The sequence below is a fragment of the Ochlerotatus camptorhynchus genome, unplaced genomic scaffold, assembly GCF_037179485.1.
Source record: "Ochlerotatus camptorhynchus isolate MF236.1 unplaced genomic scaffold, CSIRO-AGI_Acam_v1.1 ptg000060l, whole genome shotgun sequence".
Taxonomy (NCBI): domain Eukaryota; kingdom Metazoa; phylum Arthropoda; class Insecta; order Diptera; family Culicidae; genus Ochlerotatus; species Ochlerotatus camptorhynchus.
The window spans coordinates 76,567-140,108 of NW_027040550.1; the positions used below are offsets into that span (position 1 = coordinate 76,567).

The 63,542-nt window shown below is 41.6% G+C and overlaps 4 protein-coding genes across 5 annotated transcripts; 3 read left to right on the plus strand and 1 right to left on the minus strand.

Annotated features, from left to right (window-relative positions):
* Positions 1 to 17,988: 17,988 nt before the first annotated feature.
* LOC135717507 (zinc finger protein 345-like) lies at positions 17,989 to 20,437 on the plus strand. Its single transcript, XM_065239621.1, has 4 exons — positions 17,989 to 18,493; positions 18,549 to 19,007; positions 19,078 to 20,187; positions 20,253 to 20,437. The coding sequence occupies exons 1-4, from the start codon at positions 18,276 to 18,278 to the stop codon at positions 20,377 to 20,379; spliced, it is 1,914 nt and encodes a 637-aa protein (XP_065095693.1). The 5' UTR covers positions 17,989 to 18,275; the 3' UTR covers positions 20,380 to 20,437.
* Positions 20,438 to 32,131: 11,694 nt separating this feature from the next.
* LOC135717511 (uncharacterized) lies at positions 32,132 to 38,553 on the plus strand. The gene is made up of 3 exons (XM_065239626.1): positions 32,132 to 32,445; positions 37,642 to 38,196; positions 38,264 to 38,553. The coding sequence occupies exons 1-3, from the start codon at positions 32,329 to 32,331 to the stop codon at positions 38,492 to 38,494; spliced, it is 903 nt and encodes a 300-aa protein (XP_065095698.1). The 5' UTR covers positions 32,132 to 32,328; the 3' UTR covers positions 38,495 to 38,553.
* A 9,437-nt stretch (positions 38,554 to 47,990) lies between these two features.
* On the plus strand, positions 47,991 to 48,947 carry LOC135717509 (uncharacterized). The gene is made up of 2 exons (XM_065239625.1): positions 47,991 to 48,017; positions 48,093 to 48,947. Exon 2 carries the CDS (start codon positions 48,123 to 48,125, stop codon positions 48,876 to 48,878), a length of 756 nt encoding a protein of 251 aa, XP_065095697.1. The 5' UTR covers positions 47,991 to 48,017; positions 48,093 to 48,122; the 3' UTR covers positions 48,879 to 48,947.
* Positions 48,948 to 48,955: 8 nt separating this feature from the next.
* LOC135717508 (uncharacterized) lies at positions 48,956 to 50,807 on the minus strand. 2 transcript variants are annotated; one of them, XM_065239624.1, is made up of 3 exons: positions 50,690 to 50,807; positions 50,490 to 50,538; positions 48,956 to 50,419 (listed from the first exon to the last, which is right to left on the minus strand). In XM_065239624.1, the coding sequence occupies exons 2-3, from the start codon at positions 50,497 to 50,499 to the stop codon at positions 49,017 to 49,019; spliced, it is 1,413 nt and encodes a 470-aa protein (XP_065095696.1). In that variant the 5' UTR covers positions 50,500 to 50,538; positions 50,690 to 50,807; the 3' UTR covers positions 48,956 to 49,016. The 2 variants fall into 2 exon arrangements, with proteins under 2 accessions (XP_065095696.1, XP_065095694.1); XM_065239622.1 differs by having other exon boundaries at positions 48,958 to 50,419; positions 50,649 to 50,793.
* Positions 50,808 to 63,542: the final 12,735 nt, after the last annotated feature.

Genomic DNA, 63,542 nt, shown 5'->3' on the forward strand with positions numbered 1-63,542 from the left:
CGTCACCTTCCTTGGATTGACCCTATGAACCTTCCGCCGTACGAAGATCGTTGTCAACTCCTGGGTCTTGAAACACTAGAACATAGGCGGACGATTAGTCAGGCCGTGTTCGCAGCAAAAGCACTTATTGGTGATATCGACTCTCCAGGAATCTTGGCTGAATTTCAAATCTACGCACCCAAACGAGCTCTTCGATCGAGGAGTTTCCTTCATCTTGGACTTCGTGCTGCGAACTACAGCTTGCATGACCCAATACGGTTCATATCTGGGCGTTTCAACGAGTTTTACGAGTTTTTCGACTTTAGCTGTGCAGCGGAAACCTTTCGTCACCGTATTCAACGCATACTCCTGAGAAGGTGAGTAGCTGTCCATTTTATGTACACGCGAAGGATTGTGTTACCTGTTTATTTTTTTGTTTCCGGTTCAACTGCATGACGAGCACTTCTACCTGATTCACGGATAACTCTATGCCATAGGAGGATAATGTTTTTTATGCTATAGACTTGATAAATGTTCGTTGTAATTGTATTGTATTATTGTAATTCATGTATTTCGAAAAGATATGGGATTTTTACGCATTTTCTAGGCTTTTCCCCACAGACAAACAGACATAACACATTGAATATTTCTCACTGTAAAACATCGTCGCTAAAACATTACCGCCATCTGTTGAATACACTGTGGTGGGCACTACGCTGAACAGATGGCGGTAGTGTGTAAACTTCAAACGCAAGAGAATTGATTATGCGCGCCACAGGTGGCGGTACTACCAACCACGATACTTTTAAATTGTCCGTTAAATGCTTGTTCGATGAACAACTTGCGAGTGTTATGTCTGTTTGTCTGTGTTTTCCCCATCAGGCTTCATTTAGACACGTTAAGTCCGACGAAGAAAAACAAATTAAATAAATAAATTAAAAAAATAAACTGCGCTAGATTAAGAAATACTAAGTGCGGGTTGTGCTTAATAGGCCGAAAATGGGGTAGTTAACCCTACACCCTTTGCATATCACGGAGAGTGTCACCAAAAAGCGAACGAGAAAAAAGTTTTCGGTTTCATGTGGCAAAAAAATATCTACCCGTTCCGTTCCCGTTTGATTCGAATGTTTTAGCAACAATCAATACGAAACCTGGGTACTGCGGAGTCGACCAATTTTATTTTGCAAGCCAATGGAAAACTGCTTGCAAATTTTCTCAAGTTTAAAATTGATTTGCTCTTTCTCAGTTGGTTCCCGCCAAAAGCTCTGAGCCAGGAGTGCTCGAGCCCCCATGACTCTATCAAAGTTTGTTTACATACATGTTTCGCCAAAGTATGTTTTTACTGTAATTGAAAACTCAGCTGCCTCATAAAAACTATGCTGGTTTTTATACTTTCATCACTAAGCCTGTTGGTTTTTATCTTTGAGCTTAAAAATAAGAATGTGTTATGAAAAAGTATGAATCATTTTTATGAGATTACAATGCTTGACGGTAGATAAGAACAGTAACTGCATTTGCTGCTTCTGAATGTTTGGCTCCCGCTTGACAGTTCACACTGGCTCCCAAGTGACAAGCATCTTGAGTGAGTCCGCAGTACTCAGTACGAAACTAACGATTTTAAATTGGCTCACCACTTTAGTACCCTAATAAAAAATAACCATAAACGAACGATAACCCAAATCATTGAACTATTCCACAAATGGTTTGGATGATACCCAGAACACGTCGTTAAGCAAATTAACCATACAATTTTTATTAGGGTAGCCTATCCAGCTTTCCATGCTCGGTAATGGCGGCCTGTTTGTATGAATAAATGTATCCTTCACTGTGCTTTTTGACACTAACTGGAGGGCGTATGTTGTTCCATTTTCTTCTGTTCCTGGGAGAGGGAAAAGGAGGGGTCAAAACCCGAACATCCAGATAGTGTCAAAAAGCACAGTGAAGGATACATTTATTCATACAAACAGGCCGCCATTACCGAGCATGGAAAGCTGGATTGGTCCCAAGCAAACGATTAACGTACCCTATTCTAGTTGAAATTCTATTACTACACTATGTTTGTTTTGATTCGCTATGAAAGTTTGACAGATAACATCAGGGGTGTGTGGATTCATGCAGAACATGCAGGGGTGAGTGAAATAGCTTGGGACTGCTTGGGACCGTTGTTCTGGTACTGAGTGAGCCAAAAATAATAATGATTTTCTTCGGGACCCAGTGGTCTTAGAGTTACCTCTATGGTTTTAGCACAGACAAACAGACATAACACTTGCAAGTTGTTCATCAAACAAGCATTTATCGGTCAATTTAAAAGTATCGTAGTTGGTAGTACCGCCACCTGTGGCGCGCATAGTCAATTCCCTTGAGTTTGACGTTTACACACTACCGCCATCTGTTCAGTGTACTACCCACCACAGTGTACTCAACAGATGGTGGTAATGTTTTAGCGACGATGTTTTATATTGAGAAACATTCAATGTGTTATGTCTGTTTGTCTGTGGTTTTAGTGCCCGTAGATTGTTCACGATAAAGCAAATATAAAGAAATTCAACATAACCCTTTGCTTCAGTACCGTCAACCTCCATGTCCATGGGGAGGGTTAGCGACTTTGAGGAAAGCATGTACCAGAACGCTGAACTGCCCCTTTCGTACTACGGCAAGTTACCGAACGAGTGCAGTGGTACAAACTGGCCAAGTGGGCCATCGACAGAAACGTGTAATCTAAAAACATCCGCTGGTTGATTCAAAGTCCTAGACTTCAGTAAGCTACTGAGTGGAGAGGTACTTTGTTTCAAGCAATACGATTCTAACAAACCAAATTTATCTTCCAGTGATATCTTCAAGACCAACCATCGGATGAGCTCGTTCCAGCAGATTTTGGACAACATTTTCAAACCGCTTTTCGACGCCACAAACAACCCGAGCCAACATCCGAAGTTGCACAAGTTCACTGAGAAAATTGCTCATATTTCGATTATGTGCCTCACACATAAATTTTTGCAATGTGATGTCATAAATAATATTTATGTGTGAGACACATAATTAATTTCATTCGCCATTCAATAAGTTTTATGTGTGGTCATACATGAAAATTATAGCTAGTGACAAATGATTTTAATTAGCCATTTTTTTTGTTATTGATTATGATAAATTAATTTAAAAAGTAGAAGGATCTGTGCCTAGGGGCACGAACAGAAGGTTGACGTAGGACCGCTAGTGGACGGAACAAATGTGAACATTTAGTTCTTTTAATTGATCAATCATCAATAATCTTAACTCTTTCCGTTTTTTATTTGTAAGCGTATCAAATTTGTAGTATTTATTTCAAAGTGGGACTGTCAACTTGAGTATTTTCGATTCCTCTACCCGACTTTAAAAGGTGTATTTTGATTTTTTCGTTATTTATGAATTTTTAAGTTTTGTGCATTTTGGTATTAAAGTGTATTCAATTCATCTCTCACAGGATTTCCTTCAGAATTATATGAATGGGGCGGGGCGGGGCGGTGCGGAAAGTATCGTTTGTGCAGAATATGTAAAAAAGGAGGGACTTCGAGAGATTGAACTCGTGAGAGCTAATTTTCTCACAAATTTGATTTTATTGGCTTTCTGGGGACTGAATATATTATATACACACCCATATATACCCATATATACACCCAAAGCGAATTATTCCCACTTCTCTCAAATTCTATATGGATTTTTAACACTTCCTACCAGCGTGTTCTGGAAAATGGTCGGACGATGATTAATCTCACCAATACATTCGGGCCTACAATTCCACACCTTCTATAGAGACCAGGTTGAGCCTTGATAGCTAGCTGCTTGCGGGAACTGATGACCTTGACAAATGTCCAAATAATACTCTTAACAAATTTATGGTGGTCCTGAAAAGGACCGTTTTGTAGTGATGGTTGAGTAATGCTGAGCTGAGCACGACGAGCTACTGATTCCGATCCTAGCCTAGCGGTGGGACTTCTTCCTCCTTCTCTATGGTTTAGCTCGCTGCTTGCAGGAAGCCTTTCGTTGTTGTTGTTGTTGAAAGCACTCCTGCTGCTGCTGCTGCTGCTGCTACTACTACTGCTGCTGGACTGGAGACCACCACTTACGGTGATTGAATGAGCACCGTTCAGTGGGACCGCATCGAATTCGATTTTTAAGTCTGTGTTAGGGAATGCGCTGTTTTCAGACATTCGGTGATAATTTTGATCCTCATTGCAACAGTTGGACATTTGGTATTTTTCAATAGTGACCTATTGAAAATTAACTAAGTGTTCATTTTAGCAGATTGGTAGATAAATTTCCAATCGTTTGGCTTGTATAGAATTAAAATCTATCTGCTATTGGTCGAAACCTGGATTCTATAGATCCTGTGGAGATCTATCTAGCCCTGATGTATGTGTTGGTAGAGGGAAAAATGTAAACTTTGCGGGAGACGATATCTTAATACTCGAAAGCAATTTTGTGAAATATGAAGTAAAACAAATCCTAGCTAGTTCTGCATGATGATTTTGTTTGATTTTATTTATTTGTAAAGTCGGCGGGAAATGCCAGCTGGCGATTTGTTTTTTTTTTATGATAACTCCTTACTTAAAAAAAGGCAAAAACTCACAAACAGGCTGCTTTTTCATGGTATACAGTGTGATAATAATTCAATAATCAATAAATTATCTCAACATTTAGTTGCAAACCATTCATAAATTTTGGTAACATACGCTAAAAATTCTATAATCCACATTAAATTTCATATGTAAGCACCGATTGAAACAATCTTTTCGACGTCACTACAAGCACAAACGAAGTGACAGACGACTAACTGGCGAAGAAATCCATTTAAATGATGTGGTTCACTAATAGAATTTTCTTGGAAGCTTGTGCCATCATCCACCAGATGGGATAGTATTTTTGTTACACTGGTACACTGAAAAATTGCAAGGTGGTGGTTAACACCCGCAGGTGATGCGCTATAATTTGCGTGACGGTTTCAATCGGTGGCGGTGATAGAAGAAGAAAGAAAAAGCGTGATTGAGACTGCTTTTGGCAGGATTGCTGCTGAAGGGGCTAAGGGTCTATGCGGGGAGGCCCAGTGTGCATATGTGTGCGAGGGGAGCGCAAGGGGAGTTGCGTTTAAGAGTGGAAATTGTGGATTCCACGCCGAACGGTAGCGATAATTTCGAGTGCGAGAAGGCAGGAAAGGGGAAGAAAAGAAGAAGCTGATAGTGCGGGGAAAATAAAAAGCCAAAAATATAGCGGCAAACAGTAGTGTGTGAGTGAGCTCCCTAAAGGAATACAGAGTAAAACGGTGGTGAAATTCTGTGAGACGAAGAGAGTAGAAAGAGGACCAAAAAGAAAACGGTGAAAGAGAGCGGCAGCGGTTTTAATGCAGCGACAACCGATAGTAGGAGAGTGAGTGCCACATAGGTGTTTCATTTTCTCGTAGTAGGGGTTAAAAGAGAAAAAGAAGGAGAAGAACAGTGAAGTCCGACCGCAACGCGGTCCGCAAGAAAATAGTTTCCCTAGAAGCCCTTCAATTTAGTGAAGAGGAAGAAAGTGCTGAGTGGTTGCGATGATGCGCGTTGGTGTCGGCCAAATGTTGTAAAGGATCGTGATCGGATTTACCGGGAAATACCGATTGGAGCTTATGGCCATTAAGGACAGGTAAGTAGTTGGTCCATCAAGGTAAGATAAATTAATAAACATATAAAGTATCCGTTCGATTTTGGCAACACGTTCTCAGTATATTTAAACTGCTTGTGCTCTGCAGTTATATTATTAATTTCTGTTTAATAATTTTCTTAGATTTTCAGTAAAATTGTGGAGCTTTAAACGTCACCTGCAGGCCTGTTCTGCGAGTAGTATGGCTCTCTGTCGCTAGTAGGGTGACGGTGGTCGCCTCGTGTGAGGTGACTCTTCATTTGATTGCACGGAGAGTCACCCCACTAGTGCGTGACTTATGTTGACTCATTGGTGGCGGAGATTCGCACGACTCGCGGAATAGGTCAGATGATAAGATTTTCATTTATTAAAGATTTTGAAAAGCTAAGAAGGCAAAATTGTGTTGACAAAATCTAACGGGTAATACCGATATAAATATATATATACACACATTAAATGCAAAGGGGAGGGATGGGACCACCAGGGCACCGGATTGAAGCGATTTGGATGGGGAGAGTGGAATTTCCAACTCCCTGTCATTAACATTTCGTGAATTGACGGCGGGCTCTTCTCCCCACTCATTGGGACGTTCCCTCGTATGATGGCTTGTTCTACATCGGGTTGTAGGATTTTATCATTGGAAGGCGATTCTCCTGATCCCGCGGATTGCGCGTAAGTGTATCTGCTTACGGGTCCGCCCCTCCGTTTTTGGCCCTTCATACAATGGTAAATTGAATACAACCAGGTATCGTACTTGATCAAGTCATACTTGCAGGATGATCCACTGTCTAATGGCTGTGCCTTGCAACAATGAGTGGTATCCTTTACATACATACAATACATACTGGTACACTGAAAAATTGCAATAGCAGGTTAGTCACCAAAGTTTTCGAGCCGCTCCGTCTGTCACTTCGTTTGTGCCGCCATGCTACACTGGTCAAAACTGAACCTACCCAAAAATGGGTTAACTATGTTGGGAGTGACAAGTTGACAAATGAACAACATTGACATGAATCCGATCGACGTTGTTCATTTGTCAACTTGTCACTCCCAACACAGTTTACCCATTTTTATGTAGGTTCAGTTTTGACCAATCTGGGTGGATTGTACCCAAATTTGGGTAGTTTTGAAATAGCGTGTACACTGAAAAAAGTTTTCACATACACTCAAAAATATAACTAATCGGAAATAGAATAAAATGTATGCTTTTGTTTATTAAGCTTCGTATACCCATCTCTATGATTAAAAAGTAATCAATTTATATTTCTATTTATACATGACATCGAATAACTTGTTTTAATGCTACTTATGGCATTGAAAAGGTTTCGGTGATTACAGTTTGTGATAAATGTCTAGTACAATTATTTTACCTGTGGAAAGAAAACTTGCAGTAAGTTTGATTAGTTATTATAAAATAGCACTGTTCGATTCAGGAATATTTATTTGTAGCGTTGATGTGCTTTCCCCCCGTTGAAAATTATTCAACCGGCCCGGTTCCATCTGGAAGCATTTCGCATAATAGTCCAGTACTTTTTTGGAATACAGTCAACTGCAGAACCAGAACTTAGAATCCGCATTGCAGGAAGAGGAAACCATGGAGGAGCACAAGCTGGGAGCAACCTACATAGAGAGTAAGCAGTCGTACAAATGTTCCTTCAACAGAACCTACCCGTAAGTGTTTCTTAGGTCTTCACTGACTTTCCCCTATATTCATCGAGCTTCCTTAATGTTAATTCCAACCCGAATAGAAATTTACATTAGCCCAACGTTTGATTTTGATGTCTACCCGAAAAAAAATAACAACAAAAATACAATAAAAAACCATGTAACAATAAGACGAAAATTATTGTCTTAACAATGATTTATATTGTTACGTCTACAATAAATTTACCTTGATTTATGTTGTACAAAACAGTAAATTTCATGGTAAATGGAAAATTTACAATAAAAAAGGGGGGTTGTTAAGTATCTTAACAATGAAATTTTCGTGATTTCCCCATACAATTTTTTTTCAATAACATTATATATTATTGTTATTTTACTGTTGGTTGGCGAATTTATTGATTAAAAAAATAACAGTGTACTTTAGAGTGTATGTGTTGGCTTGACAGATCTACTTTATCGACTTTAAAAATAAATCGAAAAAATAAAACATCGCCCCGGGAAGTGAAGGGATGGTATGTATGTTACGGGTGATTCCTTTTTTTACTGGTTATGGATTGAGATTCGATCCGGAACTTGTGAGAAGTGGAAGCCAACTCCCCTGCACTCGATCTCTCTAGGTCACGTCTCCTTGGTGGTTGAGCGTCGTTGATAAGTTAATGCATTCAACTGGAGAGAATCGCCCATGAAATATGCTTCCACCTGAGAGTTATTTCCTGACATCTTCAAGTGGTGGATTTTTTTATTATTATTGTATGATTATTGACTGCACGGAAAAGGTCTGCATTAAGCGGGATTTAGATGATACAGGAGAGTTGAGTTCAACTCCAACCGATCTGGTCGTAGGCGTTCAATTGACTTGGCAACGAATAGAGCCAAACGAACTGTCAAAGCAAGAGCCATACGAGCAGCGCCTATCATGAATACATTGGCAGTGTTGCTGACCCTCTCATAGTCTGCATGCTTCAATCAGATTTATTTTTATTGTTCGTGAAGTAACCCACAATGAAAACACACCAATATTTAATGTAACAACAATTTTTATTGTAATAGAGTTGTTCATTATTGTTCGTGATCGAATCATGTTAACAATAAAATAAATGAAAAATACAATAAAAATCATTGTAACAACATTTTATTATGTACATTCATTGTACAGATAGGTAGCATTTTTGCCGTTTTCGGTAGGGTACAACATTATAACAATCATTTGTATTGTCGACAATAAATATTAATGTCAGAGCATTGTTTCCACTGAAAATTTCACTGTAATTTTTTTTTCGGGTACATCAGCATCGAAATCAAATGTATGCCTGATGTCAAACATTAGGAAACATTATGATTTAGTTGTATTTAAGCAACGTAACATGGTGTATACATCAAAAATTTTGGAACAAAATTTTGCCATTCTAATGTCGGTCTGACGTCAAAAATTTCAATCTATTGACATTAGAACCAAACGTTTTAAGGATGTTTTCAGATGTAAAAAACGTTAGAACTAAACGTTTTTCGGATGTTTTTATATGTAAATGTATTCTGATGTTTTCTAACGTAGATGCCTCCCGATGCTGGAACCAAACTTTTTTTGGATGTTTTCGGATGTACACAACGTTAGAACTAAACGTTGTTCGGATGTTTTCAATTGTACTTCGTGTTTGATGTTCTCTGATGTTTTCAGATGTACAAAACGTTTAAAGTAAACGCTGTTTGAATGTTTTCAAATGTAGATGTTTACTAATGTTTTTAGATATACAAAACACTAGAATCTTACTTTTCAAATGCTTTCAATTATATTTACAACACATTAGAACTAGAAACATGATCGTGTAAACACTACACACGATTGTTGTTAGATTACATCATAAAAATGCGTGCATAACAGTCAATGCTGAAGCTCCCGTTTCCCACCAGTCAGTTAACTGACCTTAGCTAACCTAATATCATTGCGGCAACTCTCTATGCGGCAGGGGAACTATGCCATTAGCGCGCTAAGAGTTGTTAGACCACTGACATAGGCGCCAATTTGTAGGTGACGAGGCACTTGGTGACATTACAGCGAGCTTGACGATTTTTGCAGCATTTTTTTTAGCAAACTACCAGTTAAGGTGTGTAGTGTTTACAAGATCTTGTTTCTAGCTCTAATGCTTTGTACAATTGAAAGTATTGAAAAAGTTAATTCTCATGTTTTGCACAACCGAAACCATCAGAAAACATAAAATTGTACAAAAAAAGTCATCCATTCTGGTAGACTATCTCTTAAATGCATAAAGAATAGCCATTGCTTAAGCTCCCGTTTCCCACCAGTCAGTTAACTGACCTTAGCTAACCTAATATCATTGCGGCAACTCTCTATGCGGCAGGGGAACTATGCCATTAGCGCGCTAAGAGTTGTTAGACCACTGACATAGACGCCTATTCGTGGGTGACGAGGCACTTGGTGACATTACAGCGAGCTTGGCGATTGTTATAGCATTTTTGAGTGAACTACCAGACAATCATGACAATGTGATCGCTGCGCCTCCAGATCTCCCTTTAAATCGACCCACTGTGCCAATTTGTCAATTTGCTTGTTTGGTCCACTGTTCGGATATACAAGTGGCAAGCCTTCCCCTTCACGGATCGCTCCAAAAATTGCTGCAAACGAACTGCAAATATATAATAAACAAAATTATTGTGCATGAAAAATATGACAATGGACAATGCTCGAGGAGCACTGGGAGTTTTCGAACGACGCGTGCTTAGGACCATCTTTGGGAGAGGGTATATGAAAATGGAGAATGGCGTAGAAGAATCAAGATAGAGCTGGAATTAGGGCGTAACAGCCTTTGTAAACAATGACTTCTCTTGTTGATTTCTCGGAATTCAAGACACGCCTACACAAACCAACATATCCATCGGGTAGTAGAAGTCTTTCTCTAATCGATGGTGATGTCGATTCGCCTTGGAGAGCCATGACTTCCGCGAAATCATCGAGAGAAGTCATTGATTACAAAAGCTGTTACGCCCTAGTTCCAGCTCTATTTAGGAATGAACCACGAACTGGCGTAACTTTATGGCGAACCCAATATCCAGAAAGTCGCTAAAAGTGGAAGATTGTACCCTTCCACGGGCGGGACACGTTGTAAGAATGCCGGACAACAATCCCGCAAAAATGGTGTTTTCCTCAAATCCGGCCGGTACAAGACGCAGAAAAGCACAGCGTGCTATGTGGTTAGACCAAGTGGAGTAAGATGTAGGAAGTGTGGGACGCTCGAGAAATTGGAGACAAGCAACCAGGGACCGAGTTAGTTGGCGCAACTTGTTATACAGGTTAGGTTCCGAGGGATGTCGGATCAGCAAAAGTAAAGTAAGTATACAGACAAACAGACATAAAACTCGCAAGATGTTCATCGAACAAGCATTTATCGGTCAATTTAAAAGTATCTTAGCTGGTAGTACCGCCACCAGTGGCGCGCATAGTCAATTCCCTTGCGTTTGACGTTTCCACACTACCGCCATCTGTTCAGCGTACTACCCACCACAGTGTACTCAACAGAGGGCGGTAATGTTTTAACGACGATGTTTTACAGTGAGAAATATTCAATGTGTTATGTCTATTTGTCTGTGGTAAGTATCTTATACGTTGGCTAAATTGTTATCCAAACTGCCTAAAAGTTCGAAGAATAGTTATTAGATAGTACAGAATTCTAAATTGGCATTATTTATGAAAAATTTACATTAGAATTCTTAAATCTCAGTCTTTCCCTGATTGCGAACCACACTTTAAATTTTATATAAACTTGCGACCCATCTTGTGTACCATCATAAGGCTTGATGAAACTTATTCCGCCCGGAAACATGTTTTTTTCGGAATTATGAAGTCATTATAGGGTTAACTACCCCATTTTCGGCCTATTAAGCACAACCCGCACTTAGTCCTCCTTTATCTAGCGTAGTTTAGCACCAAACGGAATGTTATTATTACTGATGGCTTCCAAATTTATTTACCTTTCCGTATGTACCGTAAGATTTGATAAAGAGAAACCAATCGTTCAGATATTGTCAAAAGTCTAACACTGCTTCTTGACACCAAACTCGGCCTACGGATTCTAAACTCGTCCTAGCGCATTGAAACGCCATTGAAACGCCAATGAATTCACTTCGGCCTATCGGATGAAGATTAAACATTGTATTAATCATTGTATGTAGTCTACACTGGCTTGACGAAATGGAAATAAAGAATAAAGAATGAAGATAAAAATTGATTCGGTCGGAGCGCTTCTTTTGTTTTTGGGAATAATGGGTGCAAACCTTCATATCACGTGTTCTCATTGACTTCGTTCCGTAGCTTATTAACTAAAGTATCGTACCAAATGCATAATTGAATTGACGAACTCTGAAATAATGGATTTCTATTGAAGTTTTCTGCTCGATAGGCCCAAAACGGGCGATTAGGCCGAAGTAGTTCTCTACCCTACGTTATTATGACATTTTGTATTTTTAAGTTACAAGAGGACGTTGCAAAGGATGAGTTTGACGTATGAAACCTGTGCATTTAGTTTTCAGAGAGTCGCAATCAGCGAATTATTCATTAAATCACTTATGGCTGTAAGCTTCAATCGGTATTATCCTCGGATTATATCCCGATCAAGAATGTCCGGCTGCTTTGATGTCGACATCAGAGTTATTCAACACGATGCTATGCAAACAATACGCAGATCATCCAAACAGGGACGGTATTAAAAGTTAATCCGAGTTGGAGCTTACCGCCATTATTGCGGCTCTCTGAATCCAATATTAATAGGTTGAAAAAATGGTTTAAAAATGGAACCTAAATCCAAAATTTCATAAATTTTGGTTCACATGAACTATGATAAATCAGTGTTATTACATTTGCAAACATCACCATTTTAGCGGCCCTCGCCATAGAGCGAACTGTCATTCAAAAGGATATTAATGTCATCTAAAGCAATTTATCGACAATTTAAATCTTGGTTTACAAATCGAGATGAATGTCTATGGGAACGATAAAAATATATTTGTGCTCAGAAAACGAAGCTCGTTCAGATGATGTATAAAAATTTGTTTGTTTTTCGAAACTATACAACCCAATTCCAGGTTTTCCACACGAAACGATAACTAATGGATACGTATTCGGTTTCCCCATAGGGATACGTATTCGGTTTCCCCATCAGGATACGTATTCGGTTTCCCCATCAGGATCCGTATTCGGTTTCCCCATCGAGATTCGTATTCGGTTTCCCCATCAGGATCCGTATTCGGTTTCCCCGTCGGGATCCGTATTCGGTTTCCCCGTCGGGATCCGTCTACGGAATCCCCATTGGGATCCGTATTCGGTTTCCCCATTGGGACCCGTATTCGGTTTTCCCATCGGGATCCGTATTCGGTTTCCCCATCGGGATCCGTATTCGGTTTCCCCGTCAGGATCCGTCTACGGAATCCCCATCGGGATCCGTATTCGGTTTCCCCATTGGGACCCGTATTCGGTTTTCCCATCGGGATCCGTATTCGGTTTCCCCATCGGGATCCGTATTCGGTTTCCCCATCGGGATCCGTATTCGGTTTCCCCGTCGGGATCCGTCTACGGAATCCCCATTGGGATCCGTATTCGGTTTCCCCATTGGGACCCGTATTCGGTTTTCCCATCGGGATCCGTATTCGGTTTCCCCATCGGGATCCGTATTCGGTTTTCCCGTCGGGATCCGTCTACGTAATCCCCATCGGGATCCGTATTCGGTTTCCCCGTCGGGATCCGTATTCGGTTTTCCCATCGGGATCCGTATTCGGTTTCCCCATCGGGATCCGTATTCGGTTTCCCCATTGGGACCCGTATTTGGTTTTCCCATCGGGATCCGTATTCGGTTTTCCCATCGGGATCCGTATTCGGTTTCCCCATCGGGATCCGTATTCGGTTTCCCCGTCGGGATACGTCTACGGAATCCCCATCGGGATCCGTATTCGGTTTCCCCATCAGGATCCGTATTCGGTTTCCCCATCGGGATCCGTATTCGGTTTTCCCATCGGGATCCGTATTCGGTTTCCCCATCGGGATCCGTATTCGGTTTTCCCATCGGGATCCGTATTCGGTTTTCCCATCGGGATCCGTATTCGGTTTCCCCATCGGGATCCGTATTCGGTTTCCCCGTCGGGATACGTCTACGGAATCCCCATCGGGATCCGTATTCGGTTTCCCCATCGGGATCCGTATTCGGTTTCCCCATCGGGATCCGTATTCGGTTTTCCCATCGGGATCCGTATTCGGTTTCCCCATCGGGATCTGTCTACGGAATCCCCATTGGGACCCGTATTTGGTTTTCCCATTGGGATCCGTATTCGGTTTTCCCATCGGGATCCGTATTCGGTTTTCCCATCGAGATCCGTATTCGGTTTCCCCATCGGGATCTGTCTACGGAATCCCCATCGGGATCCGTATTCGGTTTCCCCATTGGGACCCGTATTCGGTTTTCCCATCGGGATTCGTATTTGGTTTCCCCATCGGGATCCGTATTCGGTTTCCCCGTCGGGATCCGTCTACGGAATCCCCATCGGGATCCGTATTCGGTTTCCCCATTGGGACCCGTATTCGGTTTCCCCATCGGGATCCGTATTCGGTTTCCCCATCGGGATCTGTCTACGGAATCCCCATCGGGATCCGTATTCGGTTTCCCCATTGGGACCCGTATTCGGTTTTCCCATCGGGATTCGTATTTGGTTTCCCCATCGGGATCCGTATTCGGTTTCCCCATCGGGATCCGTATTCGGTTTCCCCGTCGGGATCCGTCTACGGAATCCCCATCGGGATCCGTATTCGGTTTCCCCATTGGGACCCGTATTCGGTTTCCCCATCGGGATCCGTATTCGGTTTCCCCATCGGGATCCGTATTCGGTTTCCCCATCGGGATCCGTCTACGGAATCCCCATCGGGCTCCGTTTACGGAACCCGTCATCGGGCTTGTAGCTTTTAGTAAAAAAATACACTGACTAACCTGCAAAGAGATCTGGCTGCAAACTCCCCGCCCGGGATCCAGCTTCAGATTCCCTACCGGGATTCGGCTGGGACTGGTACCGGTACACTTTCCTAAAAAAAAAATAATTACATTACATTAAATTAATAAATTCACATTTACTTACCAGAAAAACATTGCAATGCACCAAAACTTGCGACGGACACATTATTGGCACTTTCCCGGGCTAATTCGTAAACAAATCAAACTTTTCCCATACTGCGAAAAAAAACTGTACACGGCCAATGAGATCACGCATATTTGAGTACAGTGTACTCAATATCGAAAAAAGTGCAGGATGAGTAAATTTGCCGCATGTTTTCCTGTGGAAAACCTCAAAAATCTGCCCTAAAATAAGGAAAATTCACGAGAATCCAGAGAATCCAATCTTTGCTTTTCTCATATTCGGAACATGAGGGAAATTAATTCAAAACTGAGTTCCTGCACTTTTTGCGATTTATGAGTGAACTAACCTCAAATTAGGGTCGTTCTCATTCGCCGTGTAGTGCTGACTCAGGACAAAACAAACTTTGCATGCGGCGAGAGACCGAGGGACAACAATTTACATCGTGATGAACTTTGATTCTAATGTAACGTTTGGTTCTGTTGTCATTGGATGTATTCTGATGTTTTATGCGTGCAACAAATTACATCGTGATGATGTTTGATTCTAATGTAACGTTAGGTTCTGTTGTCATTGGATGTATTCTGATGTTTTATGCGTGCAACAAATTACATCGTGATGATGTTTGATTCTAATGTAACGTTAGGTTCTGTTGTCATTGGATGTATTCTGATGTCAAATTTTACATCGTCAAGACGTTTGATTCTGATGTAACGTTTGAGGCTAATGTATTTTTATGTACTTGGACGTCACACTGAAGTCTGAATACATTAAGGTTACAGCAATACACGTTAAAATTTAATGTATTGAAGATGTCTGCTGATGTTTCCTACATTACAATTTCTATTCGGGAAAATATGTTGTTATTATTTGATTTCAGATGGTGCCGTCCAATTTCGGAAATCTTTAACTGCTGGAAAGCAGTTAAAACCACAACTAACAAAACAAAACCCTGGAAAACATAATTCTTTGCCAAGATTATTGAACTTGCCGCCATCAACCATCTGGAGAGGATCTGGAGGCAGTCCAATTACGTCACTGTTGCTATTCACGATGAAAGAGGATCAACTAGATTAGCCCCAACATATGTTTATAACCAGCCGAGTGACCTTCATTCCAGTTTTGCATGCTGCAGCAAAATAAATATTGTACATTTATGCAAATCTAAATAAACTCTTAGAATGATTGTCATTTTAATTTTATTCAAACATCTGGAATCCATTTATAAATGAAATCAAAACAAAATCACCTCTCTACCAACACAATGAATAAATCTCCTTTAAACATTGCATGTATAAAGTTCAAAAATACACATTCTCGTGTAAACCATTTTTATACTAAGTGTGTATTCTCTTTCTTTATACAAAGCTATGCGTCGGTCAGGAGAGTTGTGATTTAGCGTAGCTTTTAATCTATTTAGATTTGAATATCTTTTGAGTGTACACAGAAAAAAAAGATGTTGAATATTACATCCAAACAGCTGCACAGAGGTCATTCCGCCGATTGTGTAATATTACCACAGAGAACAGACATGGAGGCTCGAACAAAATTTCTCTAAAAACTTGTGTAAAGATTCCTATTTGACTTAAGCGCCATTAACGGCGACTTCCCCACTTAAAAACCCTTTTTGACAACATGATGGCGCTGGCGTTGCACAAATTACACTAGACACTAAGTGCTAGTAGCGCCAAATGGCAATTTTCAACAGAAAATTTATCGATACTAGCGCCAAATTGGTTGAAAGTGGAAAATTTATAGAGAAAATCAGGAGATGCTAACACCACGTAACGGCGACGTTCCCACTGTCGACGAACGTCTGTTCTCTGTGATATTACGTTGTAGGATGTACATCGATTTTGCGAACAAAATTACATCTCAAGAGCAAATTTTCATTATGTCGTAAGTAACATTCGCACCAATCCGAGAAAAATAAAGTTTTGTTTTGATGACCGAAAAGTTATTCCTATTTCCAAGTAAACACATATAATCTCATAGTGATAGTAATGTTTAACATATTTAGCAGGGTTTTAATCATACAAATGCAAATCGCTAGCTTTCATGCTAAAAAATATTGGTTTTTGAGTCAAAAGTTATTATACGTCGTTTGGTGGCCCCTATTGTTACTTAAGTCAAAGTGTATTTACCAGGATATTCGGGAGAATTATCAATTACGTCTCCTTACGTGCAGCCCATTCATCATTTTAGGACTACCGAAATCATCTTAGCAACAAACAGTTCGATTTATTCACTTTAATAATGAGAAAGCGAAACGACGAACGTACACTTTTCACGGGTTTCTCAGCGCTGTTACTTAAGTCAAACGGCATCTCCATAGAAATTGGGTGACTTAAGTAACATCGAAAACTATTTTGATCGGAAGGTGATTACGTCAAAAAGCAATTTGACTGGCAAATAAATTTAAAAATGGGATTTGATCCTATATTCGGACAATATATAGTGTAATAGCAGGAGAATCGATTGACACTGATAGCTCGACTTTGTTTACCTTTGTTACATTCGACGTAATGAAAATTTGCTCTTGATCTATTGATGTTATATTGTATATGCTTTTTTCTATTACATCATTATTTCATACATCAGCTTGAATTACGTTGATCGATATTACATTTTTTTTGCTGTGTACACAGAAAAAAAAAGTTGTTGAATATTACATCCAAACAGCTGCACAGACGTCATTCCGCTGGTGGTGTACCCTAATAAAAAATAACCATAAACGAACGGTAACCCAAATGATTGAACAATTCCACAAATGGTTTGGATGATACCCCGAACACGTCGTTAAGCAAATTAACCATAACATTTTTATTAGGGTAATATTACGTTGTACGATGTATACCGATTTTGCGAACAAAATTACATCCATTGAAGTAATATTGTATCTGATTTTTGCTATTACATCATTGTTTCATACATCAGCTTGAATTACGTTGATCGATATCACATTTTTTTGCTGTGTAGTTTCTATTAAGAACGCACTAAATCATCGATAGAAGTCATTGCTTACAAAAGCTGTTACGCCCTAATTCCAGCTCTATCTAGAGATCCTGACAGAATCAAAAGTCAGTGCCAACATTTCATTAGGGCGGAACTGAAAATAATAGCACATTCTTGTAAATTAACGATACCAGCTTGCAAAGGACACAATAATTACTCTCCCTTATATCAAGAGCCACATGTGAAAAGGGCATACAAGCTTTTTGTAAACAAACCTTTGTAGGCCCTTTTCTCGCCAACCGAGGGTCGCCCACGCAAACCAGCAGTATCATCGGGAAGGGGAAAGTCAAGAGCCACATGTGAAAAGGGCATACAAGCTTTTTGTAAACAAACCTTTGTAGGCCCTTTTCTCGCCAACCGAGGGTCGCCCACGCAAACCAGCAGTATCATCGGGAAGGGGAAAGTGTCCCCTACCCGGTGATGTTGAAGGTTTGCGTTGGTGTCATATTGGTGGCGAGAAAAGGGCATAAGAAGGTTTGTTTACAAAAAGCTTGTATGCCCTTTTCACATGTTGTTCTGGATATGGTGTCGTAAATTTGCATGTGTGAGCTTTTATTCGCGAGAAACCGACGGCTAAACTCATTGTTTACAAAACCAGTTCCCATACTTTCTGCACCTTATTATTTTCTTAAAGGAACTTACAGAAAGCTGCACCAACTACCGGCAAAAGCAAACAAAAAATACGGGAACAGACTTAATGTAAATACAGTCAGGCAACACGTAAGAAAGAACCTGCCGATCTAAAAAAAAACACGATTAAATTTTGATTGCTTGTTTTGGGAAAGTGTGACGCTGTAAGCTTATGTATTGTCACCTATTATACAGTTAACGTTCGACATAAAATGCCCTGCGTTGTGCCAACCTGTAGCGCCTCCGTGGGAACCTTCAAGCAGTTTCCTCAGCACATATCCCTCTCGGAACGTTGGTTCGATGCGATCCAGGTAGGATGTGGAGTCAAAGCGGCTGAAGATTGCCATTTGAGTCAGAAGGAAATATGCCACTGGCATTTCGCAAAACCGGACGGTGTGGTGTATCAAGAACCGAAGATCTTCTTCAACTGGTATGTAGGCTATATAATGTAAGACAGCAAGTTGTAAATTCTGGGGGCATTTCAGCAAGACAGAAAAAGTGGAAATCGATAGCTGTAGGTTGTGCCTACGGTTCTACCCAATTTGCGATATGGTTTCCAAGAATGGTAAGCTATCAGGAAAAGACATTAAATTCGCCGTTTACGAATTGCTACGCTTTGACTTTCAATCAAACGATTCCCTGGAACTGATCTGCATTAAGTGTCTTGCTCGATTGGAACTGCTGACATCGATTCAGAAGGATTTCATGGACGCGGAGATCAAGTTTCACAACCTGATTAGCATTATTCGGGACAATGCAAAAGACATCCGCAGGTCGATAGAGTTGCCGCCGCTGCCGGTGGAGGTGGTCATGCAGGAAGACCGAGATGAATCCAACTCAGAATCGGATGGTGGTATCGTTGAAGAAGATAGCAGCGATGAATGGACTCCTCCAAAATCTCTAGTTGGTGATGTATCGAAACACAAATCGAATTCTACTTCTTAGTATGTTGCAGTATCATGTCCCGTTCGTTGTAGGTGTGTATTAAATCATGCATATTTCAATTTCTTTTAGTGATGACGCGAAACAGTCTGAATTAACGCTCAAAGAGATTATCGTGAGGAAATGTTACATCTGTCCGGTGCTTCTTGAAAGCGCAAACGACCTAGCCACTCATCTAACCGAACAGCATGCTAATAAGGGAGCCATTCGTTGTGAGGAATGCTCGCGTGATTTTCCCATTTTGTCAGCATACAACTACCATCTGTCTCGTCATGACCAAACCGAAAGGCCTTATAAATGTAGCATCTGTCCGATACGTTTCAAAATAAAGAGAGCGAAGATGATACACGAAAATACACAGCACAGCACGAACCATATTATTACAACGTTCGATGAAAAAACTAAACCAGTCGTCTGCGAAACTTGTGGAGAATCGTTTATGTACATGCGCAAGTTAAGGTATCACGTGCGACAGAAACATGCATCCAACAAGCCTACGTGTAAAATTTGCGGCAACACCTTCACAACACAAGCAACGCTCTTCCGACATATGCTGGTACACACGAACGAAAAGCCTTACGTTTGCAGCAACTGTGGTGCCCCCTTCCGGCGTCTATTCGATCTCAAAAATCATGTGCAGAAAGTTCACGAGGGTAAAAATCCTCACATTTGTGTCGAATGCAATCAGGAGTTCAACTCGTATGAGACCTTATACTACCACAAGCGGTACGTTCATCTAAAAAAGGCGAGGCCCAAAACCAAATCTCAACAGGTTCAGCTTAAATGCAAGCTTTGCGATGAAATTAACTGGAACACCTCTGATCTGCAGCAGCATATATCGATTTCTCACGCTGACGAGTCATACCCATACTTCCAATGCTCGCAATGCCCCCGAAAATTTATCAATAAACAAAGCCTGTATTCGCATAAGGCCTTGCACACGGACAAATGTGTTTGCAAGGAGTGTGGTAACAAATTCCGGTCCATGTCAGCGCTCAAAATTCACACAGAGAGTGTCCACGAAAAGCGACAGTTAAACTGTCCGATATGCTTTACGAAAACCTACACCACTCAATCAGCATTACGTAAACACATGGCCACACACACCAAAGGCAAACAATTCTCGTGTGATTTTTGTGACAAAAGTTTCCATCGAAAAGATCAATTGACGATTCATCGAAGGTACGAGAAGCGCGATTCGTGTTTTGTTCTTATTTCATTCAACTATTGTTCCCATTTGGTTACAGGACGCACACTGGTGAAAAGCCCTTCGAGTGCCCGAATTGCTTGAAGCGGTTCAGTGACGATGGAACCTTTTCCAAGCACAAGAAGCGCTGCCTGGCAACAAGTGTCGATGCCACGCAGACCTCATAAGCGGTAAGTGTAGCTTACAGCCATCTAAACTTCCGAGCATTTGCTATCGAATAATACCGTGCAGTCCAATTATTGATTTGAGTTTTGACTATCTGTTGGAAAGAAACCCCCCCCCCCCCCCCCCCCCTATTCTGCGAGTCACGTGACTCTCTCTCACTGGTGAGGTGACAATAGTCACCTCGTGTGAGGTGACTCTCCATTTGATTTGCATATAGAGTCACCTCACACGAAGTGACAATTGTCACCCTACCGGTGATAGAGAGTCACGTGACTCGCAGAATAAGGGGGCCCTGCAATAATGCGAATCCCCCTTATTCTGCGAGTTACGTGACTCTCTCTCACCGGTGAGGTGACAATTGTCACCTCGTGTGAGGTGACTCTCCGTGCAAATCAAATGGAGAGTCACCTCACACGAGGTGACTATTGTCACCTCACCGGTGACAGAGAGTCACGTGACTCGCAGAATAGGGGGGAATGTGTCGGGCTTCCTTAGAAACATGACAATCCCCCCTATTCTGCGAGTCACGTGACTCTCTCTCACCGGTGAGGTGACAATTGTCACCTCGTGTGAGGTGACAATTGTCACCTCGTGTGAGGTGACTCTCCATGTAAATCAAATGGAGAGTCATCTCACACGAGGTGACTATTGTCACCTCACCGGTGAGAGAGAGTCACGTGACTCGCAGAATAGGGGGGAATGACAGCGACTCGTAAATCTCAAAGTTCACGAAATTTCATTCGAACATATGCTATTGTACAACAAATTCCATGTTGAACCAACCTGTCATAATTTATTGCTGTAATTCTCGTTCTTATAGGTGTTAATCTGCTTCCGGTGAATATTTCTTTCCTTTTAGAGATCCATATTCAGCGACATATTCCCCCCTATTCTGCGAGTCACGTGACTCTCTCTCACCGGTGAGGTGACAATAGTCACCTCGTGTGAGGTGACTCTCCATTTGATTTGCATGGAGAGTCACCTCACACGAGGTGACTATTGTCACCTCACCGGTGAGAGAGAGTCACGTGACTCGCAGAATAAGGGGGATTGCTCTCATCGATCGTTTCATCGTCCTTAGCTGTCTTCTTAGCAACTGCTTCAGTACAGCGTTGCTTGTGCTTGTGAAACGAACTGTAGGCGCTGCATCGCTTCAAGCAAAGCGTCCTATATACACTCGCGAGGATTTTTGCCACAATCATGTGGTTTTTAGAAGAGGCTGCACTCTTGAATATTTTCCCAATGCATGAGATTGTTTCTGCTAGAACTTTGAGAAAAGAGTTTTTTATTTATGACAGGCATAACAAATCCGAAATGGGGGAGGTTGTTCAATGAAACTTCCGGTCCGCTTCGTAGCATAGTGCTTGCACAGAGAACAGACATGGAGGCTCGAACAAAATTTCTCTAAAAACTAAAGATTCCTATTCGACTTAAGCGCCACTAACGGCGACTTCCCCACTTAAAAACCCTCTTTGAAAACATGATGGCGCTGGCGTTGCACAAATTACACTAGACACTAAGTGCTAGTAGCGCCAAGTGGCAATTTTCAACAGAAAATTTATCGATACTAGCGCCAAATTGGTTGAAAGTGGAAAATTTATTGAGAAAATCAGGAGATGCTAACACCACGTAACGGCGACATTCCCACTTATTTTACACAAGTTTCTGACCGAGCTTGAACGTCTGTTCTCTGTGGTGCTTGCTAAGAGGTGCCAGGTGGTAACCCACTGATTACCTGACGATCGGCCAAATTTGGAAGACGTCTGCATTGAATTGTCTCACATTGTAATATTCCGCCCACTATATCACAATCAATTGCGAGTAGCTGAGCGGAATGGAGACAAGGAAAGCATTTGGTACAGGACCAAGTCTCTCCCGGCTGGCGCCAAAACAATGAACCTGGATGCAACTGACTCAAGTTGTCATGGGGCACGAAATGATCCTGTTGCATGGCTTGGAGCTGTTGCAATCGAGGAAGGGGGGGTTGGTGCTAATGTTTGATTTTTTTTGTATAATTTCAGGTGTTAAGGTGGCTCGCTGCCTCTGGATAGTGGGTTTGACGGTGCTTTAGCAAGAATAATATTGAGACATACGGGAATGCAACAAACGTGTCAAATTAACTGCATTGGTAACGAAAACACAGAGGAGCGTACACCTGATGTCACACACCAAGGTGATGGTAATAAGGTCGGTGATAATATGACATTTACACAAAAGCGGACATCAGATTGGTGAACGTACCAAAATTCTAAACTTCGATTAAAACGTGGAATCTGTGCAGCACCAATGGAGAACACCCAAAAGCTGCAGGTCTCATCAACCGCTGCCTGCGGTATATATCTTGTGGCTGGTGGCCTCACAAATGGATCTCAGATGTAAATGTCATCAGAAGCCGATAGCAATAGAAACGAAGTCTGCAGGCAAGCGTTTGATTATGAATTAAATCCGCCAGAACATCGCAGCAAAGGCAAATACTAAGGCGGCGGAGCGTCAACAAGTAAATTAAGCAAGCCGATAGGAATTTGACTTGGGCCCAGGTCAAGCAGCTGCCCAGAATGGAAGTCTTTCACGTTGGCCCTGTGCACCTCTGGATGTTCCCAGGTATTTTAGTACGACGACGATGGACGTTGTCCCTTGGAACGGAATGAAAGCGAACAAACTTGATGTTGCACAACAAGCCAACGTGTTTTTTTTTCAGCAAAACAACAACATCCTCTATCTCTCTTCTTTATTCTTTTAATCTCTTACTATCCCCTAATCGGACGCTAGTGGGACCTAAAAGCCTGCTAGTGAAAGGAAAGTCGTTATGCTATACGGTCTAGCATAGGCCACGACTAAATTTCCGTAGGTTCATGCCTGGCTTAAGTGCAGATCGGTAGGCAGTAGCCTGTCAGGGTGTGAACTGAGCAATAACAATAACAGGCATAACAAATCCGAAATTGTGTGCCCCATTTTCTTAAAATCACTGGTAGAACCACAAACGAAGTGACAGACGGAGCGGCTCGAAAACTTTGGTGACTAACCTGCTATTTCAATTTTTCAGTGTACCACATGGCAACACCACTAATACTGGATTGTACCACATGGCAACACTACTACTGAATTGAACTAGCATTTTCACCAAACGTACTAGAATGTTTTGGTTCTATCTCTTTCACTCTACTCAAAACTGAAATGCATAAAAAAAAGACAAAATGATACGCACTCTTTGCACACTGTCAAAGAATCATTGTACACAAAATCAACTTTGTTCAAATCAAAACAAAAAAACTAACCCATCTGGTGGATGATGGCACAAGCTTCCAAGAAAATTCTATTACAGTGAACCACATTATTTAAATGGATTTCTTCGCCAGTTAGTCGTCTGTCACTTCGTTTGTGGGTAGAACAACGTCCAAACACTGCTCGACTATATGATTGATAGATCACATCATTCAGGCAGTTTAGAATTACGTTTCGAACTTTGCGGTGGGATAATATTTTGAATCTCGAGAAAATAGTGTCTTATTTATGCTAAGCAAAGCTATAAATCAGGAATTTATCATTTCACTTTCTTAAAATCGCTGGTAGAAGGTCAGAGAGTAGGCTGTGCTTGTGAACGTCCAGAAGAAACGTGCTCAACTTTTTGGCTCAGCTCTGGTACTCTCTTCGGTCCCAAGCTAATCGACGCACCCCTCGAAACATAAGAAAATCCACGCACCCCTCGAAACATAGGAAAATCCACGCACCCCTAATTTTATCTGTCAAACTTTCATAGCGAATCAAAACAAAACATTGTGTAGTAATAGAATTTCGACTAGAATGGGTTAAGTTAATCATTTGCTTGGGACCAATAGGCTAATCAAGTAGTGAGCCAATTTAAAATCGTTAGTTTCCACCGGTTGGTAGTACTAGAATTTCGACTAGAATAGGATACGTTCATCGATGTACCAACAATCAATACGAAACTAACGATTTTAAATTGGCTCACCACTTTAGTAGCCTATTGGTCCCAAGCAAACGATTAACGTACCCTATTCTAGTTGAAATTCTATTACTACACTATGTTTGTTTTGATTCGCTATTGTTTATTGAAAAATTCAACTGACAAATACTGTCTAAATGAATAAAACTTAAACTAAATAGTTACGGTCAACGGTACGGAAAAGGCCAAGTAGCCGATGACGAAACACGTCAGCTGATACATTGAAGTCGAACATATAAAAAAAGTTGTTGAATTGCCGGCTGATTGCTCGAATTGGCTCGTGTTGTGTATAATTCCGGCTCCGCGGTTCCAAAAACAGAAAGTCGCGTTGACGAAGAGACCTCTCAGGGGCATACATATTTAGTTGTGACAGCAGTGTTGGGCAGTCAATGTCACCTGTAAGCAGCTTTCCAGCGAACATAGCTTGAGCGACCGTCCGTCTCACCTCTAATGGCTCGATTCCCAGGAGACGGCAACGCTCCTCGTACGGTGGCAAGTTCGTTGGGTCACGCCAGTTGAGGAAACGAAGAGCATATCTCACAAACTTGCGTTGAACGGATTCAATTCTAGTGATCCAGCTAGCATGGAAAGGGCACCAAACAACTGAACTTGACTCCAATAAGGATCGCACAAGCGAGCAGTAAAGTGACCTGAGACATAGCGGGTCACGAAACTCGTCGGCAATTTTGAAAATAAAGCCCAATTGTCGATTAGCTCTGGAGATGATGTCATTGTAGTGGATTCTGAAAGTGAGTCTGCAGTCCAAGGTAACGCCGAGATCCTTTATGTGCTCTACACGAGCAAGACAGCGTCCGTAGAGAACATAGTCAAACATGATTTTTCGGTGATATGAAATAATGTTACATTTTTCTATGCTTAGACTCATCAAATTTCTTGAGCACCAGTCAGCAAAAATACCTAACATATTCTGGAGATCCCAGCAGTCCGAGAGGCTTTTAATAATTTTGTAGATTTTCGTATCGTCTGCATGGAAAACGCGGCATCCAAATGGTATCAGCAAGGCGACATCGTTTAAAAAGATCGAAAATAGTAGCGGTCCTAGGTTACTGCCTTGCGGGACTCCCGAGTTGTTTGAGAAAACATCCGATTCCGACGCGCCAATCTTGACATGTACATAGCGATTCACCAAGTAAGATCTGAACTAATCCACAGCAGTTGACGAGATGCCAAGTATGTCCAGCTTGGCCAGCAGGATATTATGGTCCACCGTGTCAAATGCAGCTTTTAGATCCATATACGCAGTATCGACTTGCCATCCTGAATCCATGCATCGCAGACAGTTAGAAGTGAACTGCACCAGGTTCGTGGACACGGAGCGCTTCGGGTAGAAACCGTGTTGTTCTGTATCGATATAATTTTTGCAGCGTGCGAACAGAGCACCATTTATGATTATCTCGAACAGTTTTGAGCAGGCACACAGGGAGGTGATTCCACGATAATTTATGACATTCCGTTTATCTCCTTTTTTGTGCACTGGGAACAGATAAGAAAGTTTCCAGCGGCAGGGGAACTCACATTGCTGTGCCGAGAGATTGAATAGCCTCGCAAGTGGAAGGCAGAGATTGGCTACACAACGTTTTAGAACTGATGACGGAATGCCGTCAGGTCCGGAGGCGAACGATAGCTTCAGTCTGCGTGTTGCGGCTATCACCATGTCTTCTGAAATGCGCGGAATAACGAAACTAAACACATCACGTGGCATCCCAACAGCAGCATCCAGCACTTGTGTTGGCGAAGCGGAGAAATCGTTGAACACTTGCTTGAAATGACGAGCAAACAAGTCGCATTTTTCTCTTTCACTATTAGCCGAGTCATTCCCGAGAAACATGGAACAAGGCAATCCGGATTCCTTCCGTTTTGAGTTGACAAACGACCAAAAACTTTTCGGATTCGTGCGAAGGTTCGCTTCCGTGCGTCTCACGTGTCGATTATAGAGAAAACGATTGTAATTTCGATAACTACGACTCGCAAAATTGAACAGTCGTTTGTAGTACGGCGAGCGAGAGTTACAATACTTTCGGAGGGCGGCAGAGCGTTGACGTTTTAGCACGTGTAGGCGTGGGTTAGACCATGCAGGCTTTAGCGGAGGTCGTCGAGCTGGGACAATGCGGAAAATAGCATCTTCCAGTGCAGCACTGAAAAAATCCACTGCATCATTCACGCTAGCGGCAGTTTCGATAAATTGCCAATCAATTTCCGCAAGCGCATTGTTCAATGCAACATAATCGGCCCGGCGAAAGTGACGGCGTAAAAAGAATCGGCGCAGGTAAACTAAATGACACGACGAGAGCGGGATGATCGGCATCTAGATCAATCAGTGGCTCGACGGCCAAGGAAACAGAAGTGCCCGGTAGTGCGGAATCATTTGCCAGGACAAGATCTAGCAAACGTCCATTTCGGTTCGGAAAAGTATTCACTTGTGTGAACCCGTAAAAGTTAAAACCGTCCAAAAGAGCACAGCAAGCAACCGGCATATGCGAAAGCAGTGGATCAATTAATGGTGTGCCACTGTCTGTAAAGCGCCACTGTAGACCAGCTTGATTGTAGTCACCAAATACGAAAGCGGGAGAGCAGGGACTTAATTGTGACGAAATTGACCCTAACGATTCCACATGCTCACGGATGATCGTGCAGTCGTTTTTGCGGTCGGGAGGCAGGTAGATTGCGCCTACACTAAGCTTGCTTTGTGAAAGTTCTACGACAATCCACAGCTGTTCCAGTTGACTGGAAATGGGTGACGTACTTACGTAGCTGGCTAGTCTAGTAGATACTGCAATCAGGACTCCGCCACCGCGCGATTTTTGACTGTTTAGGGCAGACCGGTCAGTTCTAAAGACGGAATAGAGTGACCCGAAAAGTTGCGATGAGTAAATTCGGTCGTCCAGCCACGTTTCCGTCAGCACAATCAAATCATATTCGGCCGCCGCAACAGCCAGGAAAAACGAGTCGATTTTAGTCCTCAGCCCACGCACGTTTTGGTAGTAAATCCGGAGACCATTCGAGGAGCAATCACGGGCACTAGAAATCGAAAGGACATCAGGTACCGAAAGTTCGGAATCACTAACATACTCGACTGAGGTTGCAGGCCGGAAGCCCCCGATACCATCACCGACCACAGGACCGGGACGATGACGATGGCGGATGTCTGCAGCAAGCGCGACTGGGTCGGGAGGTTCGGAAGCTTCCTCAGTGCCTGTTTTAGGGTGTCCCGGATCCGAGGAAGAGCAGGTGGCGGCATAAACTTGCTGGTAGTTGGCAGGACGGATGCATGGACATGATGTGGCTAGTGTGGAGATCGCAGAACCGGAAACACAGCTAGAAGTTGAAGCGGTATCAGGCAAAGGAGAAGCTGAATCGTCAATATACTTGCCAGTAATAGCTGGTTGGAAGACCCCCGACCTACATCTACACTCAGGGCCAAGACGACTATGCAGAGCGCTGGCTGGAATAAGCGCGACTGAGGCAGAGAAATCAGGGGCTTCCACAGTACTATCCACGATGCGTCTCGGTGGTGATGGTGGTGGTCCAGAAGCAATAAAGGTAGCAGCATTATTCTTGGAAATCGTGTAAACATCATGAAGCGTTGCACTGGAACACGGAAACTGATCAGGCAAATGACTGTAACTAATGTATGCATACTTGCCTGACGACGATGCTCGGGAGACCTCACCACCGAAGTCGACCGCAGGGCCAGAACGACTCTGATGGCAGGAAATAGAACGGCTTTGATGGCGAGAAACAGCTAGCGCGACTGGATCGAGTGGTTCGAGGTCTCCCATAATGCGACAGGCAGTGCGTTCTGGTCTACAGCGCTCCAATTCACAACACAAAATCCAATTCTGAATCAGCAGACTGGGTCTAGTCCGGAAATGGGAGTTGAGAACTCGGAAGGTCCCGGAATAGGAGAGATCGTGATGGCAGGCGTGTTCAAACGAGGCAACCACATGTTTTTTGAACCGTCTTCAAATTCACGGAACAAAATTCCTTTCGGCCATGTATCCGATCTAAGAGCAGCTTCGCGTAGTTTGGGATCCATTCCGACTTTGTACGAGATGAAGCTCATACGGCTGATGTCGGATCCTTTTTTGACTAGTGGCACAACCTTAATCGGATCTTCACACTGTACACAACCTTTGACCAGCTTCTCGATTGATTCAGATTTCACGCTAGGATGAATACGAGAAAGGTACAGCCAAAACAGCTCGCTGGGTTCAGGGACAGTAAGGACCTCGGTAAAGGCATTGTCGCCTGTTACTGCTTTAGAACCACCAACAAGTGGTTTGCTAGTGAGCGAGCCTTCATCGCGGCGCCGTTTTAATGGCGGTTGACGCATGAAATCGGAGTTTGTCGGAGTTGTCAATGCGATTCGTTTCGATAGCTGAGCGATCTGCTGTTCTTGCTTAGCCATTTCCTTCCTAAGCTCAGCGTGTGCGATTTCCTGTCTCTCGGTGATAGAATTAATCACACTGCCAAACGACGAGACGGCAGTTTTGAACCGAGCACATTTCATCAGCTTGGCGCACTCGTTACACATCCAAAACAGGTTCGGGCTAGTGTGGACAATATTCAAAAAAGCCTTATTCAGCTTTGTGCCGCCGCACTTTAGGTGAATCATCCTGTCGCAAAAAGCCATGCAGGAGATGGATTCTTCATCGCCTTTAACTGGTTTAGCGCATTGGTCTCAGGCGGAAGTCATGCTGACTCAGTTTCCAAAAGTGATTTAGAAACAGCGGTGGAGATGCTCTAATACGCAAAGAGGAATTGGATTCTGAAGATCGCCCAATGCTAGTCTGATATCGACAATAACACAACAGTATACACATGTCCGATTGAATAACTTTTTCACTGTTTTCACAACACAAAATATGCTCTAATTAGACGATTATTGCAACGAACTGCACTTTCCACTAACAACCAGTACAATATTACAGGTATACCGAACGGAAAAAAACGAATAACGATAGCCCGTGTGATAAAAAATCGACAAATTTAGCAGTGCACAATCACGACGATGTGAATAACAACAACTGTCAATACGAGTTATGAAAGTTTCAATACGAGCTATGAAAGTTTGACAGATAACATCAGGGGTGTGTGGATTCATGCAGAACATGCAGGGGTGAGTGAAATAGCTTGGGACTGCTTGGGACCGTTGTTCTGGTACTGAGTGAGCCAAAAATAATAATGATTTTCTTCGGGACCCAGTGGTCTTAGAGTTACCTCTATGGATGTACTTGGGACCGATAGGCTACCCGCATAAATGCGAACCATAATACTCATTAAAATTCATGTGATTTTGTGGTGGGATTTTTAGCTATGGGATCAGATGAAAGCTATGTGAAGTGCACATGGTTTTGATCCATTAGATACGTGATAATTTTTTTGAGTGTAGGTTACTGATTACCAAGTTGACCGATAATACTAAACCATTAATTGACCTTACTGACTACCATAATCATTATCATTAAAGTTCTCAAACCATAAGTTAAAATGTTCTAATATAGTTCACTCTCCGAAAATGTACACGGGTAGAAATCTCCTTATACCTCTCCAAAGGGGGAGTTTGGTAAAGAGAGATGAAAAAAACCGATTTGTACCTTCCTTAAAAGTTGTCCTAGCTCGCTATTCTAATATCTATATGCAATCTTCACACTGCCGTACTCTAACGGAACTATCAACTCTATGCTTTCATCTACTCCATCTATCGTATAAAAATTACTACTACAGTCTGTTATTTGAAATTAGCATCTTCAACTATGTAAATCGTTGACTTCACGTAGAAGTAATACTAAAACATAATATGTGCTAACATTTGAAAACGGCGCAAAAGCCATTTGTAAACAAATGGTTTGTGGTCCCTTTACTCGCTACCCGAAGAACGCCCACGCAAACCAACAGCATCGTCAGGAAGGGGAAAATTTCCCCTACCCGATGTTGCTGTTGTGTCGCGTGGTGTACTTCAAGTAGTGAGTAAAGGGCCCACAAACCATTTGTTTACAAATGGCTTTTGTGCCGTTTTCAAATGTTAGCACTGATATAGTCAAAATTTATATTACTGATTATTCATAAAATGTATAAGTCAACTAATAAGCAGACGCCTTGCAAAAAGTTAATGAAGATCATGTGTCAAATGAAATGTATAATCGGTCACACATACCTTTTATGCATTCATATAGGACCTATGTGGTTTGTCTTATGGAATGTATAAGGCTGATGTTTTGGCATAAATGTATAAGTGAAACACATGAATAAAATAATTGATTTTCGTTTCGTGTATGAAGAAAACAACGATTTTGAATAGAAATGGTTCTTAACAACCCATTATTTGTAAGGTTCACTTCCAAAGAACCATAATACAAAAGGTTAAAACTTTATCACACAAACGTTCATGTAAAGTTCCATAACCATTTCAGTTAAAGTTTAGCAGGGACCATAAAAATTACCACTTTAGTCTAATAGTTAATTTAGTCTATTATTTGAAATTAGCATCTTCAACTAGGGATTATAAGCAATATTTTACCATTTCGAGTAAGGTCAAGTTAAAATCGTTAGTTTCCACCGGTTGCTATTATGGAATGCTTAAGTTTATTTGCGTCAGTGTACAAGTCTAGTTACAAATCAATGAAATCTCGCGTCACTTTTCAAATAGACCAATGTAACATATCCACCATTTTGAGAAAATCGAAGTTGAAGTTCGACAGATTATTATTTTAACTGTTTAAAAACAATACATTTTGCAATACTATTTTTAATGTAGTCAGTGTATAATAACGTTGAAAATTCAGAAGAAACGGTAAAATCACAATTTTACTTTGAATTTCATGCTACAACATAGAAAAAAACCACATAGGACGTTTTAACAAGTCGAGTTGTACATCGGACTTGTTACATTGGACGATTTTTCTCAATGACATAATCAATGAGTGTTACATTGGACGTTTTGTCTACATGATACTAGATTCCCTTTCACAGATTTCAGAGTATAGTACCTAACTTTAGATTGGCCCCGCCTTTGGAAAATGAGCACCAATCATGTTAGGCAGTCCGAATGACCGAAGTAACAATCATGTATCCATCATTTCAAACTGTACATTGGACAATTTTTGATCAATGATTATCTTAAATAAATGAAAGTAAATTTGGATGGATGTTTTTGTATCACATACAATGACAGAAGAGCAATAGTTTGTATCGCTTAACTCGATTTGATTACATTTGTTAGAGCAACCGTAACGGTACGCTGCTAAACTCATTTTAGCAGCCCTCATCATAGCGCAGCTACCGTATCGGGGGTTGCCATACGAGTAACTAAAATAGCAGTCGGCTTCTCGGTGAGAAGCGCGCTACCAAATTTAGCAGCGCGATAGCAGCGCTGCAGAAAGGTTGCTATTCGTAGAAATGTAAAAATGCTCACTACCGGTACGGACTACGGCGAGTAAATTGATAACCGCGATAGCAGCGACCGGTGTAGGGAAGAGTGACTAAACTAAAATGAGAGCGCTGTGCGCTGTTAAAATAGTCGCGCAAATAACAACGACCGTTACGGTTGCTCTTACATTGGTCTATTTCAAAAGTGACGCGAGAAATAATCAATCAACTCCAGCACTGTTCCAATATGCACACAACCAACCACCGCCAACGTATTTTTGTAAACAAATCATACTGGTGTGCGTTAGTAGCGCTCTCCGCCAACACCAACACTAGTGAACACCGGTGTTTTAACTTTTACCGGAGCCTTTATTTAGCTGTCCTGTCAGTCAGTGGGCCAGTTTGCATTGCAAAATCGGCAGAAAAGTCAGCACCATCAGCGCTCGTTTGCCTGTGTGTTTTTATTTTATTTTCGAATCCACGATTCACGGTAGGGGAAAAAAAGATTTTCAAGTAAATCACTGTGAATCGCAACCGTCACGGAACATTGTGAGTAATAACCCCAAGAGAGGCAAAGTGCTGAAAGAAGAAACGCAAAATGCCCGGAGTTTTGGAGAAAACGGCAGCTGAAGCCGATAAACACCTGAGCGATATTACGGCCATCGTCAGCTTCCAGGAACACGTCTTCACTTCCGGCGGCGACGGTAAAGTGAAGGTAAGTTTCTCCGACATTCGGAGGATGACAAAATGTTGGTGACGTCCATCGATGATTCGAGAATCGCATAGAAGAAACTCGTCGCATTTGGCAACAATCGAGAACGGGTCTAAAAATAGATGCAAAATATGTTGATCTGAAATTTCTTCAAATGTTTTCACTTTGCATTACAGGGCATGAGTCAATTGTGTTGCATTACTTGAACATCCCTACAGAGTATGTGCACCCCTTCTGGGTTGTCATTCATTCTCTTGCCTCTCACTTCATTCATGCTTTTGTTGATTCATTGATAACTCTACTGCGTATCGAAGAGTACAGTTCGCTAGTGAATAAAGAGACTATTTGAGTGTTACTAAACTAAATCTAGTGTGTTTTATTAAAATAGAACATGGTGTCAGAAGTTACCGTGTGCTTCAAGTGAAAATTCGCGTCATTATCGAAATCGCGAATCGGAAATCGGTCCGGGGAAAATCGTTCTCAAGTCGCGTCGTGTCAGCGGCCATTTTGTATTTTTCGGTCGGGATCGGGAGTGAAGAGTGATTCGCTTAAAAATGGATGCAAATCAAATGAAAATGTTGTTGGAGCAACAAATGCAGATGTTTACGAAGATGATGGAGGGAATGCAAGCGACGCAGAATCAGGCTCAAGCGATGCAGCGGCCAAGTGCGTCGAATGTGCAGGTTCCGCAACCATCGCCGCTAGCAGTGGAAGGCGACATGCAGGAAAACATGGATTTTTTTGAGAAAAGCTGGAAAGACTACGCTAAGGCCATTGGTATGGATCGGTGGCCGCCAGAAGAAAACCCACAGAAGGTAAGCTTCTTGCTGTCGGTCATAGGAGAGCCGGCAAGGAAAAAATACTTCAACTTCGAGTTGACAGCAGCGGAAGGTGCAGATCCGGAGGCCACATTGGCCGCCATACGAGAGAAGGTTGTTGCGAAGAGGAATGTCATAGTGGACCGGCTCGACTTTTTCTCTACGACACAGCAGACTCGAGAATCAATCGACGATTATGCCTCTCGTCTCAAGACTCTGGCAAAAATGGCTAAACTCGGAGTGCTAGAGACGGACCTTATCGCATATAAGGTGGTCACGTCCAACAAGTGGCCAAGTATGCGATCAAAAATGTTAAGCATTGCAGACATAACATTGACGAAAGCGATAGACATGTGTCGAGCGGAGGAGATCACGACTAAGCGGTCCCAGGAACTTTCAGTTTTCTATCCGGAAGTAGAGGTGAACAAAGTCGCGAAAGCTAAGTTCCGTTCCAAGCCTCAATCACAGCGGTGCAAGTTCTGCGGAGACCGTCATGACTTCTCTAAAGGTTCCTGTCCCGCTCTTGGTAAGCGGTGCCATAGGTGCAACGGAAGGAACCATTTCGGAAAGGTATGCAAGGCCAGCAACAGATTCCAGAACAGGAAGTCTCGTAGGGTGAAGGAGGTGAAGGACGAAAGCACTGATTCGGAGGAGCAAGCACTTTCTTGCAATGAAGGTTCATCGGAAGCAAGCGAGGACGAATACGAAATCGGCAAGATTTTCGATAATTCATCGAAAGGAGGTGGCGTGATGGCTGAGTTGGATCTCAACTTTGATAACAAGTGGAAGTCAGTGATTTGCGAAGTGGACACCGGAGCTAATACCAGCCTGATTGGCCATAATTGGTTGGTCAAACTCACAGGAGAGGAAACCCCGCAGATGATGCCGTCGACGTACAAGCTCCAAAGCTTCGGTGGGAATCCCATCAAAGTGCTTGGGGAAGTGAAGATACCGTGCCGTCGGATGAAGCGTCGATACCGATTGGTTCTGCAAGTTGTAGACGTGGACCATTGCCCCCTACTGTCGGCAAAGGCATCACGTGTTCTGGGCTTCGTCAAGTTCTGCAAATCGGTCACATTCGGTAAGTCTGATGAAGCAAATTCGCCAAACTTGTTGAATGTTCACAGGATCGAAGCGGAGAAGATTATCCAAGGCCACAAAGGAATCTTTTCTGGTTACGGAAAATTTGAAGGTCAAGTATCGTTGGAGGTAGACCATTCTGTTACACCTTCAATCCAACCTCCTCGTCGTGTTCCGATCGCCCTGAGAAGCAAGTTGAAGAACGAATTGGAATCATTGGAGAAGGAGGGAATGATCGTGAAGGAAGCCAGGCATACCGATTGGGTCAGCAACATTGTGATTGTGCAACGGGGTGACCCGGAATCTTCAAGCATCAGAATCTGTCTTGATCCTATTCCACTCAACAAGGCGCTGAAGAGACCGAACCTACAGTTTGCTACACTGGATGAAATTCTTCCTGAGCTGGGCAAGGCGAAGGTGTTTTCTACTGCGGACGCCAAGAAAGGGTTTTGGCACGTAGAGCTCGACGAACCCAGCAGCAAGCTTACAACATTTTGGACTCCTTTCGGTCGGTATCGTTGGACTAGGCTGCCTTTTGGTATCGCATCAGCTCCTGAAATCTTCCAGACGAAGCTGCAGGAGGTTATCCAGGGTCTCGAAGGAGTCGAATGTTTGGCAGACGATTTGCTGATATTTGGAGTTGGGGAAACTTTGCAAGAAGCGCTCATTAACCACAACAGATGCTTGAAGAATCTTCTAATTCGCCTGGAAGAGCACAACGTAAAACTGAACAAAACGAAGCTCAAGCTCTGCCAAACGTCTGTGAAATTCTTCGGACATGTCCTGTCAAGCAAAGGTCTTCTACCAGATGAGTCGAAGGTTGCTACGATCCAAAATTTTCCTACACCTCTCAACCGGAAGGAAATACACCGTTTTATTGGAATGGTGAACTATTTGGGCAGATTTATTCCAAATCTTAGCAGCAACCTGACAAACCTTCGTAAGCTGATTTCAGATGAAGTTCCCTGGCGCTGGACGAATATTGAGGTGGAAGAGTTCAACCGAGTAAAGGGCTTGGTTGCAGACGTTGGAACCTTGCAGTACTATAACCCAAGAAAACCATTGACCATTGAATGCGATGCAAGTTGCTTTGGATTGGGAGTTGCTGTCTACCAGGATGAAGGAATAATAGGCTATGCCTCAAGGACGTTGACTGCGACTGAACGAAACTACGCGCAGATTGAGAAGGAGCTGTTGGCGATTCTGTTTGCGTGTGTTCGTTTCGACCAACTTGTGGTTGGAAATCCGAAAACGATTGTGAAGACCGATCATAAGCCCTTGATCAGCATTTTCCGGAAGCCTTTGTTGTCTGCTCCAAGAAGATTGCAACATATGCTGCTCAACCTACAACGTTACAATTTGGTAATTGAGTTCGTCACAGGAAAGGAAAATGTTGTGGCTGATGCGCTATCCCGTGCACCGTTCGATGACAAGGCAGTGAAAGACGAATATAACAAGATGCACATTTACAAAGTGTTTGATGATGTCGAAGGGTTGGAGCTTACGAAGTTTCTTAACATATCGGACAGTTGCCTGAACGAGATCATGGATGAAACGGTGAGGGATCCTTGTATGCAGAGCATCATCACTTTTGTTCAGCAAGGTTGGCCTGGAACGGCTGATAAAGTACCAGATGGACTCCGTGTGTATTTCGGGTATCGGGATGAGATATCAGTACAGGATGGAATCGTTTTTCGACATGATCGCATTCTTGTTCCACATGCTTTGCGAAGAGAGATGATCGAAAAGTGTCACGTTAGTCACAATGGGAGTGAAGCGACTCTCAAGTTGGCTAGAGCAAACCTGTTTTGGCCAGGCATGAGCAGTCAAATCAAGGATGTCGTGAAAGGTTGTCCGGTTTGCGCAAAATTTGCTTCGTCGCAGCCGAATCCACCCATGATGAGTCATCAAATTCCCCTGTATCCGTTCCAGTTGATCTCGATGGATGTTTTCTTCAGTGAGTTCCGTGGTCGCAATCAGAAGTTCCTGGTCACCGTCGACCACTATTCAGATTTCTTTGAGGTGGATATCCTAAAGGATCTGACACCGGAATCGGTTATAGCAGCTTGCAGTAGAAATTTCGCTCGACATGGAAAACCACAAACCTTGTTGACCGACAATGGAACGAACTTCCTCAACCAGAAAATGAGGAAGTTTGCAACGGAATGGGACATCAAACACATCACTTCGGCTCCTCATCATCAGCAGGCTAACGGGAAATCGGAGGCAGCCGTGAAGATTGCAAAGCGCTTACTGAAGAAATCGGAGGAAACCGGAACGGACTTCTGGTATGCACTTTTGCATTGGAGGAACATCCCGAATAAGATTGGCTCTAGTCCTGCTGCTCGTTTGTTTTCTCGTTCTACACGTTGTGGAATACCAACATCCGGGGCGAATCTTATGCCGAAAGTTGTCGAACATGTTCCTGAAGCAATCGAGGAGAACAGAAGGAAGATTAAATTGAATTACGACAGAAAAACAAGAAACCTACCTGACCTACAGACTGGATCACCCGTTTATGTGCAGATGAATCCGGAAATTTCAAAACAGTGGACGCCGGGAACCGTTGCCAATCGCCTCAGTGATCGGTCTTACACCGTGAATGTGAATGGCAGCAACTATCGTCGGAGTTTGATTCACTTGAAGCCGCGTAAGGAACCCGAATCGTCGGCAGAAAATTTAACAACAAACACAGTTCCAAAGCCATCGGAGGGAGAAAACGAAGAAGAAAATTGCAGTTATCCAGTTGACAGTTCTCAATCAGTTCTCACCCAGAATTCTCACAACAAGTCACCAGCTCAGGCAGTGGTGCCAGTTTCGACTTCGCCGATTCTACCGATCGCAGCGCCTCGTATGTGTCAGTCACCGAAGCCTAAGGAGAATTTGAATTCAGCATCCAGTTCCATCAACAGTCGTCCGAAACGGGTGTCTCGTATTCCAAAGAAGCTGATGGACTATGTTATTGAGTACAAGTGATGTTTTGTTGAAACAGGGAGGATGTTGCATTACTTGAACATCCCTACAGAGTATGTGCACCCCTTCTGGGTTGTCATTCATTCTCTTGCCTCTCACTTCATTCATGCTTTTGTTGATTCATTGATAACTCTACTGCGTATCGAAGAGTACAGTTCGCTAGTGAATAAAGAGACTATTTGAGTGTTACTAAACTAAATCTAGTAAAATAGAACAAATTGGCTTTCAAATATATATATATTTCCAAGAATTTTAATTTGGACGGTCACCAACATTACAAAACAAACATAAGTCAAGTTAGCTGATAACATGAATCCTCCCAAACCAGGTATGGACTAAAGATCTCACCCTGAAGAAGGAAATTGCCGTCCACGAGGCATGGATCTACGCGATGGCCGTCGATTTCCAGGGTACGATATACACCAGCAGTAGCGATGGAACAATCCGTTGTTTGCCGAATCCGCTGCAATCCGACGAGGTAAAAGAACTGCTCAAATGCGGCGACGAAATCGAATCCCTGTTTGTAGATAGCAAAGATAACCTTTACAGTGGCGATGATAAGGGAATCGTTACGATGTGGATGAATCAGAAGATAAAGTTTAAGTTCAATCTGGCCGAAGAGGTCCGATCGTTGGCCATCCAGAACAACTTTATCTACTCGATTCGGGACAATGACCTAACCATTACGGAAGTGATGGAAGGATCGGCTACCGGTCGCTACATGACCAAGGCGAGCATTCCGGGGAAAAGTCCTGTTGCTCTATGCGGTAGCTGTACGAATGCCGCCTACAATAACGTAGCGATCGCAACGCGCGATGGACTTGGAATAGTTTTTATCAGAAATAGCGCCAAGGAACAATTTCCAGTTTTGTGGACCAAAGAAGTAAGACCTCTTCCATCTGACCACCATTCATCAGACAATTCAAAATCTTTAATGTTCTCTTCAACAGAAAGCTCACGACATGATCATCAACTGTCTATTGGGAGCAAACGAATACCTTTATACGGCTGGTTACGATGGTTTCGTTAAACAGTGGGCTAGTGTGGACAAGGATCCTAAACTGCTGGCAGAGGTGAACCTCGGCGGTGGTTGTTTGAACGCCCTCTTGTTGGGAGCGGACAACTCGACCGTCTATGCCGGTGGAAGCGATGGAATCTTGAAACTGGCCAAATTTTCCTAGTACTAGGCAGCTAGAGGCTGTAGCAGATCGACACAGCAAAAGTGCCATCAAACCAAAAAGCTTGCCAGAAAATAATCATAGGTTTCCGTTTTCAATTCAAATGCGTTTTGTCAATCGCGTGAGATTCCCGGAGCGGGAATCCCGGTAAATTAGGCTTTTGTTTTGTTTTCCACATAATGGTCATTGAAAGCCACCAGAGAGAGTAAGCCAAAGTAAATTTGTTTCCTAAAAATAATATGATACAGTGTTAGAGTGATCATGGATGAAACTCTGAGGGTTAATAAAACTCGAAAACTTTATATACGCGAAATGCGTATCAGCTAAAGCGTTGTCCAGACTGAGCAGTTATAACAGGTTATAAAGGTTGTCAAATAATTGCAACACAGAAACCACCATCAAGATAGCGCTATAACATGTTATAACTCTGTAGTCTGAACGTACTATAAGCATGAATCAGAAAAGAAATCCATTTGATATTCGCTGACAGTCCGTACGAATCTACACACAGCCACAGAGAACAGACATGGAGGCTCGAACAAAATTTCTCTAAAAACTTGTGTAAAGATTCCTATTCGACTTAAGCACCACTAACGGCGACTTCCCCACTTAAAAACCCTCTTTGACAACATGATGGCGCTGGCGTTGCACAAATTACACTAGACACTTGTGTTTATTCCACTTCTCGCGCGAGTCGAGATGACCATTCTCGTTTCCTTCTCGCGTGACAATTCTCACTCTATTCCGAATGTCGACTCGCACGACGCGAGTTGTTCATTCTGCATCGAGAGGAAGGATGAATCGACAGCGAAGTGCTGTTCATTTCTAGAAACGTCAAACTGAAAAAGTTCATCGCTCAAGCTATGATAAGGGCGTATGCAGTATTTTCAAACAAAACAGTAATTTGATTTTGGAATAAATATCAGTTTTTTTCAATAAATAAAATCATAGATACGAATAAAAACAATAGAGCATACGTTTTTCTATCATTTGGGAATTATAACTTAAGGTTCTAAGTAACTTTCTTTGCCATTTCGATAGCCCGACCGGTTATGTAATTTGGTCCTTGTTTGAGAGAGGTGGAGGTTGGTTGTTGTTAATCCGAAGATCGTTTTTTTTTTAGAATCATCCAATGGTGGTCAAGCCCGGTGTTTAGACCACAAACCGACCAACGCAGATTTGGGCCATTCCGATGTTCGAATGGTCGAGTAAACGTCACGGTATTCGTACGTGAAGTACGGATTACTAAATCAACTTTACGATCGCAAGAATATGGAGGACATGTAAGTTGAAGTGGTTAAGGCAATTCGGGAAGGAATCTTCTAAACTAGGTGCTTAAATTTCCAGATCAGAGGAGGTAACAGCGAACCATGTACGATCTAGCTGTAAATCCAACCCGGTGAAGAATCAGAGTTTACGAGGGAATAGCAGTAATCTAGATGTACCGGCAAATGACGGATAATCCCAGCAGAGATTTGTTGATGCGGGGATGGAAACTGCTGGCAATCTGTCTGTCGTTTGATCCACCATCACTCGAGCCGTCACCATCATTCCAACCGACACTACTGGCTACAGTAATCGGCATCAGGATCCAACGTTTGCCATCAGTTTTATAGTGGCTGGTATGTGGCCGGTCCATGTGCAGACTTCGCATTATGCAACGATCATTTGTCACTGCGCGTTTTCTTATAATTTAATAATAAATGAATTTGCCGAAAGCATCTTAAAAAAAAAGAATAATAGTATCCATGGAACGAAAAAGAAACAGAAAATGCATTCCCCGAATAAACTGAATGTATCCATCGATCGTTATATACGTTACGTATAAACCATTGTTATACTAAGTTCGTATTCTCTCGTTTTATACCGATCGATGCGTCGGTCAGGAGAGTTACGATTTAGCGTAGCTTATATACTAATTAGATTCACAAATTTTCTACGTGCGCTTGGCACGGAAAACAAGATCGACGGAAAAAAAATTGGTGGGGTTGTGTACAAGACACGACTGAATGGTTGACGTAGACTACGTTGAGATGTTTAGTGAACTTCTAGTGCATTTTTTTAGTGAGCGAAGAAGCGACAGCAAAGCCCTTATATAGTTTTACAGGTTCAAGCAATACTAAAGCATGGGTTATAATTGATTAGGTAGATTAGAGATTTCAATTATTTTTTTAAATAAGTCTAATGAGATATCATAATCATCAAAAGAACTTAAATAAGAAAATTTAGACAGCTCAATAACATTAAGTAGATTAACAAAATAGTAACGATGCAGGGGGTCCGCTTAGGGAGGCAACTAGCAACTAAACTTTTCATTTATTGTCTGTTTATTTTGATAATTGCTTTAAAATATCAATTTGGTATGTATGTGAAAGGATAAATCAGCGGGAGATTGATTTTCGGCTTCTTTACATTTTGCAGCACAAATCTAGTACTATGTTTGTCATTTCCTCAAAACCCCTCAAATCTTCAATCTCTTCCTTTCCCCATGGCGTTCAAATGGTCCGCATAGACTATTCAGCTATTACCCTTTCTTTATCCTTGGCTTTGGATTGACTTGCGCTCCCCCATTGCCCCACCAAACGCAGCAAAATGAAAAAAAATAATAATAATAAAATAATGATATGATATTACTATTTTTATATATCAATGAAATAAGACATAACAGAATAACAGAACGAGTTTAAAAACAGATGGGGAAGGACAATAGACACAAGTTGACACAATACACAAGACAAAATTATAAAAAAAGTGACGACAGAAGACATGACAGGGACAAAAATCCGAGGGGGGCGACACATCTAAATCTCAATTTTAGATGCTCTACAAATCTCACACTAGCGAATCAATCTTCGAAAAATCTTCTTTCATTTGTCGCATCTACTTGCATCGCGCATCATCTTTTTGCAGGAAATCTTCAGAATCGTCATCAATCTTCTTTCTATCTACTCAGCGTGCGCGCAGCTAGCCACAGCAAAACACAATCTTTTCTGCATCGTAGATAGAGTCGTCCCCCTCGCAAAAATCAAACTTTTAAAAAAACCAGAATGCGCAATTATATTATCGAAACTATTTGGGTCAACACAAAAACAACAGTGACCAAACGGGCACCATAGCCTAGGAAAGTCTGTGTGTTGATTTAAAATAGATGCTCATAGAAGTAAAACTTATCAATAAAAGGGGTCCAGTGTAGAGTTTAAGCAAGTGTATGCTGCCACTGTGATCACAAAAACAAAATTATATCTGTAGAAGAAACCAGTTCACCTTTTTTTTTTGCAAACCTGGTTAAAAATTTTTCATTAAATTATTTATAGATAAATCGTCTAGTTTTTAAGTCCCAAAGAACCCTACGGAAGAAATCTGGGATTAATTCACAGTATGTGGAGTTATGAGCTAAATAAGATCTGGGATTGTGAGGTCATGTTTCAAAATGGCAAAATTCATGTGTGGGATACATAAAAACAATCTTTGAATTTTTATCAGTGAAAAATAATATAATTCGACAGTGAGCATGCATAAGGACGTATACGCGATGATCGATTCTCTTCATCGATTTTCTCTTTGCATTGCTACAGCTAAGCGAAACAATTTCCTAGAAGTTTTTCAATGCAGAGTTGTAACAGGTTGTATTGGCTATCGAAAGCAACAGCAAACGTTTCTCGGTACGTTAATTCTAGCAAGTTATTAACAAAAGAGAAAATCGACGAAGAAAATCGATCATCGCGTATACGCCCTTATGTATGCTCACTGTCGAATTATTTAGTAAAAATATGTTCAAAAGCATAAAAAAATAAAAACTTGTCGCTTCACTTCCTTTTTCTCGCTTTTCAAACGTTCTCGATTGCTTCTGACGTATCGACAACACTCGCATGAAAACGTTTGTGTTTATTCCACTTCTCGCGCGAATCGAGATGACCATTCTCGTTTCCTTCTCGCGTGACAATTCTCACTCTATTGACGAGTGCACGGATGGATTTGAGTTCACTCACTCGACAAAAAGTGACACAACAGCGGGGCCCTGTTTACTAAAAATGAACACATGAATTATACTCACGTAACATTTGAAAAGGGTCTATCAACTTATGTACACAAAACTTGTTAAGCCTTTTTCGCGCGAACCAAATACGCTCACGTAAACTAACAACACCATCGTGCAGAGGAAATTCTCCCCTTCCCGATAGAGCTCTTGGTTTGCGTGGGCGTACTTCGGTTTACGTGAAAAGAACCTAGCAAATTATTTACAAAAGTTGATAGGCCCTTTTCAAATGTTACGCGAGAATTATTCATGTGTTCATTTTTAGTAAACAGGGCCCCGCTGTTGTGTCACTTTTTGTCGAGTGAGTGAACTCAAATCCATCCGTGCACTCGTCAATTCCGAATGTCGACTCGCACGACGCGAGATGTTCATTTTGCATCGAGAGGAAGGATGAATCGACAGCGAAGTGCTGTTCATTTCAAGAAACGTCAAACTGAAAGAGTTCATCGCAGCAGCTATGATAAGGACGTATGCAGTATTTTCTGATAAAACAGTAATTTTATTTTGGTATAAATATCAGTTTTTTCAATAAATAAAATCATAGATACGGATAAAAACAATAGAGCACACGTTTTTCTGTCATTTGAGAATTATAGCTTAAGGTTCTAAGTAACTTTCTGTGCCATTTCGATAGCACCACCGGTTATGTAATTTGGTCCTTTTTTGAGAGAGGTGGAGGTTTGATGTTGTTAATTCGAAGATCTGATTTTTATGTGAATCAACCAATCGTGGTCAAACCCGGTGTTTAGTGGAGTGAGTTTTCTGTTTTTTTTTGGTTTTCTTGACCTGGAAAAAGTTTGCGTTGCGCGGTACGAGAGCTGCTATTATGATTGTCGTTCTCAATTTCTTCTACCATCTCGTCAACTGGGTCCTCTCCTTCAGTCGGGTTGCCGTGAGCTTCCATTGTACTGGAGAGAACTGGCAATCCCGGTGATGACGGAATAATACGAGGCTGACTGGGACCTGGTTCAGGACATGGTGGAAGTTACAGTTACAGGCAGACCAAATCTAAAACCATGAAATGAATGTATTGTACATATCCAAACTGATGATTAATACAGAAAGATTAACCCTCCGTTACTCGTGCAGTTGTACTTTGTACAACACACATGAGTTTTCCATTGCCATTTTGTTGCTGAGTTACCAATCGATCTGAAACCCACGAGTATTCCTCAAAATACTTGTTTTAATCGAAACAAGCAAAACTTTGATTACAGTAAACACCTAAAAATGTGGATAATAGGGAAAATGTGAATGTAAACCGCGTAAACTGTGACCATACTACGTAGGATTTGACTTCATTGATTACAACATGGAATAAATCGAGATCCTGACCAGATAGAAAGTTACTGTCTCCGACAAAGTTGTTCAGGGCTCATAGTCTTGTCGCTGGCAGACAGTAGTTCAGAATTTTCTCACTAAGTAGCGCTAGTATACATGTGAAATGCGCTAAGCCTGGGGGTGTGTAAGTAGTGGTATCCGATGCATCCTTCGACAAACCCAACTAATGAAATGATTCAAATGAGCAAAATATATTGGGCAGTATGGAAGAGCGCTACTTCGTCGTAATCGCCCATTTCCGTTCTATCGAGCAGAAATCATCAATAATATCAATGATTTCACCATACAAAAAACACTAATACGTTTGATCCGATGCGTTAGCTCATAAGTCAAAAATATATCCATTTTTATTTAAAAATCATTTCTCTTCCAGCCAACCCTTTACTAATTCAAGGCTTTTGCCACAATTTCCACGTATTAGTCATTTATACCTGTATTCCGCCAGCGTGGCTCAAACCATTGTAGACAACTCAAAGCTATTTTTACTATTACTACTACAAAATCAAAAAACTAAAAACCATCGAGGCAAACAATGTAGTTTTTTGTATATGCTACACAAATTACTAAAATGTCTTTATGACAGTCTCCATACAAAATAATCCGTTAGCGATAACTTTGTCAAGATACATGATTTATCCATTCATAAAAATTTAACAGCTCAATAAACAGCTTTTACATGTGAAATGCAGCGTCTCTTAAATTCTGTAAATGTAGTTGCACGCTTGATGTGTCTAGGCATCAAATTGAAAACATTTATACCTTTGAAAAAAAAATGAATTTTGTAAAGAATTATTCAAAAGATGTGGTGTTCTTACTTCATCCGCGTTTCTAGTGTTATATCTATGAAAATCACTTCCTCTTTCAATCCGATCACACAAATATCGAGGCAGCAAACCGTTAACTACTTTAAAAATGAACACCATAGTCAAAAACACAATTCTTTGCTCACTGACAGCCATTGCAAAGCGTTCAGCATAAAAGTTGAGGAAGTGAATCTATTACATCTTAAAATCAAACGCATTACTTTATTCTGCAAACGCTGTAATTTCGATATTTGTGTTGCATTGGCCAAAAATAAAATGGAAGGGCAAAAGGGGAGATGATTGATTTGTATAACTGTATTTTACAACCAATAGTTAAATCGTTTTTTAAGCGACATAGAATTCCATACTTCTTGGCAATTTTCTTGATGACATTGTCAATATGAGAATTGAACTTGAGTTTGTCATCAATAATCACGCCAAGATATTTAATTTCCTGAACGCGATCAATTGTTTCATCATCAAAAACAACAGATACATCATCATCTACACGATTCCGCGAAATTATCATGAATTTAGTTTTACTTATATTCAATTTAAATTGTTTATACTTCAACCATCTACTTAGAGAACGCAAATCTTCATTCAAGCGTGAAACGGCTTTTTCTAAATCTTTAGATGCAATGAACTATCGTCAGCAAAAAGATTAATATCACAAAACCGTAAAACTCGTCGCATGTCATTAATATACATAATAAATAAAAGGGGCCCTAATACACTTCCCTGAGGCACTCCAAGGTCATTGTTAACGGGACAAGATACAAAATCATTAAAAACAGTCCTTTGTGTTCTGTCAGATAAATAGCTTTCAAACCATTTGTATGCAGAACCCGAAATTCCAAAGCACTAGATTGTTCTCAACATTAAGGGCCTAGAAATTGTCTCAAAAGCGCGTTTTAGATCCAAAAACACAGCAAAAACCGTATCTTTATGCTTCAAATTTTCTTTCCATTTAGCTAACACCACAAACGAAGTTACAGACGACTAACTGGCGAAGAAATCCATTAAAATAATGTGGTTCACTGTAATAGAATTTCCTTGGAAGCTTGTGCCACCATCCACCAGATGGGTTAGTTTTTTTGTTTTGATTTGAACAAAGTTGATTTTGTGTACAATGATTCTTTGACAGTGTGCAAAGAGTGCGTATCATTTTGTCATTTTTTTATGCATTTCAGTTTTGAGTAGAGTGAATGAGATAGAACCAAAACATTCTAGTACATTTGGTGAAAATGCTAGTTCAATCTAATAGTAGTGTTGCCATGTGGTACAATCCAGTAGTAGTGGTGTTGCCATGTGGTACACTGAAAAATTGCAATAGCAGGTTAGTCACCAAAGTTTTCGAGCCGCTCCGTCTGTCACTTCGTTTGTGCTAACACTAAGTTTAACGCGGTTTCACAAGAATGACCTTCCCGGTATCCCGATTATTCCAGTATCAACAAACAGTTACTATTTCAATATTCTAACAGCTGGCCTTTTACAACAAGTTCTAAAATTTTCTCTAATGTGTGCAACATGTTGATGGGACGAAACTCTTCGGCTTTAATCGTCCCAGCAACTTTTAGTATAGGAAGAACTAAAGATTCTTTCCAAATATGCGGCACGTGCCCAGATTACAATGATTGATTAATGAAGTCCCGCAGCGTGTGTCGAATGACATGAAAGCAATCTTGAATAACTCTAGCATTAACATTTTCTACGCCAGCCGTTTTTCCTAATGAAAAGCAAATATTTTTAAGTTCATCTAATGTAATTGGGTGAACACCATTAAATCTACAATTACTATTAATCGGCTGTTTTATTCCGTCCGGTTCATTGATCAGTTCAATAGATTGATTGATCAGTGAAACGCTCTCGACGAAATAGTCATTAAACTTAGAAGCAATTACTGGTTCTGACTGTTCTAATATGCCATCAAAAGTTATGGTCCGCGATTTACAATTACTAGGCTTCATCAAAGACTTCAAAATTTTCCATAACTCTTTGCTGTTGTTTTGTAGCTGATCAATTTTCCTCTGAATATATTCACATCGAGTTTTCTTTTGTTCAACTAATTTATTGGTACAAGTTTTCAATACGTTAGTAAGAACAGCTGCACCTTCATCTAAAGTTCCGGTAAATAATGGAAAATCCACGCTTCTATCAACAAGATTCGACAGCTTGCTTCGAATATTTCGTCCATTTCCTCGGAAAGCAAACTGCTTTTAGTTCGTCACACGGACTCTACAATAATATAATTTTATTACCAAAATATTTTCTAAAGCATGAAAAATAAAAACTTACCGTTTCACTTCCATTTTCACGCTTTTCAAACGTTCTCGATTGCTTCTGACGTATCGACAACACTCGCATGAAAACGTTATTCCGATACGAGTTTTGTCGATATACATCGACTATGGGAATACACCGAAAGTTCATCGGAGTTCATTCGTATCGACAATTGTCACTCTATTCGAGAACGGGAATTGGGTGACACATACGACTCGACTCTCTACGCGTGACGCGAGAAGTGGAATAAACACAACTAAATGCTAGTAGCGCCAAGTGGCAATTTTCAACAGAAAATTTATCGATACTAGCGCCAAATTGGTTGAAAGTGGAAAATTTATTGAGAAAATCAGGAGATGCTAGCACCACGTAACGGCGACGTTTCCACTTATTTTACACAAGTTTCTGACCGAGCTTGAACGTCTGTTCTCTGTGCTGAAAATTAGCTTTTTGAACGGAGCATGCACGCAGAAAATTGGATTTTTGTTTCAGGGTCTAATGTATTTTGTTATTGATTCAAACATATTATATCACTATTTCAACGAAACATATTTTTGAATCAACAAAATGGTTTTTAGAATCAACAAACAGATTATTGACTCTACAACCGGTTTGTTGATTCAAAAATATTTTTCTTTGAACTAACCGAATAATATATTTGAATCAATACCAAAAATATATTAGGCCCTGAGCCAAAAATATATCCATTTGAATTTAAAAATCATTTCTCTGTGTGTGGGAGATGAGTGAAAAGAACTTAATTTTGGGTAATTTTTCGGTTCCGTGTTCCCTCTGTCCTTTTATTTCACGATTGCTACTGTCAAATCAGCCAATCAGAAACTGGCTCGGATTTGACAGCAAATTGGCCCGAAATCGCTACCCGATTATCAAGTCCCGTCCCAGTTCTGACCTTGGTTCTGACGAAGCTTCTGACATTGATATCTTATACGATGGATCAAATACATCGTACAAGCTGATTTGTTTCAGTGTACCAGTTATTATCTGTTATTAAATTATTTATTAGTCATTCCCGCGGTGTTCTGCTACTCGCCGTCAGCATAGTGTAAGCGTGCCTACCAGCAGCTGGTGCGACTAACCAACGTTTTTCCTCCGCTAATAATAATTCCAATCTTATCAGAAGAAGCCAAACGAACTAGAACGTCGTGTGATGGCCCAGAGGGTTGGTACAGTTCGTCGGAAAGTCGAATGTCGCAGAATGTCCGACATGGAGACCATCCGGCTCGTGAAACTGTACCGGGCCAACCAGTGCCTCTGGAACCATTCCCATGTTCATTATAAGCTGAAAAATCGGCGCATCGAAGCGTACGAAAACCTGATGGTGGAAATGGACATGGAATCGGTAGACGAAGTCAAGAGAAAGCTCAAAAGCATCCGTGACACATACACGGGGGAGAAGCACAAAATGCTGAAATCCAATTATTCGTATAAAACCAAACTGGTTTGGTATCCGATTTTGGATGAGTTCATTTCGAAATGTGACAGTGGCCAGCCTGTATCAAAAGCGTCGTCTCCGGAAGTTTCGATGGAGTCGCCGATTGTTTCGAGGCGAAAGCGAAAATATAAGTCTGACGAACGCTTTCAACCGACGCTGAGAATGCCTCGACAAGATCTAAGTGATCCCCTACAACAGCACGACGTGACGGATGAGTTTCACTATTTTGGCCTCAGCATTGCTAGCCAACTGAGAAGCATGGCCCGATTGGATGCCTTGATCCTGCAGGATAGCTTACAGCGGATTATGTCAGCGAAAAGGATCGAAATTGCCAGGAGGGATTTGACCGCTGAGAGTTCGGCAACGTCCGAGGCGGATGATATTATGATTGAGATTCCGCAAACGTTTTCCGAGTATAGTCTTTTGCCGGATTCGTCCATCAACTACCGCGGTAACGATGAGGCTGAATAGAAACATTTTGGATCTCAAGCGAATTTACGTACGCGATTTTATAAAACGTTCTACAATTTATTCACAAACATACAAAACTATAAAATGATACTTTTAAATACACTAATTTCTTAATAATTACTTATTCTGAGGACTAATTTACTGCTCCACACTTGCCTTGCTTTGGTTGTGGGTTGAGTTCTCGGCCGCATCCTTCCTGACGTCGTCAGACAAGTTGCATTGAATCATAATCGTTTCCTCATCCGAAGATACGCCCTCATCCGTCGCTTCGTTCTTTACTGCAAATCCTTCGCCCGATCCATCCTCTTTTTGCCGGGAGGTTTCTTCAACTGAGTTCGGCTCACTACCACCTTCCGTAATCTCCTCAATTCGATTGGTGGTCTGCTCACTTCTGGAATTGTCCCTTCGTGGTCGGTTAATATTGATGCTGATGTTGAATGGAGCCTGCCGAACATCTCCTTGACCTGCCTGTTCCCCAGTCCTAGGCCTTGTAATTACATCTGCCAACAATCTACCGCTTGCGTACAGCCCGTACTTGATCCCAACGGTCATCAGGAGGTATAGCAGGAAAATTATGAATCCACTAATCAATAATGTTTCCACTACACCAGACGAAGCCGTGCTAACTTTGAAGATGGAAACCATCTTCAGGACGAAGGTTTCGAAGTACTGCAGGTGCAGTTTAGCCACCATTTCGATAAATACCTCCGAGGGGTCGCAGAAATTCCGCTTCAGGCTGTACTTTTCCCGAAGGTGCTCAATACATTCTGCTTCGTTGTCCTTATGTAGCAGTCGGTTCAGCCATCCCGATCGGTGGTGTTTGCCGCAAGGATTCGAACCGTCTGTGTTCATCAGCTTAGTAAGCGATTCCAGTTCCAGTTGATTGTTGCAGTCGCGATAGGTTAAAACGTAAGTTATCAGGATGCCAAGGACGGGAATCAAAACCCACAGTCGCATACCCAAAAGTCTACCGATGCTTAGCAGGAAGAGAATAACAACGACCGGAACAAACACGTACAGGAAGATGGAACTCTGCATCGCACTGCCATACCAGGCAAGAATATTCCAACACAGATTCTCTGCCATGGACTGATAGAAACTGGTTCCTGATTGTTCAACGATGCTGGTTACCACCGCATCTATCTCACGAGCAGTTTGCGCCTCTTTCAGCTGCCTAAGCTGCTGCTCGGTTATCTTGAACTGAACATTTCGCAGTTTAAAGGAACTACTCTCCTCATCCACCTCCAACTTACTTTCATCGAAAAGTCTGATAAGAAACTTTCTGTAGAAAATCAAAGCCAAACGATTGTTTTCCTCTTCGGTTGGAATCTGCTTGGTTGACGATTCCCCAGTACACTCGGAAACCGCCGGACACTGGCACTCTTCTGCAGTAGTAGGGACTTCTGCATGACGATGGCGATTGCCTCTCCAGCCTGGCTTTACCCAGTTTGGATTGATGATGTCACTATCATCGGCTGCCGTCAATTGCACCGATAATGAAGAGATGATGATAATCAACGATGTTATTAGCTGCAATTTTTCTACAAGTAATCAAAAGGGTTACTAGAAATGTAATGATGAAATACAAACATTACAACATCAGGCAGGTACCTTTCATCATTTTCTGAACACTCAGTGGACTGTGCTTCTGCCAGGTTCCCTATAATAGAAATCGATTGTGAAACACTGTAATTTTTATTACACTTTGTGAACCGTGAGCACATTCAAAACATGAATTTTATTGCGTATTTTGCACAGCATTGAACCTACCTATATGCTGCAAAATATGCAATATAGTTTATTTCCCTAACCAGGATTTCCGAAATGCTGCTTGCATCGATTGCAACGGCGCGAGTCGAGTTGAGTGCAACTGTTGCAACTACTTCAAAAGTAAACAAAATAATGCTGAAGGTAGACAATGAGGTACAGAGAGAGGTGAAGCAGATCGTGAAATATTGTTGGATTAGTAAACCAAAAAATCAACGTAAACGCAAGTAGTGACGTCACTAATTGCTTGTATCGTACAGGGGTTTTACTCACACAACTTAACCGATTGCTTCACCTCTGTAATCCAGCTCATTGGAAGGTAGATCCACTCGCATACTGTGGGAGCTTAGCTCAATGACATTTATATAAGGTCTGGGCCAACAGGCAGCTTGCTGGTGTTAGAAGCAAAAATGTTGTAAACATTGCTGAACATCTGCGAACAGATAGATATACGTCACTGCCAACATACTGAGAACAGATAGAAATACGTCACTGCCAACAGCTGTTTCGTGTAAAAAGATAAACATTGCAATAAAATACGAACACCACTAAACATTTGCACATTTCACTAACACCAATAAGCCCTTTGGCCCAGACCTTATATAAACGTCATTGAGCTTAGCTTAGCTTAGCTTAGATTGACTGCACATATCAATGGTTGCTACTCCGTGATTGATCAGAATCAGTGAAATTGTACAATGAATCAATTGAATGGGGCTGGGAGTGACCGTCCATTCTCATTGTACAAGTTTCAGTGACTCTATATTTTGTAGATCAATAACGGCGCCGGCCACGTCCTTGCAATCAGGTGGGAGTAGGGAAGGAATATTAGAGTGACCTTTGTTGTTTGTGGGCCGTATTTACCTCTGCACCCCAACAAAAGACACAGGAAAGAAGATTTTGTTAGTAAGTTGGGTTCGTTGGATCAGGATTCACCTTGATAAGTGATGCGACCATGGTTTTAAATGAATCAGTGTTATCATGCATTATACTTGGATTTGCCCGAAGCCAAAACCAAATGGTGTATCATTGGGCCTTATTACGGGTGTCACTACACGGTGATAAGCAAGTTATACTCAGAATAAGAGCCGTGATTACCGTACAAATCAAATGGGAATCACTTCACCGTGACGACAAGTGACAACTTTTCACCGTGATGTGACATCTGTAATAAGCCCCATTATAATATAAATCTGAAGACGTTCCATCATCGAAATGCTGAAAATAAACTTAGAGCATGAGCATGAGCAAAATTGATCGCCCGCGACTGCCAACACCAAAGCTAGCTGAAAACCACTTCAAACAAATCAAATCAACAGACAAAACCAGGGTGAAAGCTGTAAGAGTGAATCATTACAGTATAAATCTAATGATGTTCCGATAGCGAAGAGCTGGAAGAAAACTCAAATAATTTAAATCAATAGATCCAGTCTGAATGGAGGCTGTAAAAAGAGAAAAATTATACAGCAATGACCCCATTTTGTCAGCTAGCAAAGTATGTGTACCTTAAACATTCATCTTAAGGAGGAAGGTATGAAATTACAATTATGTGGAATTATTGAAAAATAACAGTCTGATGCGCGGAGAGGTTGACAGGATCGGGTCATAACTGTAATGTTAATATTAGGAAGATTTATCATCATCAAACTATTCTTGAATTAACCTGCAAGAATGCTTGTGAATAATTGTTATACAGATAAATTAAATTGATAAACTAAATGGTTCAAACAACAACTCCAGCCTGTAGAAAAGCTGAAAATAGGGAATCTTTACAATGTGGATCCCCCACGGTCTTCTACTCAGTAAGCAAAAGCGGCAGCCACCAGGCTAGTCGAGCTGCTCAATTTAAATATTGGGACCTTATTTTGTGAAGTTCTTAAGAATACTGATTGAAACACAATGTAAAAAAATAAAAGTTAAGAGTCTCATCCGAATCAAATTATTCCAAACGATACGCATTCATAGAAATTAAGTTTAAATAGACAAAAGTAGAAAAAAGGAACAATCTCACCAAATCAGTCCAACTGAATCCCTTGCAAGCAGCTATGTCACGCTTGGTGCACGCTAAGATCAGTTTACCCAGACGGTACAAAGAGATTACCGAGATTGACCGTAAATTGCACAAACTCACATATGGGTAATTTTTTTTAACCCAAATATGGGTTCTTATGATCCATAAATGATTTATTTTTATGCAAATTTGACTTAAATTTACCCATATTTGGGTTAAAAAATTTACCCATATCTGAGTTTGTGCAGTTTACGCCTGATTTGCGTAAAGTAAACCTACATTTGGGTTATCTGATCTTAGCGTGTGTAGTAGCTCCGATCATAGACCCGCCCTACGGGGATCTATCCTCTGGTCGAATGTACTCGATTGCTCTATGACGCGAACACGAAGCGACCGCTCACAAAATCATACAACGCGTAAACAAACTGAAAATCAAAAACTATCACTCGCGACGCCACAAATTTCTGTACCGGGAGCACAAGCGAAGAAAAAAACAAACAACGCAGATAGCGACATCTCTTCTGATGTCTGCAAACATGATGCATCACGTTTTCTTTTTCGATTCCAAAACTTCTCGGAAAGCGAGAAAACCACCAATCACACACGTATAACCGTCCAGGACATGGTGGGTATATAAATGGTGATACAGCTTTGTCAATATATAGGCGAGGAGGTCGCGGGGTGGAAAAATGCGGTTTTAGAGCAAATTGTAAACAAACTCGGTCGCTGTCCCATACAAAAATCCAACATGGCTGAATCACGAATTTGACACATTAGAACACCTATATGTAGCCACCTTGGTCCAGGAGGCAGAGTGCCAGCGTTTATCTGGCAAAATCAGTGAACGCACGCACAAAACAGAAACAAACACAACCGTATCCGAAGAGGTTCGAAGCTGAACTCTCTTTTCAGTGTAATTCCTACAATATGTTACTAACTGCGAATCACCACAGAGAACAGACATGGAGTTGCGCTGGCGTTGCACAAATTACACTAGACACTAAGTGCTAGTAGCGCCAAGTGGCAATTTTCAACAGAAAATTTATCGATACTAGCGCCAAATTGGTCGAAAGTGGAAAATTTAGAGAGAAAATCAGGAGATGCTAACACCACGTAACGGCGACGTTCCCACTTATTTTACACAAGTTTCTGACCGAGCTTGAACGTCTGTTCTCTGTGGAATCACTTAATAACTTTTACATTTGACCGAACACCTTGCCCGTTTTCATACGAAAAAAAAAACGAGCGATAAGAACACTCTCAGACCTCCGAATGCACTTTCAGAATTCCATGTTTACAAAACCCAATCACACGAAGCCGATACTGGAAATGATCTTCGAAAGGGAAGGTTTTCCGGCGAACGTTAAAACCGATAACGGACCGCCCTTTAACGGACACGGATACAAAAATTATTGTACTGAGCGAGGAATTAACACCATTTTCTCCACTCCGCTATTCCCTCAGCAGAATGGTCTCGTACACAGCAAAAAAAAATGTAATATCGATCAACGTAATTCAAGCTGATGCATGAAATAATCATGTAATAGCAAAACGCAGATACAATATTACATCAATGGATGTAATTTTGTTCGCAAAATCGATGTACATCGTACAATGTGATTTTACACAACCGATGGATTGACCTGGTTGCAGCAGTTTCGATGTAATATTCAACAACTTTTTTTGCTGTGTAGAGGGCTATATATGAAGGTCATCAACAAGGCGATGTCCACTGCGTCTTCTAATAAAACTAACTTCGTCGTAGAGCTTCGCGCAGCTGTGGATTGACGAGTGCACGGATGGATTTGAGTTCACTCACTCGACAAAAAGTGACACACCAGCGGGGCCCTGTTTACTAAAAATGAACACATATGTGTTCATTTTTAGTAAACAAGGCCCCGCTGTTGTGTCACTTTTTGTCGAGTGAGTGAACTCAAATCCATCCGTGCACTCGTCTATAACGCGGCCACTCACCGAGTTACGAGAATTAGGTTTTGCACCGTCGGGGTTAACCTCAATCTGATGACAGTTCAGTGGTACCATAGAGGTAACTCTAAGACTAGAAGGTCCCGCAGAAACGTGCTCAACTTTTTGGCACAGCTCTGGTACTCTCTTCGGTCCCAAGCTAAATGATTCACCCCTCGAAACATAGGAAAAACCAATAACCCCTCATTTTGTCTGTCAAACTTTCATAGCGAATCAAAACAAACATTGCGTAGTACTAGAATTTCGACTAGAATAGGGTACGTTAATCGTTTGCTTGGGACCAATAGGCTACTAAAGTGGTGAGCCAATTAATCATGTTTTGTTGTTTTTGACATCATCCACATCCAGAGGGCCAGTCACTTCGAATGTATGGGAATGGTAGGAAACCATTTGGAAATGCATGAAAATTTTCAGTTTTTATTCATTATCGTCTTTATGGGCAGTTTTAGGTGCACAAAAATTGCACGAGTACATTACTATGGTGATAAGGTAAACACTCGTTTATTTGTTTCCTTCTGTGAAAGCATGTTTAGTCACAAATCGTGGATTTTCTGAAATTCTCCATACTGCAAAAATGATTTTCCTACCACTGAAGGGGCGACATCTCTCGGATCTTCAGTATAGCTACTACTCAAATCATATAATTAATTTAAAATTGTTAGTTTCGTATTGATTGTTGGTGGTACTGTTTACGTGGACTTAGTCGTTTTTTTCTTGGGTAGATTTTCTCGATAATTTTTCAGACTGCAGTGAGATGTAAACAACACTTTTGCATTGTCCACGAGCAACATCCTTTCACCGCGCTGTTCCTCGACAATTTTCAAGTTAAAATTCAAAAATTTTAGAATTTGTTTTTTTCGAAAAAACGACTAAGTGCTTGTAAACAGTACCACTGAACTGTCAAAAAGGTTCAGCCTATTAACACTGAGTTCATTTGTAACGTCACGCTGCAGAACCTAATGTTGATGATGAACTCTAGATCCACTCGCATTGACGAGTGCACGGATGGATTTGAGTTCACTCACTCGACAAAAAGTGACACAACAGCGGGGCCCTGTTTACTAAAAATGAACACATGAATAATACTCACGTAACATTTGAAACGGGTCTATCAACTTATGTACACAAAACTTGTTAAGCCTTTTTCGCGCGAACCGAATACGCTCACGCAAACTAACAACACCATCGGACAGAGGAAATTCTCCCCTTCCCGATAGTGCTCTTGGTTTGCGTGGGCGTACTTCGGTTCTCGTGAAAAGGACCTAGTAAATTATTTACAAAAGTTGATAGGCCCTTTTCAAATGCTACGCGAGCATTATTCATGTGTTCATTTTTAGTAAACAGGGCCTCGCTGTTGTGTCACTTTTTGTCGAGTGAGTGAACTCAAATCCATCCGTGCACTCGTCAATTGGCAAATCAAAGTTGGCACCCGTGGAGAATAGATGAACTCTAGATAGAGCTGGAATTAGGGCGTAACAGCCTTTGTAAACAATGACTTTTATCGATGTTTTCTATAAACTCAAGGCATGCATACACGAACCATCATAACCGTCGGGTAGGGGAAGTCGTCCCCTACCCGATGGTGTTGTTGTTTTGCGTTGGCAAGTCTTAACTTTCTAGAAATCATCGGAAGAAGTCATTGTTTACAAAAGCTGTTACGCCCTAATTCCAGCTCTATCTAGAACTATGAAAGTGATGATGGTTTCAAAATTTTACACGGTGAGGTATACGAGTTCAATCTTAAAATGCCTTTATTTGGCAAATGGAGCATTTTATTTAAATCTGGTTAATCCTACGTTAGGAGAAAACTTAAGGACTACTCAATAGATATATAATATAGAAAAAATAATTTCTTTTCAGATTTTTAGGTGTATGCATAGATTTCAGCTTTTCTACAACTGTAGCAACAACCAGATTTAAATACAATGCTCCATTTTTAAAATAAAAGCATTTTAAGATTGCACTCGTATAGCTCTCCGTGGAAAATTTTTAAAACCATCATCACTTTTATAGTTCGTCTATTCTCCACGAGTGCCAACTTTGATTTGCCAATAGCAAAACCACAGAGAACAGACGTTCAAGCTCGGTCAGAAACTTGTGTAAAATAAGTGGGAACGTCGCCGTTACGTGGTGTTAGCATCTCCTGATTTTCTCAATAAATTTCCACTTTCGACCAATTTGGCTCTAGTATCGATAAATTTTCTGATGAAAATTGCCACTTGGCGCTACTAGCACTTAGTGTCTAGTGTAATTTGTGCAACGCCAGCGCCATCATGTTTTCAAAGAGGGTTTTTAAGTGGGGAAGTCGCCGTTAGTGGCGCTTAAGTCGAATAGGAATCTTTACACAAGTTTTTAGAGAAATTTTGTTCGAGCCTCCATGTCTGTTCTCTGTGCTTCAACTGCAATATTGCATGCTACAACATCAGTGAGAACACGGAATGGTGGAGAATCATTTCATCAAACGCTGGACTGGCGCAACGCTTTCTTTATAAGGTAAATTAAGCTTGAATAGTGTATGTCCAGCCGTGGGAGATTTTCTGTATACTAATGCCAATATTTCGACATATTCTCCGGACCTACGACAAGGAAATCTGTTCTTACCAATTTTGATTTGGCACTGTGCTACCATTCACCATCATCCAGGAGCGACGGTTTTGAAGCTCTACTTATCGGAAGGAAGTTTGGCATATACACAATACTTGGATATCAAGGAAGGCGCATCCTTTAAACCAGTACACTGTCTGGGGCTCATGAGTAATTCAACCACATTGGTGCACATTAGGCCAGTGAACATCCGTCGGCACACTTTCGACGCAGAGTGGAAGCAACACACATTACTGTCAAGGTAAATTTATATTAGTGTACTACCACAGAGAACAGACGTTCAAGTTCGGTCAGAAACTTGTGTAAAATAAGTGGGAACGTCGCCGTTACGTGGTGTTAGCATCTCCTGATTTTCTCTATAAATTTTCCACTTTCAACCAATTTGGCGCTAGAATCGATAAATTTTCTGTTGAAAATTGCCACTTGGCGCTACTAGCACTTAGTGTCTAGTGTAATTTGTGCAACGCCAGCGCCATCAGGATGTCAAAGAGAGTTTTTAAGTGGGGAAGTCGCCGTTAGTAGCGCTTAAGTCGAATAGGAATCTTTACACAAGTTTTTAGAGGAATTTTGTTCGAGCCTCCATGTCTGTTCTCTGTGGAAATAATGTGTCAAACTAAATACATTTTTGAAATTTCATCCAAAAAACTATTATTTTCTATTTATTCTAGCGAGTTTCTGCACACAAAAAATTATCATTGATAATATCACAGAGAACAGACGTTCAAGCTCGGTCAGAAACTTGTGTAAAATAAGTGGGAACGTCGCCGTTACGTGGTGTTAGCATCTCCTGATTTTCTCTCTAAATTTTCCACTTTCGACCAATTTGGCGCTAGTATCGATAAATTTTCTGTTGAAAATTGCCACTTGGCGCTACTAGCACTTAGTGTCTAGTGTAATTTGTGCAACGCCAGCGCCATCATGTTGTCAAAGAGGGTTTTTAAGTGGGGAAGTCGCCGTTAGTGGTGCTTAAGCCGAATAGGAATCTTTACACAAGTTTTTAGAGAAATTTTGTTCGAGCCTCCATGTCAGTTCTCTGTGATAATATTAAAAAAAACCGTTGGTAGAAATAAAAGTTTGCATTGGTTCTTTTTGGTAGAAAGTACTTAACTTTCAACACGAAAGTCAACCAACTGTCTAATCAAAAGTTCAACATATTATTAATTTTAAAAGTTGAAATCGAATTGTAGAACTGTCAAACTGAAAACCTAATCCTTTTAGATTGACGTTGGAAAAGTGTTGCTTCAAAAAACGGTTATTTCTTCGCAATTTGTATAAGTTTTCATCTCAATTACAAATTATTTTTAAATTAATTGCTTTTATGATGCATGCAGAAAATAATAAATATTTATTTTTATGTAAGTAAATTCTTAATATACATAATTTTATGTTTCATTAACATGTTGTTGAATGTTGTTTGGAAAAAATCTAACTCAGTATCGGAACAGATATTAGTCTTCGGCGGATAATGAAGGTTTCCTCCTAAATACGGGGTTCCAACGTGCAGCGGACTTGGTCGAACGAAAGTGCATCTTGCTTTCGTTGCTGGCCGACAATAAGCACCAAGCCGGGTATGGATCGGGCGATCGGGCGTCTGAATTTTACCAGTAGGAAAGAACGGAGTCTCTAATCCCTATCGATAGCCACCAAAAACGTCTCGGCTGTGTGCTCCAACGTCCCAAGATGCTTTCGATCTGAAAAATTATCAATTTCATTTTCAAAATCATTCTCGAAATATGTAGACAGTAGTAGCAACAATCAATACGAAACTAACGATTTTAAATTGGCTCACTACTTGACTAGCCTATTGGTCCCAAGCCAACGATTAACGTAGCCCATTCTAGTCGAAATTCTAGTACTACGAAATGTTTGTTTTGATTCGCTATGAAAGTTTGACAGATAAAATGAGGGGTGATTGGTTTTTCCTATGTTTCGAGGGGTGAATCGATTAGCTTGGGACCGAAGATAGTACCAGAGCTGAGCCAAAAAGTTGAGCACGTTATTTCGGGACCTTCTAGTCTTAGAGTTACCTCTATGGTAGTAGCACAAACGAAGTGACAGACGGAGCGGCTCGAAAACTTTGGTGACTAACCTGCTATTGCAATTTTTCAGTGTACCACATGGCAACACCACTACTACTGGATTGTACCATAGAGGTAACTCTAAGACCACTGGGTCCCGAAGAAAATCATTATTATTTTTGGCTCACTCAGTACCAGAACAACGGTCCCAAGCAGTCTCAAGCTATTTCACTCACCCCTGCATGTTCTGCATGAATCCACACACCCCTGATGTTATCTGTCAAACTTTCATAGCGAATCAAAACAAACATAGTGTAGTAATAGAATTTCAACTAGAATACGTTGGGTACGTTAATCGTTTGCTTGGGACCAATAGGCTACTAAAGTGGTGAGCCAATTTAAAATCGTTAGTTTCGTATTGATTGTTGATTGTACCACATGGCAACACTACTATAGGCTGTTTCTATGCACCGCCAATGTAGAGTACGCTAGGCGATTATAAGAGGAAATGTCAACCAAACCGTTTGTTTACATAAAAATTACATTTTTTACATCTCAAATTAACGCATATTGTTATGCGTATCTTGCATATTTCCATCGGGAGGGGTCTTATTTAACCATTTTTCACATATTTGAACGGATTGACAGCTCAAATAACACCACATTAGAAATCCGGAACATCATAACCGCTGGGGAAGTTCATAAATCTTCACTTTTCTTAACAAAAATATGTGGAAGCACCAGCCGGATCACTGCAAAATCGATACAGAAAACAAAATATTCCATGTGGATGATGATTACAAGCACCTGCGATGGGTAAATTAATCAGAAAAGGTAAAAACATTTTCCTCTTCCTATGCTTCACGGCGAAAATTTCAGCCATCATCACTCTTTTGATGGTTCCCTTATTCACCACCAGAGACTGAAACGATCGCTTAGTTTCTATTGGATTCGCCTATTGGATTGAACTAGCATTTTCACCAAATGTACTAGAATATTTTGGTTCTATCTCTTTCACTCTACTCAAAACTGAAATGCATAAAAAAATGACAAAATGATACGCACTCTTTGCACACTGTCAAAGAATCATTGTACACAAAATCAACTTTGTTCAAATCAAAACAAAAAAACTAACCCATCTGGTGGATGATGGCACAAGCTTCCAAGAAAATTCTATTACAGTGAACCACATTATTTAAATGGATTTCTTCGCCAGTTAGTCGTCTGTCACTTCGTTTGTGGTTAAATGCTTGTCAGATGAACAGCTTCCGACTGTTATGTCTGTTTATCTGTGGTTTTACCACCAGTTCAGTTTCATCCACCTCCCGCATGTGGCCGAGCTTGACGTATTCCTCCATGAAAGCGTTGTATTGCTCACGGAGTGACGGATCCCTGGTGAGTCTGCGTTCCGTTCCTTGGAGACGCCGGTATGCGATGTCCTTAGACTCGCCTAACCGTGAGATGGCATCTTCATTCCTTGGCAGTGAGACGGTGTACCGACCGTCCGAACCTCGTTGAACCGTGTTGACATAATTATCTTCACACTCTTTTTCTTCCAGTGAGTGAACCTTGCCTGAATCAACCTCCTCGCAGGACCAGAAGCGGGAAATTAACTCAGCAGCTGATATCCAGAGAGCGATTTGGTTCCGAACTGCCACCACTAATTATCCACCCAAATACGGATTCGTTTAGGGTTGGAAGATGTTCCCCAGGGAAATTCTCCGTCCGGTTTCGAAAAAGTCGAAAAAACATTCGATACCTAGCACGAGATCCACTACGCTCGGTTCGAAGAATGTAGGATCCGCCAGTTGAATCCCACTTGGTAGAGTCCACGTATCCGTATTGACGGTGGCTGTTGGAAGATTTACCGTAACCTTTGAGAACCAGCACAGAGAACAGACGTTCAAGCTCGGTCAGAAACTTGTGTAAAATAAGTGGGAACGTCGCCGTTACGTGGTGTTAGCATCTCCTGATTTTCTCAATAAATTTTTCACTTTCGACCAATTTGGCGCTAGTATCAATAAATTTTCTGTTGAAAATTGCCACTTGGCGCTACTAGCACTTAGTGTCTAGTGTAATTTGTGCAACGCCAGCGCCATCAGGATGTCAAAGAGAGTTTTTAAGTGGGGAAGTCGCCGTTAGTAGCGCTTAAGTCGAATAGGAATCTTTACACAAGTTTTTAGAGAAATTTTGTTCGAGCCTCCATGTCTGTTCTCTGTGGAACCAGATAGTTCAATCACAGATAAACAGACGTAACTCTTAGAAAAACTTGTTCTTGAAAACATAGTATCTCAAAACATATAACCTCAGTAACGACATCTCTCTGGCTTCTCGCGGAAAACAAGCTTGCTCGCTAACTCGTAAACAATATTGCATAAAAGTTCTATAGAATATATAGAAACGTCAAAGTGATCCGATGCCAGCGCTGCGGCGAGTAGTTCGCGGAACTGATAATATTCAAATCAACCGTTAAATGCATGAACGAAGATACACAATGAAGAGTTACGTCTGTTTGTCTGTGGTTCAATTCACGAGAGAAGTCAGAAACTCGTGACCGCAGTACCGCTCGAATCCTTTGCCGAACCCTTGTAGCCGCTTGACCAATCCCGGCTACCGAAATATCCACCCGATTTCGAGCAACCTGTAACCGCTGACTCAATCGCTCCGTAATGAAATTGCTTTCGGATCCCGAGTCCAGTAGAGCGCGAGCTGGATGACGATTTCCAACGTCGTCCTCGATAACCACAACTGCCGTTGCCAAAAGCACCTGGGTAGATCTTTGATGAGCTGCAGCGGACACTGCAGTTTCCGTGGCTGCCACGTTAGCCACTTGCGTATCGGATGAGCTAGATGACTTCTGTTGGTCCTCAGAAGTGAACGATTTGCTGCCCCCAGCAACTGCAGCAACCTTGGTTTCCTTTTCCTTGCCCTGCTTGAAGCATACTAGAGTATGGTGACGTCCCTTGCAGTTCCTACAGGAGTATTTTGATTGACAGTCCTTGGCGTGATGTCCTGTCCTGAAGCAGTTCCGACAGAGTCCATTGGATTTTACGAGACCATCCCTGTCCGATACTGCCATCCCCTGGAATTCATTGCACTGATGGAGAAGGTGATCCGAAGAACAGGCAACGCAGCGTCCCCTAGACGCTTGAGAATTGTAGCTGACCTTCACGGGTTGTGGTTTCGACTTCGGTTGTTGCTGCGACTGGCCGACACCCCTAGTGTCGATGGACTTCGTTGGTAAGCTGTCCAAAACCTGGATTCTACGACGATGGAAATCGCATAGCTCCTCCAGAGTATCCTGCTCCCTTGTTGATGATACTTCTTCCCACCCTCTACGCGTGACCGGGTCCAATCGTGCTGTTAGGATGTTCACCAGCAGAAGATCCTTATAGTCAACCGGTTGGATGACCTGATCGAGAGTCTGCACAATCCGTTCAAAACCTTCCACTAGGATGTGCAAGTCAGCTCCGGACTCCTTCGAAAGTGTGGGTAGCTTGAAGAGAGCTTGTACCTGCCGCTTCCTCAGTTGCTTGCTGTTATTGTAGCGTTTTAACAGCATATCCCATGCCACCTGGTAATTGGCTACCGTGATCGAGAATGGTTCAATCAGGGCCTTGGCTTCTCCTTGAAGGCAACCCTTTAAATAATGGAGTTTTTCCACCTCCGGTAGATCCGCCTTCCAGTGGATTAGCGACATGAACAAGTCGCGGAAACTCAGCCACTCGTCAATGTTCCCACTGAAGGTATGCAGGTTGATCTGTGGTAGGCGCACATGATCAATGGTGGCCGATGTTGATCCTTCACCTGTTCGTATGGACTGCTCCAGTGCTTGGGGTTTCTGGAGTTCCTTGATCTTGTCCATTAGAAAGGACTTGACCTCATAATAACGATCGCTGAACTCGATGCGTTCCTTCTCAAGTGACGTCTTCTCTGCGTTGTACTCGTCGTGGGAGAAGATCTCTACCATGGTTTCACTGTAACTCTCCCACAGCTCGTCCAGTTTCCCAATACGTACCTCCATCTCGGTAATGTTGTTGGATTCAGAAAACGCTTGAGTAAAACGGTAGATGTCATTGAACGACAGTTGTATCTGCTTCAACCTTGCCGTCAATGCCTTCATCGACGGCGCCTTGGCTGGAATTCCTCCGGTTGGCATGGTGTTATCGTCACGGTAATGCAATTAGTCGAGAGAGAGAGGTGCGGTGTAGTATCACAGAGAACAGACGTTCAAGCTCGGTCAGAAACTTGTGTAAAATAAGTGGGAATGTCGCCGTT

Excerpts from the sequence above, each read along its gene's own strand:
- LOC135717511 (XM_065239626.1), top strand. The coding sequence starts at position 32,329 with ATGCCCGGAGTTTTGGAGAAAACGGCAGCTGAAGCCGATAAACACCTG. Across the intron at positions 32,446-37,641 it reads GCGGCGACGGTAAAGTGAAG|GTATGGACTAAAGATCTCAC; the intron begins GTAAGTTTCTCC and ends CTCCCAAACCAG. Across the intron at positions 38,197-38,263 it reads CAGTTTTGTGGACCAAAGAA|AAAGCTCACGACATGATCAT; the intron begins GTAAGACCTCTT and ends TCTCTTCAACAG.
- LOC135717507 (XM_065239621.1), top strand. The coding sequence starts at position 18,276 with ATGCCCTGCGTTGTGCCAACCTGTAGCGCCTCCGTGGGAACCTTCAAG. Across the intron at positions 18,494-18,548 it reads CCGAAGATCTTCTTCAACTG|CAAGACAGAAAAAGTGGAAA; the intron begins GTATGTAGGCTA and ends GGGGCATTTCAG. Across the intron at positions 20,188-20,252 it reads CAATTGACGATTCATCGAAG|GACGCACACTGGTGAAAAGC; the intron begins GTACGAGAAGCG and ends ATTTGGTTACAG.
- LOC135717509 (XM_065239625.1), top strand. The coding sequence starts at position 48,123 with ATGGCCCAGAGGGTTGGTACAGTTCGTCGGAAAGTCGAATGTCGCAGA.